The sequence below is a fragment of the Salvia hispanica genome, chromosome 6 (genome assembly GCF_023119035.1).
Source record: "Salvia hispanica cultivar TCC Black 2014 chromosome 6, UniMelb_Shisp_WGS_1.0, whole genome shotgun sequence".
NCBI lineage: Eukaryota > Viridiplantae > Streptophyta > Magnoliopsida > Lamiales > Lamiaceae > Salvia > Salvia hispanica.
The window spans coordinates 28,616,213-28,686,390 of record NC_062970.1 but is presented as its reverse complement, the minus strand read 5'-3'; the positions used below and the strand labels follow the sequence as shown (position 1 = coordinate 28,686,390).

Here is a 70,178-nt window from a genome sequence, read left to right as displayed (position 1 = left end):
CCAACCTCCTTGGATCTCTAATCTGATCCATAATAACTCTATACAAAGGAGACTAGACATAAGATAGATGACTTAACCTCTTAATAATTTTCATGCACCCCTCTTAGGACTGGACATCACACCACTTTTTTCTTCATCTTTTAATCAAGAGACATCACATGCAACCCTTCATCTCTTCACATTCTCTTCTCTTAACTATTCGTGGGTCCCACTATTTAATTTCTTCAGTTAAAAATTGCAACTATTAAAAAATATTTCATTTAAAATATTTAATTATATATACCAAAAATTAAAATTTCTAAAAATTATAATTTTCATAATTAACATAATTAAAATCCTAGAAAAATTAAATTAATACATAGTTTAATCCTAGAAATTAAAAAATTACATAGTTAAAATCCTAAAAAATTACTCTGTTGATGGTTGTGGAGGTTGTTGTGGCGGCATAAACGAAATGTCGTCATCGAGGGAGTCTTATTTGAGCCTTGAGAAGTTGAATTCCATGGTAATATGCTCTCAATTAGAACGATGTCAAACAGGCGAAATCGACTGTTGTAGAATTGAAGAACAAGGACATTAAACTTGCGGATAGCCCCCCCCCCCTTTGGGTGGGGGTCGTGTGGCTTGGTTGGCCTCATCCCTTGTAACGACCCACCCATCTAGGGTATAATAAATGCGGCGATCGTTAACTAGGCGGACTTAAATGCATCAAAGATCATAAGCTAGGGTTTCATTTAAAAAGGGATTTAACCAAAACATTTAATGAACAATTAAATAGGAAAAGAATAATGCCTTAGCAAAGAAATCCAACAAAAGGCTATCGCAATAAATGCTTATCAACGTTTCCAAAATATTCTCAACTGTTCCATATCCAAAATATTCCCACGAAATAAAAGTATTCAACCCAACCAAAAGATCACAAGTTTTTATAATATAGCGGAAGCGATCAAGAGAGAAGTGAAGCTATGTATGGAGACACAACGACACTTAAAGTTCCAACAGATCATGTTATTATTTCCTACTCAACACCGCCGCCCGCTCGTCACCGCTCAACCTGCACATAGGGAAAACACATGCAGGGTTGAGTACTATAATCATACTCAGTGGACTCATTGCCGAAAACAGTTTTATCACAAATATAGTTATCATGCCATTTTAAAGTGTCCATCGGGGTTTTATCTTTAGAAAGGCCCGAGGCACCACAATATATTCTTTATCAAATATCACGGTCGCGCAACCATTTTTCACATCGACGTTTACCATATCCTCATTCTACATGACAAGGAATGCGGCCGCAATCTAGGTCACTAGACCGGCCAACCCGTACGCTGACACTCGGTCTAACATTGGTGTACACTAACCCAAGTAGAGTTTGCGGCTCTACAAGGATCCGAATTCGATTAAATCAATAGTGGCATAGCCACGAGGGATAGGCACGACAAAACAAATCAAGGCATGATAACACATATCTCATTCTCATCAATATCAGTTTAGGACAATGTCCTTATTTTAAAAGAAAGCCCACCTCGTCGGCTTAGCTCGAAAGTATTCTCTTCTCCTCGTTTATCACGCTGAGAGCGCGAAGTATCACCTTTAAATTAGGCGTATCATAAATCAGTTTCAATCATTGATTTCAAATCATGCATGTTCCCATGTTTCCCTTTTTCCCCTCGATAAATCTTTAATATCATCATCCAAAAACAAGGTATGATTAGCCTATCATTTTTATTCAAATAACAACTCCAAATTCACCATTAAATCGTATCACGCATGAGTGCTCTACACACACAACACACGCACACGAACACCACACATGTGCACGCCGACCGAGGCGTGCACACGCACACACACACTCACACATGTATCCCAAAATTCACCGATTAATTTCCCATTCACTCGATCTATATGCATGTGGACTCAAGAACACCGATTAATCGGTAGAAGAAGAGGAGATCAAAATTAAAGTACCTTTTCCAAAAGAACGAACGGTAGAAACAAATTATAGCCTTGATTCTTCAATAAACTCTTGAATTTCAACTTGAATTCTTCTCAATTGATGAAGAAATCTTGGAGAAAAGATGAAGAAAATTTGGAGAGAGTGGGGGAGAGAGATTTCGAAAATATGGAGGAGCGGGGCGGCGGTTTCTATTGATTTAGGTTTAGGATTTCTCTCCTATTTATAGAGGTTAAGATATACTCCAACAATTAAATCATAAAAGATTTGGAGTAGATTTGTTTGTTGGAGTAGCCGAAAATTGTAGAGAAATAGTAGGGAATTTCGAATTCTAGGCTATTAAATTAACCTATGATTTAAATTCAAATATTTCACGGAGTAGAATAATATATCACGGAGCAGAATAAATAATTAAATCCTCTCCAAATAAAAGCAAATAGGCGTGTAGTTCAAATCTTCAAAAGGGATTTAAATTTCAAATCCTAATTTAATTAGGATATGACAATATCTTCTTAGATATGGCAAGATATGGTAAGATATTCTAGCATATTTATATTTATTCATGGAAGAGAATAAATAAGGGATCAAATAATATAATAAACAATTCCTTCTTCTCCAATATATGAGATTTTCGAAAATCTCAAGAAAAATCAAAGGGTGGAGTTTCGAAAATTCCAAGATGGAATTAAAGTATATTCGGACTTTGGATTTAATTTGGATAATCATCCCAAACAAATAATTAAATCCAAGAAAAAATAGGATTTCTTCTCCAAATAATAATAAGAGGGATCGAATAATTCCACATGATTAAATAATGCTCCTATTTAATTCTCACTCATCCCTTAGGAAAATAATTCACCACAATTATATTACTCCGCATCAAATATTCACACCAAATCAATCATCTCTTCACTTTCACTTCATTTTCTCAACGCATTGACCTTTCAACGGCCACGTCATATTTTCCACATCTTTGACTATTCAATAGCCACGTCATAATTTCAACAAGTTGACTATTCAATTCAATCTCAATTCTCATATGCAATTAGGTCACAAAGACACCATGCAATTAATTACTCATCAACTAATCCATATATCATAGCATTTAAGGCATTTAATGCAAAAATTTTATAACCCGAAAATTAGGGTTTGAAAAAGTGGGGCGTTACATTCCACCACCCTTAAAAGAAATTTCGTCCCGAAATTTGGTACCTCATGGAAAAAGTTCCGGGTACAGTTCCATCATCTTGTCTTCACGATTTCAACCATCTCTTCTACCGCATCGGGTCCTAGCACCCGTCGCTCTCCAACTTCATCCCAGTAGAGCGACGATCTACATTTTCTTCCGTATAAGGCTTCATATGGCGCCATGTTGATTGTTGCTTGGAAGCTGTTATTGTAAGCAAATTCGATCAACGGTAGTGCGGTCTCCCAACTTCCGCCTCGGTCGAGCACTACGGCTCGTAGCATATCCTCGAGAGTTTGTATCGTCCTCTCGGATTGTTCATCGGACTGTGGGTGAAACGCCGTGCTAAAGTTCAATCTTGTTCCAAGCTCGCGCTGTAGACTAATCCAAAATTTCGATGTGAACTTCGGGTCACGATCGGACGTAATTGTCACTAGGACTCCGTGCAATCGCACGATCTCCTTTATGTAAATCCGAGCCAGCTTGCTCGATCCATGGGTTACCGGAATCGGTATGAAATGCGCACTCTTGGTAAGTCGATATATAATCACCCAGATTGCGGTGTTCCCACTTAGGGTCTTCGGCAAGGCCGTCACAAAATCCATGGCGATGTGCTCCCATTTCCACTCGGGTATCTCCAATGGTTGTAATTTTCCATGTGGTCGTTGATGTAATGCCTTCACCTGTTGGCAGGCTAAGCAACGTTCCACAAATGCCGCGATATCTCTCTTCATGCCATTCCACCAAAAGGACTTTTTCAAGTCTTGGTACATCTTCGTGCTTCCAGGGTGGGCAGTGTATGGAGTTTCATGAGCTTCGCCCATGATCTCGTTCTTAAGTTCCTCGTTGTTTGGCACGCACAACCTTCCTTCAAAGGTGAGGGCATTGTCGGACTCCTCACTAAATTTTCCGGATTCACCGGTTCTCACTTCAATTCGGATTTCCTCTAGTTCCGCATCCATCCGTTGCGCTGCAACGATTCTCGTTTTCAGATCTGGTTTAACCACCAAAGTGGCAATTCGCCCTTCCACTGTTTCGGGTGCTCTTATCACTTCTAATCGCATTTTGCTAAATTCTCGTATCAAGCTCTCTTCTTCCGTCAGAAAGGTAGCTATTTGCGAATGATCTCTACGGCTCAAAGCATCTGCCACCACATTTGCTTTGTCGGGGTGGTAGTTGATGCCACAATCGTAGTCCTTCACTAGTTCGAGCCATCTTCGTTGTCGCATATTCAAGTCTCTCTGCTCGAAGAAATACTTTAAGCTCTTGTGGTCCGTAAAGATTTCACATCTAACTCCGTAGAGATGATGCCTCCAAATCTTTAGGGCATGTACCACTAACTCCAAATCGTGCATTGGGTAATTCAACTCGTGTGGTTTCAATTGTCGTGACGCGTAGGCGATCACCTTGTTGTTTTGCATCAACACGCATCCTAGTCCAACCTTCGAAGCATCGGTGTAGACTACGTAGTTCACTCCAGACTCGGGCACAGCTAAAACTGGCTTGGTTGTCAATTTCTCCTTCAAGAGTTGAAAGCTTGCTTCACACTCTGGGGTCCAATTCACCTTGACTCCCTTCTTAAGTTGTTGCGTCATTGGTCTCGCTATCTTGGAGAATCCTTCTAGGAATCTTCGGTAGTATCCTGCCCTTCCTAGGAAACTCCGAATTTCGTTTGGTGTTGAAGGCGACTTCCATTGTTGTACCGCCTCAACCTTGGCGGGGTCCACTCGGATTCCTTCTGCCGACACAATGTGTCCTAGAAAATTCACTTCCTTCAGCCAGAATTCACACTTGCTGAATTTGGCGTACAACTTCTCGGTTCTCAGCGTCTCCAACGTGATTCGTAGGTGCTCCTCATGCTCCTTTTCGTTCTTTGAGTAGACTAGCACGTCATCTATAAAGACTAAAACGAATTTATCCAAGTACGGATGGAATATTCGATTCATCAAATCCATGAACACCGCTGGGGCATTCGTCAATCCAAACGGCATCACCACAAACTCGTAGTGGCCATATCTTGTGCGAAACGCAGTCTTGGGTATATCCTCCCTTCGAACTCGTAGCTGGTGATATCCGGACCTAAAGTCCATCTTTAAAAACACGCCTGCTCCTCGAAGTTGATCGAACAAGTCATCTATCCTCGGCAGTGGATACTTGTTCTTTAGGGTCAACTTGTTTAGTTCCCTATAGTCGATGCACATCCTCATCGATCCATCCTTCTTTACGAAAAGTACTGGTGCGCCCCATGGCGAGACGCTAGGCCTAATGAAACCTAGGTCCATGAGTTCCTGGAGTTGTATCTTTAATTCCTCCAACTCTTTTGGCGCCATTCGATATGGTGCCTTTGATACGGGTGCGGCTCCCGGTTCAAGGTCAATCGTGAATTCCAATTGTCGATCTGGCGGTGGTCCAGGTAACACTTCTGGAAAAACATCTGGGAATTCTTTCACGACAGCGACATCTTCCATCTTCTTCTCGTCCTTCTCCTCTCCATGGAGGTAGACCAAGATAGGCAGTTCGCCCCTTTTTCATCATTGCGGTCGCTTGAAGCGCGGATATGATGGCGGTTCGCCGGTTCATCGAGATTCCGTGGTATATGGTGGGTTCGCTTCCCAGAGCTTGTAGGTATATATGACTCTCCTTACAACGGATCGTCGCAAAATTCGCGGTCAACCAATCCATTCCTAGGATTACATCGATATCTCCCATCGCCATTACTTGCAGGTCGTGAGCGACTAATTTAAGATCTCGTAATAGAATTTCTACGTTCGTGCATGCTCGAGAGATTTCTATCGTCCCACCCACCGGTGAAGACACCATCGTCTTCTCTCCAAGCATCCGATTACAACAAATATCTAGATTTTCCGCTTCGTTATTCATGCATTGATCATCAGCTATTCGTACACATATTTCCTTTCTCAAGAGATTATTGTTTAAGTTCGATCTTCTAGCAGCTTGTGACAGGTAGTTCGTTGTTGCAGAATATCTAACGTCTCGTTTATTGGTTATGTCGACGCTTGGCCATAGGAACTTATTCCTCGTGTGTATCCGAAAGCACAACTCTAACATTTCCTTGAGTCTAGTATCAATAATTCGAAAATTGATCAAACAGTCTTACTTGGATAGAAACTGATTTCAACTCGAAAAAGCACCACAAAATGTCTTTCATCGGAAGGCTCCAAACTTAATCGAGGAAACAAGAATAATATTTCTAGCTCGACACTTTCAAATCTCATCATTGACAATTGGTTTGAAACAAAGCAAGGACTAAGTTCCATTGAACTTAACTCGTCCATTCTGAGAATTTAACTGGTTTTAGAAGGATCAAGTAAAACCCATAGAGCTTGAGAATTTACTTCTGACGAGAGTTCGAAAGAACATGAGGTAGGTCATGAAAACAGGATGAAACTACCATAAATCTCAAATTCCATATCAGACTGCCCGATCAAAATTTGCAAAAATTCCGGACAGCAATGAATGATATCGTTCAAACATGTCAAAGCCTAAAACAATCAGTCGCGACAGAATTTAGAAACATAGACAAATGTCATGAAGTAGCACTATCAATGGTTCAATGACATCATGTTATTGAAAAATGAAATCACATCAATGGATTCACGGGTTTGTTGAGGGCAACTCAAAGTGATTGGAACTTTTCAGAAAATTAACACGATCAAACCCGTTAACGAAGAAGAGAACATCATAGCCTCAACTTGGTGTTGGCGAAAGAAAAATCATTGAGCTACAAAGAATTTCACTTCTGCAAGAACGAACTGGCGAAATGAAGAGGTGAACAAAATTCCAAGTAGAATATTCCATCATTTGAATAAATCAGGTCTGGAGATGTGATCATACTAAAGGTCATAACTGCAAACAACTTTAGGATCAAAGTTCAATGACGGAGGCTCATCAAATATCGTCCTTATAAATGACGAATTAAAGAAGACTACTCAATCCAGATGTCCAAAGTTACAAGGGCAAACACCAAATTTTCAAGCCAAGTGAGTCATGACTCGTTATAGGAAAAGAAATAATGGGTATCACTTGCAAGTTGTGAATCAACCAAGGCGTTTAAATAGACAATGGCTCACGGTTATTCAAAACGTCCCGAAAAGAACTTAGGATCCAAGTAAGTACTGTTGATTTAAAAAAATCGGTCATTCAAGCTACGAAGGTCGCACTCTCTCGCACATTTTTCGCGAGCAAGACTGCATAGTTTTATTAGCTCTTAGGTATGATCTCACCATTGTAAGGATACACCAAGTTCAACATATATATATTTTCGTTGGTTTTGTCACTCAGGAAAGTGATATTGCAGTTGTCATCTTGCAACTGAGTTCTAGCACGTTCAGTCTGGCCTACTTCTTAGGCACTCTATAATTTCAAGCATAGCTTGAAGTCTCACACTTCAACGTATATTCGATCATTACCTAACTCAAGCTCCATATGGCTTCTACGTTCGCAACAGAGTTCACAAATTTCACATTTCACTCTCGTAGTGATTCTATACGATACCTTGTACTTCATTGGTCATAGATTATCACCACATGAAACTTCATTCATATATTGCACAATCAAACATGTTTGTCATATAACCCATTTGGTGTTTCATAACAAGCATCGTAAATCGATATATGTGAATAGCAACACTCAGTCAATCAATCATTCATGGAATCGCATTTCATAAATCATGCAGTTCATGCGCATCTACATCACAATCACAACTCGCAACCACACGCGTATCATGCTTTGCCTTTCACAGTTTCATAGTCATGAAATTTCAACCACATAGGCACAAAGTTTTGTCGTTCATGGAAGCAACATGTATTTCCTTCAAGTTAATTCTTTAGTTTCGCAGAAGTGATAACAAATCTCAACATCAACCAATACAAGTTCACAATCATACTTCAATATCCATCACATTCAACGCCTTCATGCCTCATTGTTAAAAACAATTTGTATATTCTCATAATGTCTCCCATTTCATATCTTCACAACATTTTCCAAAAGCCATAGTATTTACTTCACATTTCCCATAGGTGTTGTTTCACATACAATCAAGAAATCACAGTCATATAGGATTTCATTCATCCAAGCACATAGAAGTCTAACACGTATTCGCCGATTTTCTTTATCGAGTAAAATACAAGTTCACTTGCACAACATCATTCATCATTCTTGGCATAATCGCACTTAGCAATTTCATATCCATGCATATACATCATTTCACACTCCCAAGCAATATTTTTCAAAGACGTCATATTAACTTCGATTACCATTGAAATATTTTCATTTTCACTAGAGTAATATTCCCATCGCAATTTCCAACATCTCACAATTCAAATCAATACTCATCGAGATACTTGTTACCTCATTCTTCGTGGTTGAGCGGAGACGAGTCGTGGTGTTGAGCCTTCGACGATTATTTAATTATTTCCCCAAATTTCAGATTTTAAGACAACAAGACTCTTGGGTCCAGAGCGGAAAGAACTGAGGCTCTGATATCAACTGTAACGACCCGCCCATCTAGGGTATAATAAATGCGGCGATCGTTAACTAGGCGGACTTAAATGCATCAAAGATCATAGGCTAGGGTTTCATTTAAAAAGGGATTTAACCAAAGCATTTAATGAACAATTAAATAGGAAAAAAATAATGCCTTAGCAAAGAAATCCAACAATAGGCTATCGCAATAAATGCGTATCAACGTTTCCAAAATATTCTCAACTGTTCCATATCCAAAATATTCCCACGAAATAAAAGTATTCAACCCAACCAAAAGATCACAAGTTTTCATAATATAGCGGAAGCGATCAAGAGAGAAGTGAAGCTATGTATGGAGACACAACGACACTTAAAGTTCCAACAGATCATGTTATTATTTCCTACTCAACACCGCCGCCCGCTCGTCACCGCTCAACCTGCACATAGGGAAAACACATGCAGGGCTGAGTACTATAATCATACTCAGTGGACTCATTGCCGAAAACAGTTTTATCACAAATATAGTTATCATGCCATTTTAAAGTGTCCATCGGGGTTTTATCTTTAGAAAGGCCCGAGGCACCACAATATATTCTTTATCAAATATCACGGTCGCGCAACCATTTTTCACATCGACGTTTACCATATCCTCATTCTACATGACAAGGAATGCGGCCGCAATCTAGGTCACTAGACCGGCCAACCCGTACGCTGACACTCGGTCTAACATTGGTGTACACTAACCCAAGTAGAGTTTGCGGCTCTACAAGGATCCGAATTCGATTAAATCAATAGTGGCATAGCCACGAGGGATAGGCACGACAAAACAAATCAAGGCATGATAACACATATCTCATTCTCATCAATATCAGTTTAGGACAATGTCCTTATTTTAAAAGAAAGCCCACCTCGTCGGCTTAGCTCGAAAGTATTCTCTTCTCCTCGTTTATCACGCTGAGAGCGCGAAGTATCACCTTTAAATTAGGCGTATCATAAATCAGTTTCAATCATTGATTTCAAATCATGCATGTTCCCATGTTTCCCTTTTTCCCCTCGATAAATCTTTAATATCATCATCCAAAAACAAGGTATGATTAGCCTATCATTTTTATTCAAATAAAAACTCCAAATTCACCATTAAATCGTGTCACGCATGAGTGCTCTACACACACAACACACACACACGAACACCACACATGTGCACGCCGACCGAGGCGTGCACACGCACACGCACACACACACTCACACATGTATCCCAAAATTCACCGATTAATTTCCCATTCACTCGATCTATATGCATGTGGACTCAAGAACACCGATTAATCGGTAGAAGAAGAGGAGATCAAAATTAAAGTACCTTTTCCAAAAGAATGAACGGTAGAAACAAATTATAGCCTTGATTCTTCAATAAACTCTTGAATTTCAACTTGAATTCTTCTCAATTGATGAAGAAATCTTGGAGAAAAGATGAAGAAAATTTGGAGAGAGTGGGGGAGAGAGATTTCGAAAATATGGAGGAGTGGGGCGGCGGTTTCTATTGATTTAGGTTTAGGATTTCTCTCCTATTTATAGAGGTTAAGATATACTCCAACAATTAAATCATAAAAGATTTGGAGTAGATTTGTTTGTTGGAGTAGCCGAAAATTGTAGAGAAATAGTAGGGAATTTCGAATTCTAGGCTATTAAATTAGCCTATGATTTAAATTCAAATATTTCACGGAGTAGAATAATATATCACGGAGCAGAATAAATAATTAAATCCTCTCCAAATAAAAGGAAATAGGCGTGTAGTTCAAATCTTCAAAAGGGATTTAAATTTCAAATCCTAATTTAATTAGGATATGGCAATATCTTCTTAGATATGGCAAGATATGGTAAGATATTCTAGCATATTTATATTTATTCATGGAAGAGAATAAATAAGGGATCAAATAATATAATAAACAATTCCTTCTTCTCCAATATATGAGATTTTCGAAAATCTCAAGAAAAATCAAAGGGTGGAGTTTCGAAAATTCCAAGATGGAATTAAAGTATATTCGGACTTTGGTTTAATTTGGATAATCATCCCAAACAAATAATTAAATCCAAGAAAAAATAGGATTTCTTCTCCAAATAATAATAAGAGGGATCGAATAATTCCACATGATTAAATAATGCTCCTATTTAATTCTCACTCATCCCTTAGGAAAATAATTCACCACAATTATATTACTCCGCATCAAATATTCACACCAAATCAATCATCTCTTCACTTTCACTTCATTTTCTCAACGCATTGACCTTTCAACGGCCACGTCATATTTTCCACATCTTTGACTATTCAATAGCCACGTCATAATTTCAACAAGTTGACTATTCAACTCAATCTCAATTCTCATACGCAATTAGGTCACAAAGACACCATGCAATTAATTACTCATCAACTAATCCACATATCATAGCATTTAAGGCATTTAACGCAAAAATTTTATAACCCGAAAATTAGGGTTTGAAAAAGTGGGGCGTTACATCCCTGCCTCAAGCTCTAAACCTCCTTCGTCGCCTTCATCCCGATCGGACGACAACGCAAACCCGCACCGGAGCTCGAACCCCTGCATCGGCTACCCCAAACGAGCTTGCGACCTCCTCTTTGCCACCACCACCATCGCCGATGCCGCCACTTGATTAGTACTAGCCACCCGTCGTGTGCTTCGTCTGTTTCAATCTCGAGCCCGTGTTGGACTGGATGCTACCCACCCACCTATCGATATTCCGAACAATACTCCAAGTATTGACATACTTAAAGGGCCTCCGGGTGTCTAATTAATTTCTTTTTTTTTATTTAAATGATGACACCACAATGCACCACAGGGGGGGAGGGGCATCTCCAGCGAGCATCTCCAAGAGCCGATCCACCCGCAACGTAGGCTCGCCGCTGGCCCGAGCTGCTGTCATGCCGCATTGCGGATGCCCTAAGAAGTAGCACAATGTCACATTACCAACCTGCGAAGGTGAATGTGTGGTTGCCACCTTCTGTGTTTGCCATGCGATTTGGTTCAGAAAATTATTAACAGAGCTAGGGTGGCCACAAAATGATCCAAAAACTATTTGAATGGATAACAAGTGCTATCCAAAAATCCAGTGTTTCACAACCAAAGCAAAAAAACGACACCCACTTCCACTACACCAAAGCATATGTTTCAAATCAAGAGGTTCATGTCGAGGGAGTGTTGGAATAAAAGTAAAAAATAATCTTGATTATTGTAAAGAAATATCTAGACATTAAGTGGTAGCAATATCAAGATATTATCTAAATTTAGATACTCCTATTGTCTCATAAAAATATATGCATTTTCCATTTTCATCTTTCCCATAAAAATATGAGTATTTTCATTTATGGAAAGTTCTACCAACTTATTATCTATATACATTAATTTATTTACAACTTATATCACTATCCCACCATTTACAACTCATTAAACATTAATAATAATGTGGGTCCTACTATCTGTTAGAGTTTGTATACTAGAAATTACCTTTCGAGTGATTGAATACTGTTAAAACTCTTATTTTATTTTCCAAAGGAATAAACAAATTATTTTTGTCATAATGTTGTTATGTTTTATATTTAATGGATGTTTATTACATATTTAAATGTATAAGTAACTTAACAAAGTCTAAGTCTTTATTTTAGTAGACCGGTTGTGGGCGTCGTTCACTTTAAGGTAACACGGTCAGTTCTGAACAAAGAAAAAGAAGAATTTCACAACCTAGATAGGCTTAGACTACCTATCGTGAAAGGTTGCAATGTCAGTCCGATTATTTCTAAGCCTTACTGAAATAAGATGACGTTGGTATGGTATAGCACTGAATGGATCTAACAGCGAGACAGTCTTTATGCTATCTACTGAAAGACGAGGTCTTGTAAATTATTGTTTCTTAATCAATGTACGTTAGCATTGAGCATACGGTATTGATTATGCACTACTTTGACTTACCAAATGGTGCCGGTTTTTCACAACCCAATAAGCTGGTATATTGGGCAGTGGTGATTAATATCTAGCGGTGCTAGGATTGCTATTATGTTGAATCGTGCGCAAGGTGAGTCTCGTTTGATAACATCCTCAAGAGGAGCTTGAAATAAGGTTTTATTATTCGGAACCTAGCTAGTTGGAGTTTGATTACTCTATGAATAATAAATAAGAATTTCTTGCTGAGTCCACTCTTGGAATAAATAAGGTATTAATTAATTACGTCCATAGCAGACAATAATTAATTAATGGATGTTTCTATCTTAAGCGCGAGAAATAAATATCAAGCAATGGAAACCCGAAGTACTTATAATTTCGGATTTGGATAGGGAGTGCAATATTACTTCTGTAGTGGCTGCTCGTAATATTCCAATTATATGCTTATATTAAATTGGGTTTAATTTAATTAGTAAAAAGCTAATTAGAGGAGCACATATCCAAAACCTTCCATAGATCCCTGTCTGGGCCCAATATGTGACTTAATATAAATAGGAGAATAAAGGAGACACAAAATACACTTGTTTTTATTAAAAAAATTCGTCCCCCTCTCTAGATAGAAGAGGGACGATTTTTCTCCTTCGTGGGAAAGGATTTCCGTCTTCTTTATTTAAGTCCTAGTATACTGGTGAGATCAGCCCACCCTGATATCAGTTTACAGTCGGGAACCAGACAGAAGATCCATGGTTTTGTACTAAAGATCTTCACGTGGAGAAGGCGCTAGCTATCTTCGATTCTTTGGAGAATCATCAAGGTATAATAGCTAAACCGTAGAGAAGCATGTTTTAGGTTTTGATTAATTTAAAGCATGATTTATTTGAGTTATGAGCATGATACATGTGATAATTACGCGAATAGAATTTGTCTAAATAATCTGCTAAATAGATCAGGATTATTATGTAATCGATTTATGCTTGCGCTTCCGCTGCCAACCCCTTCACTATCTACTAACACTATTTTAACTACAATTCTCATCTTGTCTTCTACTTTACCTATTATACATTAATTCTCGTGTCATTTTAAATGCACATATTTTTATGGGACGGAGTGAGTATTATGTAATAAAATTCTCTAGAGTTAAGTATTATGAATATCTAGATAATTATAGTAGAATAGCTAGCTATAGAATTATCTAGGATATAGATATTATCTAGTCTAATATTTAGATTTTGGTAGAGAAAAATCGATGTACATAAAACCTAAAAGAATAGAGTAGATAATTCTAGAATACGTAAGGAGTGTCTATAATTATAGGTGAGTTGTATCATTTTGTACAAGTTGAGAAGTTTGAAAGTAAAATATTTCTTAGTTTGTTCACATAACCATCTTCTAAATCATTTCCACCAATTATCCTCTCAAATATTTCCTTTAAACTATAATACTCTTCCAATATAATTTTAAAGAAAATTTCTAAAGAACAAGAATAGAAAGAATCATACAATTTCAACCGGATTCCACTAGAAACTTCAATGTGAAGAGAAGCATGTGGGTCCCACCAGTAACTTGAAAAACTTTGACTCCCTCCATTCTTTTATATCCGAAAACATAATGATCAATTTTGGCCAACAATTGATCTCTGTGAACTCCATCCATTCTTAGTTTGCATAAAGAGAAGCCAACACCAATCCAACATGACAAGCACTCTACATTTGGGCTCAACCAATATCACCTTCAGAGATGCCTCTTGCATCAACTTGAGAGACATATTACGAAAGACAGCGCACTGTTGAAGAATACATCCATAATTCTCATTGTACTTTTGCACAACACGGTCTGCGTCGTACAATAGGCCATACTAATCTATATCAATGAAGTTAGTAATGATTGATGCAACACTCTCTCTTTTCTTTTCCTCGTTACTCTCAACCACTATCTCCAGCAACTTCAGTGTGAAGGGAAGGCATGCCGGTCCCACCAGAAACTTAAAAAACTTTGACTTTCTCCATTCCTCACTATCCGAAAACATCATGATCAGTTTCGGCCAGCCCATTGACGTGATAAAAGAATGGTTTTCATGGTTCCTTGGGGACAAGGAACCTTAAGGGGAGGGTATTGTTGCATGCATGGATATATGATGCCATATACCATACGTACACATGCATGCAACGTCATGAGCCAAATGAGGGGATATATTGAAATCAAACAAAGTTTTACATAAAGCAACAAAAATTCTCTTTTAAGTGTAAAACTATTTGTCCCCCGTCGAAATCACAAATAAACTTGGAGTTGAAAACCTTTCTATTAAACTACTGTTTATCCCACATCGAAGTCACAATGAAAGTTGGAGTTCAAAACCTATCTATAAAAGGTTTATTCAAGCAATGCAAAACTTGCTCATTTAGTGTGAAGGATTATATTCTACAAAATACTATATTCTTTCACTAATTCATGGATCCGTCTTTTAGTATGCATCATTGTGAAATTATAGTTTTTTTATTTTAATTTAAAAATCGAGTTTTTATAATTAAAAGTTTATTTTTATAGTTAAAAACAGAATTAAATTTTTTTTATTATCGTTCGTGCTCCTATACTGGGCGGACGAGGAGACGGACGACGGTCGGGTGACCCTTTGTCCACGATCGTCCGACGAGCTGCAATGGTCGGTCTATCATCAAATGAGGACGAACTTGGGAGATTGCCCACCATTGTAGACGCTCTAAATGTCCCTTTTTTTTCTTTTTTTTCGTCCGTCCGCCAATAAATTAATTAATTGAAAAAAGATGGGAGTATTAATTAATTCATGTCAAATGGCAGACTTAAATTAATTAATAGATATTTATAATTTTAACACGAGAAATAATAAATTAAAGAGGAAATCTCGGATTACTCGTAATTTGTGACTGAACGGACAATTAATATTATTTTACTATATTGGGTAATAATATTGTATTTGAACTTGAATTAAAGTAAGTAAAATTATTAAGAGGGAGAAAATGTGTTATGTTTCATATCGTCCGATGTTATCTTAGGCCGATATATTGAAATAGAATATTTTAGTAGATATTAAGAATGTAAATAAATTGAGCGGTTTTGATATCTCTCTTTCTCTAAAAGTGTTTGGTCAATATAAGGAGAAATTGTATATTTATCTAAGCATGTCATATTTACACCTAAAGGCATTCATAATAGGGCTCCATAACCGACTAGCTGTGTTGGCGGTTTTTTGGGGCCCTATTGCAGGTGGAAGGCCGAGGAGGGCACCACGACGTTATTGTGGGGTGGCACAGTGGGAACCGCCCTGGATCCAAATTTTATTCAAATTTAATTAGAATTTTTTTACTCTATAAATATATCATTTCACCCCATTTCATCACCCTCTATCCCAATCTCTTCTCATCTCATTCATCTCTCTCAAATGATCAACAACCTTAGCACACAATTGGGAATTTAGGATATAATTGATGTGCCTTTTTTTCTTTATTCTACTAGGTTTTTTGGTCCCTATGTGTTTTTTCCTTTTGTAACTTTTTTTTAATACTCCATGTGTCTCATAAAAATATGTGCATTTTCCTTTTCGTTTGTTCCACAAAAATATGTGCATTCCATTTTTGGAAAGTTATCCCAATTTATTGTTCCTACACATCAACTTATCTACAACTTATAACACCATTAAACACTACTCTCATTGTCCACTAACACTACTTTAACTACCATTTTCCTCATCTCTCTTACTTTACCAATTTTTTCTTAATTCTTATGCCATAACAATTGTCCATATTTTTATGGGACGAAGGGGATATTAAGTATTTTTTGATGTTATATTGCTATTTTACTTTATTGATAACACAAGATTTTAAAAAAGGTGAAATAAGTTGTGGCGTAGGAATATTTTGGAACTGAATTTGGTGCAGGCGCTATTGTAGGTGTTGCGACTGAAATTTGAAATGCTTACATGGCAGAGGAATATGGGTTATGGCGGATTTTGGGGGCGAGTCTTGGGGTACTATACTAATGCTTTAATGCCACCAACGAATGATATTCAATCATTGAAGCAATAATGTTTCCCTGATATGCACGATGCTCAAACATGAAAATACAGTCTATCAAAAAAATGACAATTCCTATGAACCATGTTTTTGTGACATCGGGAATGAAGTGCAATGACAATTCCGCCCCTTCTATTTTCTAATACAGGATATGCCACCGGTTGTGAGTGCTCGGAAATTAACTACTCCACTAAATTACAATCAAAACAATTTTCGCGTGAATTTAACCACTTAAAATTATGAAATATTAAGTATAAAGAATATAAATTTCCCAAAATTAACGAATCCCCTCAATTTCCATCAATTAGTCAATGCTGAAAAAACTTTCTTCCATCGTCAGTCTCTATATCTCCTTTGCACCAGGCCTCTTCACTCTGCCGCCGCTCTCCCCTCTGTGGTAAAGACCTCTGTCACCATCCCATCGGTCTATCTCTGCTCTAATGTCTCTGCCAAAAGCCACCACTAATCTTCGTCCTCTCTCTCTGTCCTTCCCTCCATCGCAGAAGCCATCGACGCGCCAAATCAGCTACTCGACGCACACAATCGAACACCGAATCACAACTGTGCATGTTTGACGTTCATTTTGCTTTTAATTGTCGTCTTTTAATTTTCTATTCTGTGATACTGTTTCAGTTTCAAGTATGCATTATGCCCATTGTTTTGAACTTTTTGTTTGATTTTGCTTGTGTTTTTCCATTATGAATTGAAAGTTGCATTCTCAAGTCTAGATTTGCATGTTGTATGAATTTTTAATACTAAATCAAAGACTAATTTTACTATGCAATTAGCAAGACTAAACACATTGCTAATGAGTGATTGAAATATAATGGAAAAACGGTATATCGATCGTATCGTACTGAAAAATATCGAATTTCCGGTATGATACAATATCGTTTTGTAAGCTTTCGATACGATAACGATATGAATTTTCTTGTACCACGCTATAGCGTTTTATATCGAATATACGATATATATCGATATTATTGGTTGATGCACTTTTTATTAGCCCTAAATAAACCTGCAAGTATATAGAGTACATAGTTAAAGGTCAATACCGGATATCGAACACAGGAAAAATAATCACAAATTGGCTACCTCCTACTAAGCCTCTTTCACTATTTGGAAAACCGAAAGATTTTAGAATTTTTGAAAATAAAAATAATTTAAAGCAAGTAAACAACTAATTGCAAGTAAAACAAAGAGATAAAATATGAGAGATAAGAGAATTCTAGGGATGTGTGTTCACAGTTATGGTTATACAAATTCCTACTACAATACCCTAGCACAGTTATTACTTCGATAGAACGAGTCACATAAGTTTTTCCCATGCGGCACAAGCGTAGATTAGTGTCACTAGGGTTGTCAATCCTAGATCCGTAACTCCTAAAAGCTCCTAAGACCCTTGAAAAGTCCTCACTCTCAATTAACAATGTCGTTTTAAGGGAAGCTAATTGTAGTGTCTAGTAAGTGGACCTAACTCGCCAACCTCCTCTCACGATTATGTAACAAGTTATATTAATTCATTACAGAATGTGTCACTCAAATGTGAAGCATTATCTAACAACTTAGGGAAGAAACAAAGTAAAAACAAAACATATATTAAATAGAAAACGGAATTGTATAACCAAAGTCGCTACTAACACATCCCTAGAATCCTATAAATTTAATTACACATGATAGAATAATCTAAAAACATAGATTGGAGTCAGTAGCGGTCCGTTGTAGGTGTTGCAGCGGACCGCTGGGCGTCTCGAATGCTCCAGATTTCCAGCTTCGACGGTTAGCTATCATTTTGGGTTCAAATATGCACATTTCTCAAAAATCACGTCAAAATGCCAAAATGGATAAAACATACAAAATATGGACATGAATTAAGATTTTAACATTAAAAACGGACCAAATAAAGGCCATAAAATAGTGCAAAATCCGAGTGTATTATTGGTATACCAAAATATATGGAAAATCAATACATATTGAATTATCGATACATACCGTGTCGACTGATTATGATAATAATAATAATATAACTTTTTTTAAGATTAAAAGTTTAAAATCATAAATAGATATCCATTTAATTTATTTATATATTCAAAAAATATTTATTTGAAACCCTAAAATCATAAAGAGATATCCATTTAATTTCGATATACGTTCAGAACGGTTTACCGAAGTTTGGTACGATATACTGAAATTTTGATACGGTAACGGTATAGATATTATCCATACTAAAATTTCGGTATACAGAAACTTTCAATACGGTAACGATATAAAATTCATTTATATCGATTTTTTTATACGATAACGATACAAAATTTTCGGTACAATATACCGTATCGACCCAACCCTAGTTTGAACCATTTTGGACCGATGCTTGAGGATTTGTTGGTTGATGACTTGATAGTGTGGAATTTTCTCTTGTTGTTACCTCAGTAACTAGGGAAAATGTGTATATTGCAATATAACTATTGGTGAGTATGTGGAGTGTTAAAAGAAGTTGAAAACTTTGCAATTATTTCCCACAAAGCACTTGGTATGCATCTTTGTGACAGTGAAATAAACCAGAAATCACCTTTCTTGGAGATTTTGAAGACACTTGAAAAGATGAAGGAAGTCAATCTCGACCCAAATCATTGGCACCTAATTTTGTTACTCTTGCAATTATATTGCAGAATATGGCATAGTAAAATAGAAGAGTCCTAAATTCACATGGGAAGAAGGAAAGGCCTGAGAACAAGCAAACAATTTCTCCCAATTTATGAGCATTCTCATCCTCAGAGTCATAAAGAATGCTAAAATGATCTATCATAGCATTGAAAACAGTTAAAGTGTGTAGCATATACCTTGTTTTCATGTATGACTCCCCATACATTTTGGTGAATAGCTTCTGTTCTTGAAGAGAAATCATTGGAAGACAAGCTGTTGTGAAGTAGAATATGAACTCACGGTGTTTGTCTATATCTGCAAACGCATTCGCCATGACCTCTGTGAACTTCCATTCTTGGTTTGCATAAACTTGAGAGCACTGTTGAAGAATACGTCCATACTCCTCATTGTACGTCTGTGCCGTACAATTGGCCATACTGGTCTACATCAATGAAATTAGTAATGACTGATGAAGCACTCTCTCTTTCCTTTTCCTTGTTACTCTTAACCACTATCTCTAACAACTTCACTGTGAAGGAATGCATGCTGGTCACCAGAAACATGAAGAACTTTGACTCTCTCCATTCATCTCTATTCGAAAACATCATGATCAGTTCACCCAGCCCATTGACGCCATTGACAATCTGCGCAAACCACAAATCAAATTACAATTATTTATAATTTCAAAATGCAAGAATTACTTACAATTCCCACCTTTTGAAATTCAAAGCAAAGAGTGATTCAGAGGGTTTGAGCAACGGTAAAGACCTCTTTATTAGTTCAAAATAAAAACTAAACTCAATTCCAAAGGGTAAGAAGGTTGGTTGCACTGACCAACGGTCAAATTCAATTTCGCGCTTCTTAGACCATGTTTATCAGCAACCATCCAACCTAAGTCAACCCAACCATCCACTTTTTCAATATTTAATTAATTTCCATCACATACACATCATCTTCCACATCATCGATATTCATCCAACCCAACCACACCTATTTTCATGGTTTATCAATGACCATCCAACCACACTATTATATATTTATAAGATGAAAACTAGACATTCAATTGCAATTACCGAATTTTTCTCATATATGCTCAACCAAATCGTTTAGCAGAGCTTTGTGAGCTTCTCTGCTTAGAAGTTGGGCTTTATTTTTCATGTAAGTAGCTAGACTCGCAATTGTATTCGTAGAATATATGAAATTATTATTTTCATCTCCATCTTTATTCTCACAACTACTTTTTCCAAGTCGATCTTGAATAAATTCTGCTAGATCACAATAGTTAGAATACGTGCTTCATTCGTCTTCCACTATCATATTGTGCAAGATTATGCAAGCAATCATTATTTTTCCCATAATATCACGATCCCAAACAAGACATGGACATTTGATAAAAGTAAAACGAGTTTGCAAAACACCAAAAGCTCGCTCAACATCTTTTCGTGAGGACTCTTGATGTTGAGTAAACAACTTGTGCTTCATCGTTTGTGGACTTGGAATAGATTTGACAAATGCCGCCCATTGATGATATATGTCATCATTAAGATAATACCCCATATTTTTTCGTAGCCATTTAATATGTAATTGCTCGATCTTCCAAAATATCATCAAAGACAGGAGATTGATTGAGCACATTAATATCATTTCTCGAACCTGGAGTTCCCAAAAAAAAAATGTCAGATCCATAGATCTTGAGATGCTACTGCTTCCAAGATGATTGTCGGACTCTCGCTTCTTCCAGGATATTGTCCAGCCCATGAAGTGGGACAATTTTTCACTCCCAATGCATGCAATTAATTCTACCCAACATGCCTGGAAACCCACGTTGTTCTCCAATATGCAGAAGTCTTGCCAAGTCTTCTTTAGTGGGCTTTCGCAAATACTCATCATCAAAGTTAGAAATTACACCTTCAACGAACTTGATGAGAGATTTGTGAATGAGTTGTGCGCTCATTCTCAAATATTCATCATGCAAGTCGGTCGTCGTCCCGTAGACCAACATCCTCATCGTTGTTGTACATTTCTGAATTGCAGAAATACCAAACTGACTAGTAGCATCACACTTTTGCTCAAAAAAGTTGTCGGTCTCGACGAGCTTGTTCATTATTTTTTTGAATAAAGGTTTTCGCATGCGATACCTTGTTCGGAAAAAATGTGGAAGACATATTGGATCTTCAGCAAAGTACTGCTCGAAAATAGTATCATGTCCCTCCTCGTGTTTCCTTTCAATGTATATCCTTCTAGCTCTAACCGTCTGGGTTGTAGGTTGTGAAGACAGAGTTGTTGATTTTGTTCAACAATTTTTCTTGCCATTCATTGTCTTCAAGAAGATTGGAAGCTTCGAAACTAGAACTTGATGACATTTTTTAGGGTTAGTTGGCTCAATAATTGTGAGAGGATTTGTGTGTAATTTTTGTGAAGCATATAGGTAAATATATAGAAGTTATTTGTTGAGCATAGGATTCCACCACTATCACATGGGAACCGCCGGTTAACCGGGAAAATGTAGCCGTCGCCGGTAGGTTCCTAGGGTTGCAGGCGTAGGGCTGAAAACGGTCGGAAAAATGCCGGTTTGTGTTGGAAAATCGCCGGTTTCTGACACAAAACCGCCGGTTCCCGACGGTTCGGGGCTAGGGTTGCAGGCGTAGGCGTAGGGTTGCAGCGTAGGGTGCGAAAAGGTGTCGGAAACTGCCGATTTTCGGTCAGAAACCGGCGGTTTTCTGACACAAACCGGCGGTTCGGTCAGAAAACCGGCGATTTTCGACCGTTTTCAAAGTCTCTTTGGATTTTACTATAGAATTTAAAAGCTTTAACTACAAGATTTAAATAAAAAAATAATAATAATAATAATAATAATAAGAACCGGAACCGGCCCGGAACCGCCGGAACCGCTGAAAAACCGGCGGTTAAACCGGAACCGGATAACCGGTATCCGGGCCGGTTACGGTTCAAGCATTCGACGAACCGGAACCGGCGGTTCTGAATCGGAACCGGCGGTTTTTGAACCGTGGCCATGTCTAGCTAAGGGGTTCAGCGGCTATTCCTATTGGGTACCTGGTGATGACGTATCAAATTTGAAAGTGATCAATTTATATAAACATTGGTTATCAACTGAAATTAAAATTAAAATGCAAGAAAATCTAAGAAATAATTCTAGGTAATATAATCGATCTTATGAAACAAAATACAATCAACTTCATTCCAAAACCATGACTCTATGCATTTCAACTTCAATTTCAGAGACGCCACAGTTTTGAAGCTGCAAAACACACCATAGCAAGAAAAAATTAGTTCAATTAACTTTGAATCAATGAAAAAGAAAGAGTGGTAACATAATGGCTATAGTAGTTTAGTTTAGACATTACCTGTTTTAGAAATGGTAGACTTATAATCACCATTAATAGCCCAAAAGAAATAGCCACGCAGACCAAGTGCTTTAGCATAACCAATCTTGGCAGCCACAGTCTTCTTATCATCATACCCCACCCAATAATCACCTGCCACGGAGTACACCGACACCGTCGCCACGTCATATACGACCTTTGCCTTGTTGGCCTTATTAAACTCTACCACCTCAGCATAAGTCAGCACACCCGTCCCGTTCCAGCCGGGCCCCACGTCGACCGCGGCCATGCCCACACCGTGGACCCCGCGGTCCCTGAGCTTCCACGTCCTCCCATAAAGGGGCAGCCCCATGACCAGCTTGCTGCGAGGCACCCCAGCCCGGACCCACGACCCGAGCCCATAGCTCGTGCTCAGGTTGCTGCTCGGGTCGAACAGGGCTGCCTGCGCGCCGGTGACGGACTTGTTCCACGCGCCGTGGTAGTCGTAGTTCATGACGTTGATCAAGTCCAGGTTCCTGCTCACCGAGGCCGCCGGGTACGCCCGCGCCATGCCATCGAGGAACGTGTCCGCAGAGTAGTACACCGCGGCCGTGAGGAGGAGCGGCGGCCGTCCTGTGGCGGCCGCCTCCTTTTGCACCTCCGCACGCCACTCGTCCAAAAGGTATCCCAAATTTTCCATATCCGTTGGAGTTTCAGGGAATTCCCAATCCAAATCTACTCCATCAAATCTGTTCAAACAACAAAATGAATTTTAGGGCCACTCATCCTTTAAATTATGAAGTTTAGTCAAATTCTTTTTAAATTAAAATATTAGTAAATCATAACGTTCAATTTTTTTCAATTGTTCCTTTTATATACTACAAAATGTGGTTTTTTGATAATGTTCAAAACGATTTAACATTCCAATTTTGTGACAGACTAGAATTTGACCAAACTTCATGATTTAAAGGCTAATTAACCTGAAGTAAAACAAAAGTAATTAAAGATGAGATAAGAAACCCGAATTTTCGTGCGACTTGTATGCTGGAGTGGATGAAAGCTGCGCGCGAGGAAGAGTTGGAGGCGAGACGGGAGAAGAAGGCGGTGCCCTCAGCAGCGCCACCAACAGAGAAGAGTGTGATAAGGGGAGGGTTGGCGGCATGGATGGTGGAGGTGAAGTTGAGAAGCAGTGGAGCTCGAGTTTGGTCTATTTGGAATTGGAAGGTGTCGCTGTGTGGAGTGACAAAAGCGTAGAAGATGTGAGTGTAAAGCTTGGTTTCGACGGAGGAAGGGTCCACGTTAGACCATTCAGGGAAATACACCCCTTTGACGGGAATGCACGAAGGCGATGAGACTGCGAGAGTCATCAACAATGCTGCGCACACACACGCTACCACGATCCTTTTCCGGGCTGCTGCCATTTTTAGGACTTGGAAGCTTTCTTTGGTTGTGAGTGTTATGGCTATGGCTATCTGTATATATCACGTCTGTGCTGAGAAAGAGAGAGGAGTTGTTTACAATATGTGATTATTTTTACGTCCTATTTTGGATAGATGCATTTGTAAGTTTCGGTTAGTATTTTGTGAAGGACCAATTTTATAATATGCATCACCAAGGTTGAATATTTCTTTCACCAGCCGTCCCTTTTGTTTATAGATCAATTGGGATTTGGGATATTTTTAAGCCGCATGGAAATTTCTAAAGTTTACTCAAACTTTTGACTTATTTGTTGGAATTGAAGAATCTTACATACGAACATATATATAGTTGTTGCAATTCGATATAATCTATTTGGATAGACAAAATTAATCACACATCCTTGAATATAAATTGATTGCTATATAAGCTTTTAGTTGTTCCATTGATTTGGATTTGAGTCATTTGACTAGAGTATCATTATAAGCGCTTTCAATGTCTTATAAAGCGGCCTTTTCCAATTAATTTCCAATGCCATATTCACGGACGTCATTAAGGGGCTTTTTGTTATGATGGAATGGAATGTGATTCCTACTTCCATTTTATTCATTTGCTTGGTGTGATGGAATGAATGAGTGAATGGATAAAAATGCAAAGGAAATCCAAGGAAATTGACATTCATTCATATCTCCATTCCATTCCAACCTCCATTCCATTCCACCCTCATTCCACTCTATCATATCAAACATGCCCTTAAATATCTTTTAGACTCCTATGAATCAAATATCATTATTTCATTTTGCATAAGTAAAGCCCCTTATAGAACACGGGTCAGTTAATCATATGAGGATTGTGTTCATTACTCATTAGTATTATTTTCTTCAAATTCAGGCACCAAATCAATAAATATATTTATCGTCCATAAACAAATGTCTCACTTTAATTCAAACTACTTTAAAAATTGTACAGAAATAGTAAAAAAAAAATAGTGGTATGAATCTTGTTTTTATATTGTATTCCCTCCATATCCCCCGATTTAATATCCCAATTTTTCATTTTGGAATGTCTCTTATTAAGTGTCTCGCTTTACTATTACTAGTACTATTTTTAATAATAGACACTAAATTTCACTATCTCATTTAATTTATAGGAGTATTTTATTATAAAATAAATATGACTCATATTTCACTAACTGTTTTCCATCCACTTTTTTCATTATTTCTTAAAACTCGGGTCAAAGTTGGACATATAATGAGGAACAAAGGAAATAATTTTATAAATATGAGAAGAAAAGTTATGTTTTTTTCATAGTGTTTGTAGCAAGTTTTGAATGGAGAATTTATCTATTAATCTACGAAATAATCTAATCAACAGACTACAACACAAAAATTAATAGAAATTTAATCTTAACTCTTTACTTTGAGCTCGTACTAATAATCTTGTAATTGTATATACTATTAGCTTATGTGATGCAGAATGATGCAAAAACGTATGAGAATGACTAAACTGGTAGATAAAGAACTCAACTAATTGAGAACTTCAGAGTATAAAAACTCAACGTAAAATTAATATTCAAAAGTCAGTCTTTTAAATTCAACAATGAAGCTTTTATATAGGCAAAGGGAAATCCTAAACTTATGAAAAATACAACTAGAAAAAAAATAACTAAAAGAAAAATAAGCAAAATAGGAAAACCTAATTTATAGAAAGAAAAATAATTACTCCTAATATTTTTCCATCTACTAATTCTATTAACTAGAAAATAAATAAAATCTAAAATATAATTTTCTTAGCTTCCAAATCTGGTATCCTGCAACTCCTGTAACTATATCATTATGCAAACAAATTGAATATAATTATTTCAAGTTTTGATCATATCATCCTTTCCTTTTCTCTATTATTTTTATATGGAATATTAGTTACATATTCTCAACTGAAAAATCGATTTTCTATATTGATTTTCTCTAGTACCTTTATATGTTTTTGAATGGAGAATTTATGTAATTTTACGAAAAATCTATGTATGATACCATTTGTATCCGTGGAATACAATATTTTTACTTGTCATTATTGCAATAATCCCATACATTTGTGGATAGTTTTTATAGTGAAATAATAGGATGTCAATATTTCCAACTTTCTTTAATTTCTGATTTCATGACTATAAAATATATAGAATATTTGCATCTGCCGCATCTTTCTATCATGTTCAACTTCAATCATCAAAAGATTTTGACCCCTTTTTTTTGTTTTGTAGTTAATCATTTTATTTTTCTATGGTGAAGTCTTTATCTTTTGGTTATTTTAGCTGTATATTGATTATTTCGCATATATTTCAAACCGATGGTCATTGTGTATATTGTTAAAATGCGATATTTGTCTTTTTTTGGTAAAGAAGCTGAACGCGATATTTTGTTTTTGTTGTAGAGAATTCTAAATTTTCTATTTTACAAACTTCATGTGAAAGCCATTTCATGAATACTACTCTAAAATTCATGTTAGTGCTAAAAAAAATTCAGATCAAAACTGAAGAGAAATATTTTGAGATCTGAACACTGAACAGTCTCTTCAAGATATATGTAAAAGAAGATATACTCCATGTATCAGTGATACACATATGCTAGAAAATTTTAAACATTACTTACTAATTGTCTTTATTTGTTATAAAATTTTGTTACTATTTAGTAATTAATTTTATATAATTTTAAATTCAATATAATAAAGTGTGGGTGAGTTTTTTTATTGATCTAAAGTATTTTATTGTATTTTTCGGAATTATATATTTATGAACTCCGTTTAGTTTTATTAATACTTTATTCATTTGATTTGTTGATAATCTCAAATTATTGTGAAGAAATCACTTGAACTCAATTCTGATAAAGTCAAACAATTTTTTTAAAATTTTCATTATTCAAAAATGGGATAATGAATGGCGACATGGCCACAGGAGGGAGTAATTACAACAAAAGATTGCTCGGTGGATATTTCTTATATTGTTTTATTAATCTTATCTATGATTTTATGCGTAAATTTGGTATAGAAAATTCACTCTTAAGCCATTTTTGAAGATTTTAATTTGTAAATATGATGTTGATAGCAGTAGTGATTCCCCTATTAATGTTATTTAGAAAGAAAGTTTTTTAAAACTTGTGAACACTAGTTTGTTGTTATCATTCTAAGTTATTTTTCCTAATTATTTATAATCATGTTTTTGTTTTTCAAAACTTATAAACTACAATTGTTTTATTGAATATTAAATTATGGATTAATTATTTTATATTACTGATGTTTTCATATTAACTATACATGTTGTCAAAATGTAATAGATATGTTTGCTTATTCTCCTTTTTTAATGTTTCACTCTAATTAATGCATTTCCTATAATGAGAATATCATTATCTTCAATTTATCTTTTCTCTTATTTTACCATTATCTGCTCAATTTACAAAATAAAAAATGTAAAATCACGTGGCAAGTAGAAAATGTTCAATGTAGAGTGGGATGGAGGAAATACATTTTTTTTTAAAGTGTAAATAATAATATTAGTTCTTTTTTTCTGTTGAATTATACCGAATTTGTATTTAATAAGTGAAAGTCTTATGATCCATGCAGCAGTAATAATAGTTAAATGAAAATAGAATCTCTTTTCTGACTGTTGTGTCAGATCATATTGAAAAAATACTCCATAAAGTATTTTCTTTTGGGCTTAAGGGTTCAGAGGCTATATCTCTTTTGGGTGCTTGGTGATGATCTTACTAAAACATGTAATACACACAATCAATTTATATATATACTGGTCATCAACTGAATACAGGGAAAAAAAAGAACAAAGATGCAAAGACCTTATGAAACAAAATAGTACTAGTAGATGTTATGAAACAAAATACAGTCGACCTTATTCCAAAGTACCCATCATGATGCATTTCACTTTGATTTCAGGGACGCCACTGTTCTGAAGCTGCAAAACACAACATAACAAGAAAAAGTTAGCTCAAACTTGACTATATTTAAATTTAAATCAATGATGCTTGTAGTTTAGAGATGACCTCTTTTGGAGATGGTCCAATGGTAATCACCATCAATAGCCCAAAAGAAGTAGCCACGAATACCAAGGTTCTTAGCATAAGCAATCTTGGCAGTCACAGTCCTCTCATCATCGTATCCCACCCAATTATCACCCGCCACGGAGTACATCGACTCCGTCGCCACGTCATGCACGACCATCGCGTTCTTAGTCCTATTAAATTCCAGCACCTCAGCATAAGTCAGCATGCCTGGCTCATCACTGCCGGGCCCCGCGCCCACAGCCGCAGCACCCACACCGTGGACCCTACGGTCCCTGAGCTTCCACGTCCTCCCATAAAGGGGCAGCCCCATGACCAGCTTGCTGCGAGGCACCCCGGCCCGGATCCACGACCCGAGCCCGTCGCTCGTGCTCATGGCCGAATGGGCGCCGGTGAAGGACGTGTTCCACGAGCCGTGGTAGTCGTAGTTCATGACGTTGATCAAGTCCAGATTCCTGCTCATCGAGGCCGCCGGGAACGCCCGCGGCTCACCCCAGGAGAACACGGCCGAGTAGTACACCGCGGCTGTGAGGAGGAGCGGCCTCCGCCTTGTGTTGGCCGCCTCCCTCTGCACCGCCGCGCGCCACTCGTCCAACAGGTATCCCAAGTTTTCCATTTCCGTGCGAGTTTGAGGGAACTCCCAATCCAAATCTACTCCATCAAATCTGTTGGGCAACAAACCTGAATTTTAGAGTCAATACATACATAATTACTACTCCGTTAACAAAGATGAGATAAGAAACCCGAATGTTCTTGCGACTTGTATGCTGGAGTGAATGAAAGCTGCGCGTGAGGAACGGTTGGAGGCGAGACGGGAGAAGATGGCGGTGCCCTCGGAAGCGCCGCCAACAGAGAAGAGTGTGGTGAGGGGAGGATTGGCTGCACGGAGAGTGGAGGTGAAGTTGCGAAGCAGTGGAGCTTGGGTTTGGTCTATTTGGAATTGGAAGGTGGAGTTGTTTGGATTGAGAAATGCGTAGAAGATGTGAGTGTAATGCTTAGTTTTGATGGAGGAGGGGTCCATGTTAGACCATGAAGGGTAATACACGCCTTTGATCGATGCTGCCATATCTGGAGTTGGAAGCTAAGTAGCTAACTTTGTGTGGGTTATGATTGCTATATGCATAAGCTTGTCTGTGGAGAGAGAGACGTGTTTACATCTTACGTCCTTTTTTGGATAGATGCGTTTGAAAGTTTCTTTTGAAGTTGATCCAGCATTACCAATGTTGAAGACTTCTTTCACCAGGCTTCCATATTGTTTATAAATCAATTGTGATATTTTAAAGCCGCGTTCAACTTTAACTTAAGAAACTTTCAAACCTACATATATATATAGTTGCATCATTTCATTGTAATCTAATTGGATACACAAAATTATTAACGCGTCCTTCAATTTAAATAGATCTCTGCATAAGCTTTTAGTTGTTCCATCCATTTGGATTTGAGTCATGCATTTGATTAAAGTATCATTGTAAACTTCTCAAAAGAACAATGCCTTCTTCCTATTAATTTCTAATGTCAGCGCTTCCAATTAATTTACAATATCATATTCACGGACGACATTTAACGAGTTAGAGGTCTAATTAGATCAAAATCATTCTTTCGTTTTAGTTTTAAGTAGGTGACTCACCTCGCTTAACTGTGTGCAAGCTATACTATGCAAGTGTATGAAGGTAAGATATTGTAGTAAAAGCAAGCCAGAGTATCATGTTCACATGGACTAATTAGCACTTCAGTACCTCGAATTATAATCGTTCAACATCTAGACGACAGAAGGAGGTTTGTTTTATGATTCTAAAATTACTAACTAAAGCAATTAAAGTAAAACAAAGCAAAAGATAATTTGGTTGTGATAAAATATGCAGAAGAAGCATAGCTTTTGGAAGTAATGGAGAAGTCTTTGTCTTGATTCAATTAACTAAACCTATTACCTACTTTGTGTCTCTAGGATTACAAGGAAAGTCGCGATCCTAGGATAACCTCTCTCTCTAATGCACTTATTTAGTAGATTAAATTTTACTCCCTCCGTCTCACTCTCACTCAAGATGTCCACATTCTTAAGTAACATGGGATTTTAGAAGTTGTTATGTGGAGTAAGTAGTAAGAAAAATGTGGTTATATTTTTTAATGAGGAGATAAGAGAGAGGAAGAGAGAGATTATTTCCAAATATAGAAAGTGGACTTCTTGGGTGGGACAAACTTAAAAGGAAATATGAACATCATGAATAGGATGGAGGTAGTAATTACAAAATCTCCTTCCAATAGATTAGACTCTATCTCCTTAAACTCCCGGTCCCAAACCCCTCATAAAGGATCCCCTCTCTCGAGTTTAGATAATTTAAGTGATGCTCGTTCCCTTAGCCATTTAAAGCTAACTATCTCTTGATTAATTTAGCTAAACAAGCATAGTTTTCATGTTGATTAAGCAAAAGAACAATAAAAGCATAAGAACAATCAACACAATCATAAGAACTAGGTAAAAAGGTTCAATTGCATAAATCAAAACATAAACTTGTAGCCTTCACCAAAACCATACAAAGGTTTTTAGCTACTCTTGTTCATAGGTAATCTAGCAAAATATTCGGTTGAAAACAATAAAAACATGAACAACTAGAGAATGGATGTCATGGAGAAAGCTGGACGGTTGGAAGTCTTCAAATCATTGATTAAAGTTCCTTCATCTTGCTCTGCGACGAAGTTATAAAGCTTAGGACGTGTGTGTGCTTTTGGAGGTGTGTTAAATAGGTAGAAATCCGAAATTGAATCGAACTTATCCGCTGCTAGTCGCTAGGTTGCAACTCAGTGACTCGCTGGCCCATTCTGAATTCTTGCGTCATCCCTGCGAGTCGCCAACTTGCAAGTCAGCGAGATTCCAACATAAAAATTAATGGAAATTTAATCTTTAACTCTTTACTTTGAGATCGTACTAATAATCTTATCGTGTGATTACAACAAACTGAATACTATAATTATTTCAAGTTTGGACCCTATCACCCTTTTCTCTAGTATTTTATATGGAATATTAGTTACATATTCTCAACAAAAAAATTGATTTTCTATATTAATTTTCTCTATGTATGCATGTGCTATTTTCTTCTTCTCTTTCATGTTTGTTTGTTCTGTTTTGGCAAACACCAAATATCATTAATCTCCATAATACCATGAAATCAAAGGTGTATTAATCTCGGTAATTAATAGAATTGAATGTGTAACGACACAACACACAAGCATATTTGGGGAAATAATATACGACTTAATTAGCCCCATAAATACATGCATATCAAGTAGGCGGCAATGAATAATTTGATTAGTGCAATGGAAGAAACAGATGCGGTGCAAGCAAAGAAGGTGTGGGAATCGGTGAAGCTGTACGCAGTTAGATGCGGTTTATGTTCCAAGTGGAGACTCATCCCCTCCAAACACAAATACGAGGAGATTAGGGCTAAATTGGGCGAACAGATGTTTGAATGCGAGAGAGCTCGAGAGTGGCGCCCCCTCATTTCATGCCGCCATGAATCCGATGTTAACCAGGATGACAGCAACCTCAGGTGGGCCATGGACAAGCCCAACATTCCTCAGACTCCTCCCACGTGGCAGCGCATTTTAAGGATTAGGGCTGAAGGCGGCACTAAGTTTGCTGATGTGTCAGTCCCCCCTTTTTTTGGTTTGTTTGAGATTGATTTTATTTATTTATTATTATTATTATTATATTTATTCATAGGTATTATGTTTCTCCATCAAACAAGAGGCTACGTTCTATGGTTGAACTCAGAAGGTCGTTCTATTTTCTCTTTGATGTGCATAATTAGATGAATCAACATTTTGCATAATTGTAATTGTGGAATTCAATTTGCAATGCTTAATTAATTTAGGTATTTGGAAGGTAATCCAACGTATGTAGAAGATAAGATGAAGCTGTCGCAGTTCTCTTTTCAACCGCCGGTGCCACTCGATGATAAATATGTAGCAAAACGACAAAATATTCGTGATAATATTGGTAATGGTATTGGTAACGTCTCATTTGTATATGTCATTTTTCTTTGTTTTCTTCTCAATAATAATTCTGCATTCTTAGGAGTGACTACTCAAAAGCTTGGTCAACCACCTTTTCAAAATAAATAAGAGGTACTAATACATTTATTAATTATTAATATGATATGATTCATTAGTAGCTCAACCTCTTTATTATTTATTTCCTTTCTACATATACAGGGATTTTGATGCTTCTGATCCAGGGAGATCTCAAGTGCAGAAATCAGGCTGTATTGCATGCATTCATTTGGGCTTAATAGAATTAATTGTGGTTGTTTAATTTCATAAAAGATAGAGAGTCGTGCTTTTCTTTTTAAATTTTAAGGTGTTTTGACTGTCGAAATATGCTCTAAATAATTCTATTCCGTTGGTTATTGCTATGTGCTCAAATGTCACCTAAAAATTAATGTGATTAATTGATCAATAAACCATAATATAATTGTAAAGATGCGAATTACCGAATGTGGCCTCTACAGTAAAGAGAGGCGTGAATATGAAGGGTGTGAAAAAAATACACACATGTTATTGCTCAGCGATTGCACGTGGTTACACGCGCCACTGTTTCGCTGTGGAATCTCCCCTCCGCAGGCCTCTACCTTCTGTTGCTGCAACCTTCCTATGCCTTCCTCCTGCCGCATCGCCGTCGTCGGCGACGTCGTAATCCCTCTCCACTTCTCTGTGATTGATTTTTTTAACTTTTGAAAACGATTGCTTACTCTTTTCCCCCTCTAATTTGAACTCGAAGCATGATGATTGGAGCTTCGAAGAGGATACCAAAGCTCTGCAACTGTTGAAGGTTTATTATCTCGCTATTACTTCTTTATGTGATCAATTTATCGGTACTCTCTTTTTTAATCTAATTGATGAATAGCTGTCGATAAAATGAAATGATTTCTTATTTGAGTGAGGCAAATTTTGCATTCTCTGTGATTTGTTGATCAGGAGAAAGTTATCAGCAGATTCTTGTTGGAATTGCGATTTACTTATTAAATTGAGAAAAAGTTCGGTAAAAGGAGTGAAAAGTGTTTGTTCTGATTGATTGGGTACTTTCCATGATTTGTTCTCATAAAAACTTGGAACTTTCATCAGTTAAATGGGACAGTTATCGTGGGAAGTGATAGTCCCCACTCTTTGTTGCTCCCTGTGCTTAGGAAATAATAATAACTTTTGGGAACTCAGAGGAATCTGTTTATGAGGTATGGGAAGAGGATTCAACTGGATGTGGAACAGTACACTTTTATCTTCTCAGTGTTCTTTTGTTGTGTGTCTTCCCTTGTTCCTATGTAACATTTTTTTCTTGCAATTATTGAAAGTTTCTTTTCTCATTAAATAAAAGTGACTTGGCTACACCCTTCGCAGTTTGTTTTAATCTTTGTGTACTCTCTGGATTTCTTCTTGTAATAAGTGTTTCTGGGAAATGCAGCCGGATCTTGTGCTGTTCACAGGCAGGTGATCTCTTCTTCACTCTCTAGTCAGGCTGTTTGTTGATGGGCATGCCAGCTGAGCTGAGTCATCTCATCCTGCATTTATCTAGATTAATTTGAGGGTACCTTAGATCCTGTTGGTTCGCTTATGCTGTGGGATTTTTCTCAGGTGATTTTGGCAATGAGAATGTTGAACTTGTTAAAAGTATTTCAAATGTTGATTTTGCAAAAGCAGTCATTTTGGGTAACCATGATGCCTGGAACACCCAGAAGTTCTCTGCAAGGTTAGCTTAAATGATGAATGAAATCCCTGAAATAGATTTATTGCAATTGTTTACCATGATTAAGTCAGAATCACTCTACATTTTCCTTTTCTGGGTGGGTTCCACATGGTGGTTGGATGGTTCAAGAACATGTGCTTCTAACCGTCTACCATGTTAATGTTGAGAATCTGTCTTTTTCTGGAACGGAGTGTAAAATACTAAGAAGGTGTCTGGCTAAGCCTTTTCCTAAAAGCTTATGTGCTCCTTTGTCGTATAAGATGTCATTTTGAACTTATTAGATGTCAAGTCTTATTTTGAAGATCAGTTACCATAGTATATGTATAATTTAGCTTAATACTGTAATTTGGATGACTAAAACATAGGGGCTTTGTTAATATTTTTTCTTTTTGTCAAAAATTAGTGTTCTCTTATTTTATTCAAATTAACTTTAATCTCCTAACCTCCTATTTTGAGGTATATTATATCTTTTCAAAGAATAGCTGAAACCTTTATGATGCTTCCAAGCATTATATAGTATTATAAAGAGTTTATAAGCTCAACCAAACACCCACTAAGTTGGATGATCAATTACGATATGGACATGCATCATGCTCTGAGATCTGCCGACCATCCATGTATCATCTTCAGAGTCCACCTACACTAGCAGTCTACTTAGATGAAAAGCAAAAAATTTGCTCAATTTGTGGTGCTCCCATATGTTTCATGCTAGTAAACATTGCTTTTGAATAGTTTGTCTCACTCAATCTTAAACTTCCTTGTCCTCCAGTTTTGAAAGGATAAAATTTTCTGAACCAAATATTTAATGATTTTTCAGTACTCTTTACTTGTGGAATAGGTGTTACAACTCAAGATTGATATTAGGAATCATATTGATTTCTAGAGAATTAGCAATCAAGCATAAACCATATTATCATATAGAGACCAGTATTGATACCGACTTGTGGCATTTGAATCCCCCCCCCCGGTTGAACATTTACCCTGACTGAGAACTATCCTAGTGAAGTCCTGATGAGATAGGTGAGCACTTACTGCAGGACTATCCCTTGGGCATATTTCTTAAAGTATTGCCACGTTTTGGTACTCTTTTCATTCGAAAGTGCATGTTTATCAATTAGTATACTCATATGTTCTAAAGGATCCAGACACTATATTGAGCAGAGCTCTGCAGGGACTTTAATATCATGGAGTTTATGTCTCTCAACCATTGAACTCAGCTAGTGGATACTTTAGATTAGTTATTTTCTGTTCTCTGAACTAAGATTAATACCCCTTCATCTTCTATAAAATTGTGTTATGTTCTTTCTTGTTAGGATGCCTGGATGAAATGCTTGCGATTCTAAGATGGTAATAATTTTGACAGATACTCAACACATATGCTGTGATTAGAAAGAATATTTCATTTTTTAATGGGGAAACAAGATGAGTTTAAACAGGATTCAATTTAGTCTTATGGCTTAGAAACATGATTAGCCTGCTCCTACATCATGTATCTGCTCTGCTTGATTGCCGCTATCTCTTGGAAATCTTCTCACTTTGTTTGCATCCATCCTATCATTAAGTGAATACATGTAAATTGCAAATTTGACTGGTATCTGTGGTGAATATTTACCTTCATCATTGTATGATAAGCATATAAGATAGGAAGCCCTAACTTAACACAAAACCATGGTCAAAGGTAAAGGGTTGACTCCCTCTTATATTCTATTCTACACTTTCGTGTGAAACTGATTTGGGATTGTATTATTGTAATCATCCTGTATAAATTATTTACCTTTTCTAAATGCATCAATTCTTAATGCAGGGAAAAAGATGCTGTTCAACTGCAGCTTGAATGGTAAGTCTTATAAGTTAGAATTTGTAGAATTACATGTTCCACATATTTTCTTTTGCCATATTATTTGAGATGTTGAAATTGCCGCACTTTCAACAATTTATGTTTAAAATATTTGTGAACCAGCCTTGGTGATGAGCATGTTGGCTACCGTCGTATGGATTTTTCAAATCTGAAGTTGAGTGTAGTTGGTGGACGGCCGTTTTCTTGTGGTGGACCACAGGTGTTCCGGAAAAAACTTCTTACTGCTAGGTCAGTAGTCCGTCTGTGCCACTTCTCAAATTTATTCTTCACCTATGCAATTCGCACCATCCTTTTATAGAAGCCCATTTGCTTTTCGAGCGATTTATTGAAATTTATTCTAGTCAGGAATACTTTCTTCTTTCTTATAATGTTATGCATATAGAACCAATTGATGAATAGGAAGCTATGTGTTCTCTGTAGTTCAGGTAATATCTACCTTTTATTTTGTCTAATTAATTTGCTAATTAATTAATTATTAGGTCAAATATATTTAAGATGTATCCTATAGGCATATTTAGCACGCCGTTCTCTCATCTTGACCTTACCTAATTCCTTCTGTCCACATTGCAATTGTATCCCTAGATATGGCATACATGATATGGATGGAAGTGCGGAGCGGATTTATCAAGCTGCTGTAGGAACTCCTGCTGATCATTCAGTTATATTTCTTGCTCATAATGGGCCAACAGGTGTAGTAAATTTATGGGCAAAATCTGTTTTTTCACATGATGTCAAAGAGTTGCTTTATATTAAATTCACAGGTAATTCACGCAGGCTTAGGTTCCAATATGGATGATATATGCGGAAAAGATTGGATACCTGGAGGTGGTGATTTCGGTGACCCTGGTAATTCTGATTCTCTACTAGTTAGGTTTTATGTTTGTTTCTTGCATTCTTAACTCCCCGTTGTCATATTCCCTACACGTATGATATTTCCACGCTGAATTAGTCTGTGATGACAAAAAATAGATTTGGCACATGCAATATCCCAACTAAAAGAGACCACCAAATTGTCAATCAAGCTGGTAGCGTTTGGTCACATGCATAAACAGCTCACCTCTGGAAATGGTCTTCGGAAAATGATAGTGGTTGAGGATGACAACATCGTGTACCTCAATGGAGCCATTGTTCCAAGGGTTAAAACAATTAGCAGCAATGAACAAGGCGTTGCATCAGGCACTCTACGAGCCTTCACTGTTGCTGACATATCAAATGGGAACTTGGAGAAAATCACCGAAACTTGGGTTTCAGTGATCGGAGATGACATCAGAGTAGAGGAGGAGCTGGTATTGTTTAGCAAAGGAGCGAGGCTGTAGGTACCTAGAAAGAGATCTTGTGACACTATCATCTATGACATTCTTCAGTTTGTGTGATTTGTGGTATTAAAACAGGAGCTTTGATTTTGTGGTGTTGTTAATGTACAAAGTTGTCTGCCATTATTTATTCACTAAAAAAGATAAAGGAGCAAATTCATAGAAACTAGTCAAAAGTAGTTAATAATGTCGAACAAAGGGAAGCAAGGGGGTCTGCAACTGCAACAAATTTAACGAATCATATTATTGATGTGTTTGACTCCTCTATTTACGAAACATTTAAGCCTGTGGGTGGCCCTTTTTGCTTCATTCTCATCTTCACTTTGATCAAGGCATGTCTTTATTGGTGCATCAACTACCATGCAACCTTGGCTTTTCGCAACTTGAGAGCATCCATAATTTAGTAGTAGATGAAGTCCAATTATATTCATATGGAAGCACATTAACTTTTACTAACTTATTTTAATATATCAATAACAGAGAGAGCATTTTTCAGAATATATGAGAATATGCAAAAAATTATTATACTCTCTATATATAAATGAGATTAGTACATCAATTTAGATTTAGAGTGAACTACAAAATTGGCCTCTAGGTATGACAAGTCGAACGCTAGAGGTACCCATGTTTAAAAAAATGCATTGTAAGCATCTACGTATAGATATAATATTATTTTAGACCCTTTTTCACTATTTTGAGTCTTTTATACCCTTTTACCCTCACTTTTATCTTAAATGTAATTCCAAGGATATTTTAGTCTTTCTCATTATTATTATTATTATTATTATTATTATTATTTACTATATTTATTTTATATTAAAATATTATTTTCATTTAATCCACAAATATTGTAAATTTAATTAGATTGATAAATTAAAATACTTATAAATAGTTATCGTAAGAATGATTTATGTTTTTATTTAAAAACATATCTAATTAAAAAATTATTTAAAAAATTAATATTACAATTTTATTTAAAAAATTAATATTACAAAAACATATCTAACTAAAATTAATACATAAATCATTCTTGTGTTAACTATTGATAAGTATTTTAATTTGTCAATCTAATTAAATTTACAATATTTATGGATAATGAAAATAATATTTTAATATAAAATAAACATAGTACTCCATAGTAATAAAAATGAGAAAGACTAAAACATCCTTGGAATTACATATAGGTTAAAAGTGAGGGTAAAAGGGTATAAAAGACTCAAAATAGTGAAAAAGGGTTTCAAATGATATTATACCCATACGTAAAGGCTTACAATGCATTTTTTTAAACATGGGTACCTCTAGCGTTCGACTTGTCATACGTAGGGGCCAATTTTGTAGTTCACTCTTAGATTTATTACTTTTTTATAGTAGTATCATTTTTAAATGAGTGAACTTCAAAATGGTCCCTGGACTATGGGTTTATCTCGAAAATGGTTCCTGGACTTTAAAAATATCACTAGTAGTCCCTGGACTAAGGGTTAATATAAAAAATGGTCTTTTTGCACTGTTTCGAGACGAAAATGCCATTTTGAGGGGTTTTGGGGGGTTTGGGTAATTTGGTCTTTTTACACTTTTAACATTTTAAATCTGATATTATTTCAGTTATGTACTAAATCTGATATTATTTCAAAATTATCACTATTTATCCCTTTTGTCATCCTTCACTTTGTTTCTTTATTTCAATATTAAATTTAATTTACAAAATTGAATTTTAAATTTTGATTTTTAAATATTAATAAATTTTTTTAATTAAAACTATTTATTCATGGACATTATAAATATTGATTAAAACTATTAATTTTTATTATTTAATATAATATTCAGCTGAATTGAAGAAGTACAGAAAAATAATATTAATCATGATGGGAAAATAAGAGTTATTCTATTTAGCCTTCGTTCGGTTGTTATAATTGCTTGTGATTGAATATTATGAAGTTGACTAAAATTTTTATATACGAGTATTTTTGTTGAAATTTTCTAGTCATTTTGATTGTTTTCAAATTAATAAACGAAAATTATATTAGTCTTACATTAGATGCATATTTATTTATGTATACATCGTGTTATATGATCTATTTATGATTAAAGTTATTAAATATTGATTAAAACTAAGGTGTTGTCATATATTATTGATTAAATATTAGACACTATCAAATATTGATTATGACTATTAATATTTGTTACTATTAATTTTTATAATTAAAAAAAGTTATTGATATTTAAAAATTGAAATTTAAAATTTAATTTTGTAAAATTAAATCTAATATTGAAATAAAGACAAAGTGAAGGATGAGAAAAGAGAAGAAATGATAATTATGAAATAATATCAGATTTAGTACATAACTGAAATAATATCAGATTTAAAATGTTAAAAGTGTAAAAAGACCAAATTGCCCAAACCCCCCAAAACCCCTCAAAAATGTATTTTCGTCTCGAAACAGTGCAAAAGGACCATTTTTGATATTAACCCTTAGTCCATGGACTACTGATAATATTATTAAAGTCCTAAGACCATTTTCGAGATAAACCCATAATCCAGGGACCATTTTCGAAGTTCACCATTTTTAAATTATGAAAACGTTCTCACTATGGCTAACCCTAAATTATGAAAACGTTCTCACTATGGCTAACCCTGTTTCTAGATAAATTTTTTATATCGAATTTTTTCCCCTAGATACTATGACAGCACTTAAGTATAGCCCCACATAGTAATTGCATTGTTTTTGCAGTAACACTCAAAAGATGAATAAATATCAAATTTGTCATTTTAATAATAATGATGGCTACTTTATGGTAGACCAACCACCCTCGCAAATGCTTGTTATTTGTTAGACTGTCGAGTATTTTTCAATAATCAAAGGGATCTCCATTACTCTCTCCTCTCCGTCCAATGTCCAATGTAAAGTATTTTTGTTTTTTACTTTCTCAGTTGAGGTGACATTTTTTCTAAAATAAAAATAATGCTATCATTTTTTTTGTCTCTCTATGTAATTTATAAAATAATTTTATATAAATCTCATGCTAAAATAGCAAATGCTTCACACGTATTTTATTCTTAGCCAATTTATTTTATTTTTGTTCATGAAACTTTCAGTGTTATAGCGATTTGAGAAGCTTCTGCATCTACGGTCAATTTTTATACGCCAATCTTCCATGTTGAACACACAACACAGAATAAACAAACCAAATAACTAACTAACAAGACTTTTCCTAACAATAGCCGGGGGTATTGTAATTGGAGGTATTAGTATTTTGGTAGGGCACGTTATAAAGTTGTTGGACTTGTTGTGGTCCTCCCTCACTGCAAGTGTCTCGTGTTTTGTTAACCCCACCTTTAAATTTCTTGTTCCTTCCTAAAAACACAACATTTTATTAATTCTCTTGAGAAAATGAGTTCATATAATTAGTGGTCCAACTCAATGGTTTTAACTGTATCGTCATAAATGATAGCAGTAATAGAAACTTGGATGGGTTTTTTTCTTATCATCAACTTCTAAAAGAGTTAGTATAGTGTTGTTTTTTAACTTCAGTATTTTATAGAGTACTTTGCTAAACTTAAACCCTATTCTTCTTCGAATAAAACTTGTAGGAGTATTTGATTTGACATGAAATTCAAATAAAAACTTATACCACGTCCAAATATTAAATTGGCTACACAGTCTGCACCAATAGATTCAATCAAGTATGCACAAATAATAGTAATACCTAATAATACCTCAAGAAACTAACTTAAGCTTTACGACATTTTTGTTTGCCAAAATTAATATGTTTTCTGTATTTTGTGCCGCAATTGACACAAAATACATACACTAATATCATAAATAAAATACACATCGCACAAAATATATTTATTATACACACATTACCCACAAAATACACACATACACTTGACATGCTACACAATTTATACACAAAATACACACACTTGACACACTATACACACACTATATACAATATATACCCACATAAATGGAATATCGATCACACTAGCTACACACTACAAACACTACATGCATTATAATACTACACATTGCACATAATATACATATTGCACACATTATTTTATTGAATATCGTATAATTATTTTGAATCAAGCTCAAAAATATATGAAAAATTGTCATAAATTTTTCATATCACTTCTATTATAATACCGTAAGTCTGTAATATAGTAATAACAAAACTAATTTGTAAAATTAAATTTAAAAATTTTATGTACTTACATATAGAGTAGTAGCACAATTTATAATTTGTGTATATTCATCTTTATTCCTTCAATAAATTGATTAATGGAGTATTCTTTTATCTTAAATTTGTATATACATGACTCGAATAGTTGGAGGAAAAGTACAAAGGGGGAATGTCTTATTTGATTATTTCTGACAAAGTCAATATGACATCCAATTTGCAATTCTGTTAGAATATTTATAGCAGCCTTTGACCGAATCTTAGCCGTCTATCAAGAATATCAAGATCGCTATACACCGACGTGTCACCCCCTTTTTTTTTTTTCACATCCAGTATTAAAATTTAAAATTTAAATATTCCAATTTGTCTAAAATAGATGTGTGTTCATTCAAATTTAGACAAATTATCTAACATTCAATTAATAAAATAATTATAAATGTGAGACTATATAGTAGTACTACTCAAGTACTCAATTAACCATCTCTACTCCTGAATTCATAATTAATACTGGCATTTTCATAAAATTTGTGTAAAAATCAAATAAAGATAGTTAGGTGGACGGACGATTAAACATATTTTGAAGATATAAATAACAAAGCAATTAATTATGGTAATTCTAGCACAATGACCATAGCATTAAGAACAGACTGATGGGATACTTTTCTCCGATGGATAATCATAACTTAACTAAATCTTGTATTTAATCATTGCCTCTAAACTCTATCTAAATAATTATAGCTATATAGAAACTTAACTACACCCATAAGTATCAATCCACTTTCTTTCACTTATTATGTTATAAGTTCCATTTAACATTTGTCCAAGCCTTTCAAACAACAACTAAAATATTAGTGCAACCATATCACTCGTGCCGACTACATAAATTAGTTATCCAATGAAATTGTAGTTTATTATCTGATTATATATATGTTAATTTTGGCAAAACTTATTATAGCGTAGATATTGATTGATGAGTATACACGATCACCGCTTTGGCTCAAATGAATTATGATTGGACTTGGTAAAATTTGGATCTAATTAAAAATCGAATTACTTGTGACTTATTCTACATATCCAACTACTCATTCATATTGTAAATTGATTATATTACCACCTTATTTATCATTTATAATAGTACATGCAAGTACCGAATAAATATGCATTTGATATTATACATAAAATTTAAGATTTTTAAGAATATACTTAGTATGCAATAATCCATAATCTATTAAAAATTTGGTATTGTCATGCCAATTGCCAAAGTTTTTAACCCTGTATAGTACTCCATATGTTCCACAATAAGAGTTCTATTTTATTATTTTGGCTCGTACCACAATAAAAGTTATATTTCACTTTTTTCATTATAAATGGTCAATAAGCTCTATAATCCACCAACTTATTTCATCCACATTTTTCTTATAAAACTAATATATTCCACTAATTTATTCAATTCATTTTTCTTTACTTGTTAAAACTTGTATCATGATTAAATATGACTCATATTATGGGAGCGAGTGAGTATATGAATTAATAAAATTTATATGAAGAATATAATGTAGGACGAAACCGACAATTGGCGAAGATTGGTGGCAGTCCATCACCATAAAAATAAAAATAAAAATAAAAATAAAAATAAAAATATTTGCATATTTGAAAAGTGTACAGAAACCAATAAAAAAAAAGAAACAAACAAACATGCAACACATAAATACATACACACAGATACATATCCAATTCCCTTCTCTCTTTCGCTTCTTTCAATTCTCCTGTCTCCTTCTCCCGCTTAGATCGGATCTTCCAATATCTCTATCGTCGTCAACACACAAACCGCCCAAATTTCCAGAAAATTTAAAAACTTAGAAGATGGAGAAATAGGGAGAAGGTAGATTAATAAATAAGACGAGGAGAAAAAAAAAAAAGGGGTGGAGAAAAATCCGATATTTTGACAACCCGAGAAAAAAGAAAATTAAACAAGGGTGTTGATGGTTGAAAGGTGGAATCTTGGTGGGCATTTGATTGAATAGGCCAAATGGGAAATGTGACATCCAACGTGGCTGCAAAGTTCGCCTTTTTCCCGCCGGAGCCGCCGACGTACGACGTGTACAGCGATGAGGTGGAGGGGAAGCTGGTGATGAGCGGGCTTTCGCCGGAGAAGAACGTCGACGTGCATTTATTGGACACCAAGGGCGGGAATAAAATTGTCGCCACGTTTTGGAGGCACCCGGCGGGGAGGTTTACGCTGCTCTATTCTCACGGGAACGCCGCCGATTTGGGGCAGATGCTGGAGCTCTTTCTCGAGCTCAGAGCGCATCTACGTGTCAACATCATGAGGTGCGAGTGTAGGCTTCGTGATTCTTGAATTTCTGGGTGTTGTGGGCTTTGGATTTTTAGTTTCTTTTCCTAGGGTTGCTTGAGGTGCTCTGTGCATCTGTGATGGGCTGTTTGACCTTTTCCAGAAATGGCAAAAATATGTGGTTTTGATCCAAAAATTGGATATGTGGGTGTGATTGTGTGGGGATTTGGTGATTAGAGTTGGGATGTATGGGAATTGGGGTTCTGAATTTTGCTTGAATTGATGGTGATGAAAGTTATTTTTTGCATTCTAGTTCAGGATAGGGTTCATCTGTTATTCTTTGTCGTTTGCTTCAATTTGATTGTGAGTCTATATATGTATGGATAAAATTTCAATCCTGGGATTTGATTAGTAACACAAACAGATAAGAGTTCTTGCAAGCACTTCTGTTTTATCCCCTTTTTTGTCAAGTGATCTGTGCTAGTTGGATGGGATAGTGTTTTGTGTTGTGCTAATATATGCTCGAGAGCGTTACCTCACTCTTAATGACTTTTATTTTCTTTATCTCGTTGCAGCTATGATTATTCTGGATATGGAGCATCCTCTGGTAAGGTGAGAACATTTTGATCATGCAATAATGTCAAGATTCCTTATTACTGTTTAATGATTATTATGCAACATATAAGATCTATCCCACAAACTTACCTTGTAAAGGGAGGTAAATGGAATTATAATTTGTAAAAAGATTACAACTCTTTATAATTATGAGTATTGATTAAAGTAATTTTACAATGACTGCAGCCATCTGAATTAAACACATACTACGACATTGAGGCTGTCTATGACTGTTTGAAGAACGAGTATGGGATCAAGCAAGAGGATGTCATTCTATACGGCCAATCTGTTGGGAGTGGTCCCACATTACATCTTGCGTCTCGCTTTCCTATGTTGAGAGGTGTAGTTCTCCACAGTGCTATTCTTTCGGGGATACGTGTTCTTTATAATGTAAAGGTCACATTCTGGTTCGACATTTTCAAAGTAAGCTCTCAACCTTTCGACAGATATCTTCTGCTACTATTGGTGATGGTGACTAACTGAAAATCTGTGTGCAGAACATAGACAAGATAAGGAATGTCAACTGCCCTGTTCTAGTAATACATGTAAGTAATCTGCAACTTTTCTCTTTTATGCATCGGCACTGTTTTGGCGCCTCTTATTATACGCTGCGTCAAACTCTGACCAAAATCTGTCCGGAACTGTAAGCTGATCCCCAAGGCACCTAAAATCCTCAACAAACAACCTTAAAATTCGAGGACAGGCCATACTTAATGCAGTGATATTTTAGTTCAAGATTTGATTTAATATTGTTCTGGCAAAATCATGAAGGGTGAGGACCGTGAGGTTTAGAAGTGAGATTCTGATTCAATAACTTAAGGAAACATTTATTTTTGTCCTGTCTCAGGAATGATGGCCATTAAATTTCTAGAAAATGCCACATGATAATAAATGTTTCTTCTTCTAATTACAATAAGGCATATTAAGTACTTTGATGTTTCCTGTCCAGCTATGACAATGACCTTATACTGCTCCATGCATCCGTCCAAGTTGGAATAATAATCCTCATCCATGTGAATTCTTTGTCGGTTGAGCTGAATCTCAAAGCCAGCTTTACTAGTGTGGTGGGGGGCTGGCTGGCTAAATTAATGCTGTAACTGTAAAGTCTTTGATGCTCACTCTTAATGAACCTTTTACCAAGTAGGTAGGAATTGGACTCGTTAACTTCATCTTGTACAAAAACCAAGAATAGACCACACATATATTGTTGCTCCTAATCCTATAGGCTTCAAAACTCTGATTCAAGTATTTGGATTTCTTACAAAATTTCCTTTAGGGATATTAATTGAACATTTACAGCTGTAGTTGTCGAACATTAAGTATCTTGTAAGGATGTAGCATAAAAGCAACACAGAGGAATACAATGTCCTGACTTTCCTCAACTATGACAGAACCACATAATTAGAGTGTAGTAATTAAACAGTGATCTTAACTAACAGACATAGAAGGAGTGTTGTTTCTTTATTGATGGAGATCAGTAGTGTCTCCAGTCTCTCAAAAGAGGGAACAGAAAGCAAGTTTTCCTTCTAGCGTCCAAAAATGAAGTTTCGTTATATTGCAATACTTTAGGATGACTTAAGAATGGCTTTCATCTTTTTTATAGCTATTTAAGCCTAGCTGTTGGACTACGGTTGTAACAAGTGTCGATCTTCCCTTAGCCTGATACTTATCTTCAAAATTATCTCCGATTATTTGGTGCCAGAATTTGCTTATTTTGCCACTTAAGGTTTCTGATAGTGTTATTTTTCCATTCTTTTTGGTGACAACTCTTCATTTCTTGCATCTAAATTGGAATTTTGGTTCTAGGGTACAAATGATGAGATTGTTGACTTCTCACACGGCAAGCGACTATGGGAGCTTGCCAGGGAGAAATACGATCCGTTGTGGGTGAAAGGTGCAGGCCACTGCAATATAGAAACATTTCCTGAGTACATCAAACATTTGAGGAAATTCGTAAATGCAATGGAAAAACTTTCCTTCTCCAAAAGAGACAAGATGCAAACTGATCCCAGCCCAGCCTCGGGAGAATTAAAAACCAACAAATGCTTGATGTTTACAAAAAAATAGCTCTACTCATAGAAGTTCACCTCAGCAAAACCAGTTACTCAACTCATGTGCTTTGTGTAAAGGGGTCCGAATCATTAATTGCTAAGCAAGAACGTGCAATTCAGCTGCAGAGCAGTATAGGGGATGGAGATGCATATCAAGATTGAAGATGATCCAATCTACGCAACAGCTTTTCGTGATCCATCAAGGTAAAATTGATTTGCTGTTTGTGATGCTTATATTTCCAGAAAACTCGTCTTATCATCACCTAGTGTATACTACTAGAATTCCTTTGTTTAGCTCCAAGAGTTAGTGTAGTAATAGATTGTTTACAATGCACCGTTATTCATTCTCGTGTAGTGCCTCTGCTCGTGAGAACGTGGCCGTGGTGATGTTCTAACATTTATGTGAACTCTTGTGCATATACACCTGCTGAGGCTCTATACAATTCTTTCATGCTTTTCCTTATTGTTTATTCTACATATTTATTGATTGATTTTTGAGATTATTGCATGTTCCTCGCAGGTGGAGATTCTTGTTGGTTTCTTTCCCTCTATTTATCTCTAGCATAATTTTTCCTGAAAAAAATAAATAAAAACATCCATGTCCTCTGATTTTACATTGATCTTGTACACTTCATCTGTATATCAAAGAAAATTATTCCAGTCCATAGTTTTCAAATTTACCTAAAAAAGGATAGGTAAAAGCATTCAAATTGGAAATAATTTCTAAGATTCTAATTTATCACGGTAATATAAACCATACACGAACTCCGATAAATATTTTTAACTAATTAAGATAAAAAAATTTCAAATGTAACCCAAGAAACAAGGAGAAAAAATTCCCTAGTCCATGAACCATGTAATCTAAGACCTCATTTTACCTCAAAATACACATAAATCAAATAGTTTTCTATACGATATACCGCTAGTCCATCTTTACGAATAACACAAAATAATATTTAGAGTTGTCTAGATCATCGAGTTGGTAAGGTATTTTTGCCTAATTCAAACACTTATCATCGAGTTGTGTATATTCTCTACCAGCGCATTGGCCAGCGCCCTCAAATCGGCTAGCCCGCGCCGATTTTTTTGCCGATTCGGCGCTGGCCGATTACAATAGTTCGGCTAACCGACCGGCTAGCGACGCGGATCGGCTAGCCGGTGGGCTAGCCGCTATTATGGATGCTCTAATGGCATAATATGATGTTTTAAGGAAATTTTTATAATTTCCATATATAATATACAACTATATATACACACAATACATTAAATTATTAATTGTTTATTTTGTTAAAAATTCACGTGTACTAACATTGAGATTTAATACGCACATTTTTTTGTATTATACTTTTTTTTCTTGTTTTTTTAGTTGAGTACATATTTATTCATTTTTTATACTTTATCACATAATTTTCTAGAATGTATCAAAATTTGGTCTTTTTTTTATTCAAGTAAATATATTCTTGACTATATTTATAATTTATTGATTATATCTTTATGTATGTTTATTTTTATCTTCATTTTATCATAATTATTTTTTACAGTTAAATAACTATATATAGTTGATGTTTCTTATTAAGATAAATAAGATTCTAATCCTTAATTTGAATACCCTAATGAATAGTAGTAGTATTTTAATTTCTTTAGATTCATATTTTGTCTATTGTATAAAATCCACCAGATCATTTTATTATTATTAACTATCTTAATCAATATTTTAACCTAATCATATTGTGTAATGATAAAAAAAAAAATAGAACAGTCATTGTATGATCATTCATATATTAAACTTATTGTGTGCGATGATAATATAATATAATTTATGTATATATCAATGAAAAAGATAAATATTCCCATAAAATAAGTAAATAAATTTTATATTTTATATATCAATAAAAAGAATAGCACTCTCGATTAATAAATTTGGTGGTGCAATATGATAATTATTTTAGTGCAATATGATAATTATTTTATATATGGGAATTATAAAAATGTCCTTAAAACATCATATTATGTATTATAATCATTTGGCCATGTAAGCTATATATTTCTATTTGGCAAGATCTTATTATTGAGGTATACCAAATAAGATTGTCATGTGGTGTTCATGGTCTAGGGAATTTTTTCTCAGGAAGAAGGGCCGGAAATGTTGGTAGATTTAAAATCCAGGAAATGTTGGTAGATTTAAAATCCAACGGCCAAGATTCTCAACTAATCTCTGGGTCATGATGAATGATGAAAACCATAAAACTACCAAAAATAGGAAACAAGGTAGAAAGAAACAAACTATAGGTTTGTTCTGTTTGAAAGATTATTTATCACTCCACAAAAATAAGGATATTTTTTTTGGTATGTCCTATAAAAATATCATCTTCTAATTTTGATAACTTCATTCTTTTCAATAAAATGAGCTTCATTCTCATTAACAATGCTATAATAACTTTACTATATATGTATTAATTTTTGTGTCGTCCCAAATGTCCATATTTTTATGGGATAGAAGGAGAATTGAACATGTATTATATTTGATTTATGAGATTGAATTTCACGGTTTAATCTAATCTATAATTATATGATAATGAGTCATAGCCACTACCTCCAACTAAAATAATCACGCAACTTAATCCTAATTGGATGATCATATGATAATGAATCATATCAACCAAATGACACCTACACAAATTATGGGTACGGGAATAAAAAGAAAAAAAAATCCAAAAGACAAACTTAATCTTGAACAAAGATAGTCGTGTATATAAAGAAGAAATTTCGAGTTTTGAAATATGATTGTAGTAGAAGATATCATTGGTGTTACTTAATTTTTGGGCGTTTTGAAGGTGATTAGTTATTGGAAAGTTCCAAATCATAGATTGTCACGATGTATACTATCAAACAAGACTTTATTGTCTCCCTTTCACCATTTTGGCCATATGCTAGCGATATTTATTTTGTGATAAGAAAATCCCAATATTCATATCTGTTAGAGGTTTTGTAATGAAAATCAAATAGTAGAGAAACAATATTTGTGAGTCTTTATTCATACCCTTCCAACTAGAATATTTATAAATAAATAGAAAAGATGAAGAGAAGATAACGATTGAATTTGGTTACATAGATTTCATTCATAGTAACCTTTCTTTCTCAAAATACGGAAATTTTGCAATGCTGAAAGTTGCAAATGATTTCCCCAAGAGGAAAAAATGGGAATATAATTAGCATTCAAGTAAAGATTCTGATTGACTAAGAAGTAAGATCTAACCACCGTAATTTAAGATGAATTACATAAAAAACAAACCCTAAAATAGCCTCAACCAAATTCCAATATCAGGTAAGGAACTCCCATAAATACATCATTACCGTAGAAAACCTTAAAATTTCCAAAAACAGCAAACTTCCCCTAATTTAATTCTCAAAAAACACGTGCAAAATTTATTGGTTGATGCAAATCCAACGGCCAAGATCCCCAATTTAACTACGATCTACTGAACTCATGGTAGGGATGATCAACACCCGATTAAATCCAAAAAGTCTTCCACTCCACCACCAAATAAAAATTGCGTGCTAGAGAGAGAGAGGTAGAAAAAGTTGAAAGCAGCAGATTATAAAACAAAGCTCCATTATTCACATACACCGCACACAATCATCTGTATAAAATATTCACACCCTTTCTCACAAATCACTGCTGAGAGAGGGAGATACGATTTGGTGTTTGTGTTGGGTTGAAAGCAATCACAGTGCACTGGCCATCACCATCATTGTCCACTCCTACAGCTATTCAATTAACCCCCTTTTTCCCTCTCTCTCTCTTTCTACACACGCACACGCTCTGTACTTTGTGTTTCTGTTTCTGATCTCTCCCTGTCTAACTATCTTCTTCGGTCAATGCTTCAATATCGGATACCAAAAGAAGCTCTTTTTGCATCTGGGGGTTTTCAAGATTTGATTTTTAGCCTCTGATTTCGGTGTTTGTTGGTTTTTTGTCAACTTGGGTTCTTGAAATAGTCTGTGAATTGAATATTTGAGTTGTGAGAAAATGATTGTGGAAGGAATTAGAGGAGATGCTGAGAATTTTCCGGTTGGGATGCGTGTTCTTGCTGTTGATGATGACCCAACTTGCTTGAAGTTATTGGAAACTTTGCTCAGAAAATGCAACTACAATGGTTTGGTTTTCTTCTTCTAAGTTTTGATTTTGAGTTTAATTTCTTTGATTGCCTGAAGATATGTGCTTGAAGTTGTTTCTTTTCTTAGGAACTGTTATTGAGTTCAAATTCAATTAATGTGTAGTTATGTTTTTCTTTTCTTGTCAGGGTTTCTGAATTCTCTGCTATGTCAGTCTGTTTGACTTAATAAGCATGTTGTGAACTTTTTGTTTATCTTCACTCGGATAATAGATTTTCAGTTATGTGACCAATATGCTCCTGTTGGATATCCAATGAATACTATGTTGCATAGTTAGGCAAATGAATAAAATGATTTGTATCATCTAATTATTGTGACTTTTTATCTGTTAAGGTGATTTGTCAGGGACAATATATTCAACCTCTCATATACTCATAAACCAGCTGTCTTTTTCCTTGATTTTTCACTACAAAGGAGATAGAAAAATTGCTGCTTTATAGAATCTGAAAGATTTTAGTGTACTTTTTGTCTAGAAAGTTCATGTCTGGTAATTTTATTTTCTAAGTGAATCCAGGATTTTTGAATCATTTGGTTCATGTGAACTGCTTTTATGAATTTTGTGAACTTCTGAATCCACTGCTTTCATGAAAGGCATTTATTGTTTTCCACAGTCACTACAACGAACCAAGCAAGGGTTGCGTTGAAGATGATTAGGGAAAAGAAAGACAGATTCGACTTGGTGATTAGTGATGTGCACATGCCCGACATGGATGGCTTTAAGCTTCTGGAGCTTGTTGGTCTTGAAATGGATCTACCTGTTATCAGTAAGTTCACCAGGACAAACTAATCCTCAAGCTAAATCTTTAACGGTTTCCCAGTTGTATATATTTGCTCTTTCAAGAATTTGTTACATACAGTGTCGTTTGACCAGCTAGTAACTTTTTTTGATGCTATTCTGGTGTAGTGCTGTCAGCGAATAGTGATCCCAAGCTCGTAATGAAAGGGGTTACTCATGGTGCTTGCGACTATTTGGTGAAACCTATTCGGATTGAAGAGCTGAGGAACATTTGGCAGCATGTAATAAGGAGAAAAAAGGTTGATTCTAAGAACCAGAATAGATCGAGTGATCAAACCAAAGCTCATCCGGCAAGTGGAGAAGGTCATGGGTCTCCCTTGGCAGGAAATACTGACCAGAATGGAAAATTTAATAGAAAGAGGAAGGACGATGATGATGAGACCGAAGATAATGATAATGAATATGAAGACAATGGTACGCAGAAGAAACCCCGGGTTGTCTGGACTATCGAGCTTCACAGGAAGTTTGTCCAAGCAGTTAATCAGTTGGGAATTGAAAGTGAGATATTCTAACTCATTACTTTTTGATATCCACACAATTGTTTTGTTTTGATATTGCACTTTCTAATGTCCAATTTCTTTTAATTATGTTTCTCATGCAGAGGCCGTTCCTAAGAGAATTCTGGACATGATGAACGTCGAAGGCCTTACCCGGGAGAATGTGGCGAGCCATCTCCAGGCAATAATCCTTCTCCACCTATGTTTTTTTCCATTGCCTGTGAAAATATTTGTATTCTTTAAAACTGCAATAAGCATTTAGGCTGTTAGTGGGCTTCATCAACTATGTGAATAAGACTTCAATGATATAACTCAAAGCTTGTTGTTAACGGACCTAATGTAATATCTTCCTATTCAAGACCATTCATTTGCTCTACATCTCTCAACCTTTCTAATCTTTCTGCATTTTGGTGTTTCGAGAAATTATGAGCACTGATGGATGCAAAGAAAATTATCTTCTCTTTTAATAGTAATTCTTGTAATTTTTCTTACTCTTTTTGGGTTGCCCTGCAGAAGTATAGGCTTTACCTGAAAAGAATTAGTACGGTTGCAACCCAGCAAGCAAACATGGCTGCTGCGCTTGGGGTTAAGGATTCTGGTTTCATGCATATGGGCTCATTGGATGGGTTTGGAGATTTTCGGACTTTTAGTGGAACAAGACTAGGTAATGTTGCATTATCATCTTACCCGGGTGGCATGCTTGGTCGACTAAACAGCCCTGGTAATGTGAATATGCGCAACCTTACTCCATCCACTCTAATCCAGCCGAGTCTAGCTCAAAACTTGAGCAGCTCCATCAATTCACTTGGGAAAATGAATCTTGTCCTTCCAACTTCCAATCAAACTCCAAGTTTATTTCAAGGAATTCAGCCGTCTCTCGAACTGGATCAGTTGCAACACAATAAGGGCACTGCAAATTTTACTAGTATCAACAACTCCCGAATTTTCAGAACTGGCAGTGCTGGAGCAGCTCTAGGCAGCTCGAACAACTTGTTGAATAGTCCCATGAGTAATCCACTGTTGCTGCATGGAAACACACAACAGCCTCTGAGTGGTGGACGGTTTGGTAATCAGTCGGCTCCCTTTACCTCAGAATCCTTCAACAATGGTGTTTCTGATCCCGCCAATGAGAACTGGCAGAATAGAGTCGATGCATCTAAAATGCACCCAAACACCCTGCTATCTGCTGAGCCTTTTCACAGCCAGTTGCCTCTTAACGGTTTGAGAGATAATAACTCTTCAAATGGAACTTATTTACAGAACAACCCTATTGATCTTTCGTCTGGCTTGGCCTTACCACCTTTCGAAGATTCAAGAGAAATGCAGTGCCAGGTAGGGCCGATGGGCGATGTGCAGAATATGTCCCAAAGCTGGTCAGAACAAAGACAGGGTAGCGGAATCGTGAACCAGAAGATGGATATTTATACTGGTGGCAGATCTAGTGGTGGTGCTTCGGCTCTTGTGCAGCAGAATGGAAAACTGGTGACAGAATCCATACCAAGGTCTAACGAGGACTTCCTCTTCGAGCAACCAAAGTTACCATCAGGATTGACTCCTCAAGGTTATGATTCGCTGGACGATCTGGTGAATGCTATGATCAAGCGGGTAGACAATCATTAGTTTGTGCTATTCTATCATAGAAAACTTTGATGACTATTATATACGTATATGTTATTAACGTATACTCCGTATCATGTTTCGTTGATTTGTAGGAACAAGATGAAACCGTGCCAAATGGTGAGTTTGCGTTCGACAATTACTCGTTTGGAGCAGGTATGTAGCACGCGAGCGCGAAATAGGGGCTTTCCACTCAAGACTGTATCTACATTTACAATTATGATCATTTCTGTTGTCCGTTTTAGCAAGCTTGCATTTTAGCCCTTCTGTCATAGTTTTCCTCTTGTAAACTCCCCAGTTATATTAAGCATTGAGAAACTTGGATTTCTTGAGTTTAGAATTTATGAATAAATGTTTCAGCACTGACCAAATGCATTCAGAATTTTGTTTGTTATAGACACTTGGATTCTTAGCTGCAGCAAAATTAAAATATTTCTGTAAAATTTTAAAAAAAGATTCACTAACAGAAGTTTACTCCTATATTCTAACCTTAAACAGTGAGATGAACCAAGCCTGCATAGGTAACAGAAAAATAGAGTTTCGAAGCTACAAACTGTAAAAGTGAAATCAAAACATGGTGAAATACACAGAGAGACAAGAATCACCAATGTACATCTCCCACTCATCTCTCTCACTCAACTCAATAATGCGGCACCACCAACCCTTTGACGCGGAATTAATGATCTATCAATCTTCTTCATTTTTGGCATTTTTTAATTGGGACAATAGCCATTTAAATTATGAATTTTGTTAAATTCTAGTATTTCCCATGAATTTTTTCCAATTATCTCATCTTTGCACAACTCAATATCTTTTTGCAATGTTAAAAATGACAATCTTCCAATAAAATAAGAAAATAAATTAATATAAAGCCAAAATACTTGTGTATGGACGAGACAATTGAGAAAAATTAGACGTACATGACTTATTATTCCAATTTTAAAGTTAATCGAATAGACCAAAATTTGATTGTTGGTGAAATAAATTGAAGGCAAAAAAAAGCATAAAATAAAAAATCAAACACCCCAAGCCTCATCTGCTTCGGGGAGTTGGGCTCCAACCACGTCTGGAATTTGGGGACCTCCTTCATGATCCGCCAGGTCTCCGTGTGCTTGAACAGAGGAAAAATGTTGTCTTGGGAGAACTGCTGCAACGACATTTTTTTCACGCCATCCATACTCATGGTCGTTGCTCATCATCCGGAGATGCCATGGAATTTGGCGTTGTGGTCCTTTGCCAGCATGTTCGACACCCTCGCTAGCCGTTGCCCTCCCCTTCCTCCCTCTCCCTATTTAGATCAGAAACATCTAAGCGAGTTCTCGTCGGTATTGAAGAGAGGATTGGTCGGCGGGACAGTGGTACGTACACTCACCCTATCGATCAATCATTCTATCTATATTGGGCCGATAGACATCGTCCCCGTAGTGCGAGGTGTTTGGAGGGAGGATAGCCGCCCGGGGATTTGGGACTACCGGCGTTCAGGGAGTCATTCTATTGCTAGAGAGAGAAAATTTGCAGTTGAGAGAGAATGAATGAAATGGGGTGTATATATGGGTGAAGGTAAAAAATACTACTATGATTTATGTCGCAATCGGCGGTCCAATCAGCATCGATCAGCCACCAATCGCGCCTAGATGGATTGGGCGGCTAATCGGTGCCACATTGCAAATGCTCATATACTCCATTTTTCTCATTCAACAACTATTTCTTTCCTATACTTTGGTTATAAATTTGAGAAATTGATATTTAAATTAGAAAAAGAGAATAAAGTATAAAAAAATTTATATTAAAAAAATATATAAATAAATTAAGAGAATATAAAGTATTTACCTAAAAATATATGTTTGACGAAGGGAGCAATATTATAATGTAACTCATCACTTTTTCCCATTCTTTCTAACACATTTTTTAAATCGAATTGTGACATTCAATTAACATATTTCAGTAATTTTTTTCATTACCTCATCTCACTTTACTATTTTTTTTGAAGGAGTATTAAAATATTAATAATGAACGGCTTAAAAAGTAACCCGTGAATAGATGAATTAATTAATTGATAATGTTTTAATTAATTAAAATATTTATTAGAAGTAAAACATACAATATATGGAGTATCATGGACTCTTAATAAATGAGCTCTTAACTTAATCTAATATATTAATTTTAACTTAAACTATAGATAATTAAGGAACTTATGACGGGCGAACAAAACAATAGTGCAAGTAACATGGGACGACGGGAGGAGTACTCCTCTATTTCATTTACCAATTTAATGTTCCACAACAGTATTAGTCGTCTTTGAAAAAGTATCCAATCCCTTGGACCTACTTCTAGAATCTAGACACAGCTCATATCTCATTGGAATAAAAACATAAAATCTACATCCCTATTTTTTGCTCGTATTTTCGTCAATTATGCATACATCCATTCAGCATAATTCTACCAAAAAATCAAATTATGGGTAATACGTAGAATGTTAATACAGTAATATTTTATTTCCAGAAATAATCTTTTGTTATGTCTGTTAAAATTTAGTTTATTTTATGTTATTTTACCATCACTATTTTTTTCTTTTTTCCAAAATCTCTATAATTTTAATAGTAGTATTATATTTTAAAAAATAAACTGATAAACAAATTGATAAAACTAATATTTATGGTCCAATTAGCATGATTAATGTAAAATATTATAAGTAGAAACGATATGGATGAATGTAGAGGTAAAAAACTAAGGAGCATCAGATCCATCAGCACGTACCCATTTCAAACTGAAAATAGTGGTTTCTCGCCTTCCTTAACGAATTACGCAGAGAAAATTTTGAAAATTCTCCTTGTTTGTCGCACAGAGAGAGATAGAATATGGTGAAGATCACGGCGCTGATGGTGCTGAAATGCATCCCGGAGGGTGCGGATCCGGTTATTTTGGTGAACGCCACGGATCTAAGCAGCTTCGGATTTTTCCAACGCCCCAGCGTTAAGGAGTTCATTATTTTTGTCGGTCGGACCGTAGCTAAACGCACGCCGCCCGGCCAACGCCAATCGGTGCAGCATGAAGGTTCGCATTCTTTGACCTTTTCTCATCAATTGGTTTGCTTTTTGGTTTGGGTAGTCTAGGGATTGTGCGGATTTGAGGTGCTTTGCGCTGTGTTTCGATTCATATTTTTTAGGGTTTTGGTGTGTATGGTTTCATCTGTTGTTGTCCGAATTGTGAATTTTGTTCTTTTTTCTGTATGTTCCTCTAATAGGAGTAACTTTTAAGAGTTGCTCTGGTTTGTAAAATATTAGCTGGGATGATCACTCATTGATCTACTTCATACATTTGAAAGGTTAGAAAGATAGAATTTTTGGGTTATCTCCCTTGAAATTGAGATTCCAAATATAAATAGAGGGGGAGGGGGAGAGGGAGAAGGAATTTGAGGCAAGTGACATGTTACCTGTTGTTGATATGGGGGAGGGGCGATCTGGAAAGAATTTCTTTCCAGAGATGGATCTCCTTATGTATTGGGGATTCTACTTTGGCTACTTTATGTTTTTGCTCATTACTGATAAATTAATTTGATGAATATGCAGTGTGCATAACATTTAGTTGCTTGTTTATTCACTGCAAGGTGGTCTATGAATACTTAATAGCCAAGAAAATAACATCTTTGTTGGTTGTTATTTATCAGAGTACAAGGTTCATTCATATAATCGAAATGGCTTGTGTATACTGGGGTTTATGGATGACCATTATCCTGTCCGAAGTGCATTTTCACTGCTCAACCAGGTATGCAGGCTCTACTTAGCTCATGCTATAGTGAAATATTTTGAAACAAGGCAAAAGACCTTTTGCGTAGTTTGAAGTCGAATGAACTTTTGATTATTTGGCAGGTCTTCGATGAATATCTAAAGAACTTTGGCGATTCATGGAAAACTGCTCAAGCTGATAACAGCCAACAATGGCCTTATCTAAGTGAGGCACTTGTCAAATTTCAGGTGTGCTAGTCTTTGATGGAAATCAACAGTGTTAAATTTTTCGCAGTGAGCATTATTTCTTTTTCTCTCTATGTATTGTAGTTTACTAATATACTGCTCTGTAACTGTTCAGGATCCTGCTGAGGCTGACAAGCTGTTACGAATCCAGCGGGAGTTGGATGAAACTAAAATTATTCTTGTAAGTAATCTTTTTTAACTTTTTATTTTGAGTTACAACTCACACACACCACACTTATGCTCAGTAAGTGAATCGAACCACCCACTTACTGGTTGGAGGGGAAGTTTCTTACCAACCGAGTTGCACTTCTTCATCAATCACTTTTAAGTTTATTAACTTTTCAAAATTCTTACTATGTATGTATATTTTTTCTTTCAATTGATTTGTTAACTATGCTCCACATCATTCATATTCCACATTTCTTGTGTTAGATTGACTATTAGAAGATCGTATGTAGTTACTCAAAACCTGTGTGAGGAGTACATTGCACGGGCTACTCTAGCATGTGACTAAAAGAATTGCTGTAAACAATGTGCTTAGAATTTACGTAATGCTAGACGCTGTTGAATTACCTGTGCATCCAAGTTAATACACTAATATCATTGCAATATATTCGTTACCTGATCCTTTCTTTTAACCTTGATATAATGATATAATTGTATTTGGCTTTTGTCTCAGCACAAAACTATTGACAGTGTGCTAGAACGAGGTGAGAAGCTCGATAGCTTGGTTGAGAAGAGTTCAGATCTCAGTGCAGCTTCTCAGGTTTGTTTCTTGTTGGATCATCTGATGCTTCTTTAATAATTCTCCAAGAACAAATGGTCTCCTATTTCCCTGACATTACTTGAATTATGAACCATAAACCTAATATGTATGTTCTATGTTTCAACACAATCATACTGAGCACCCTCTCATCCTTATATGATTTATTTAGAAATGTTATAATAAGGTGAAAAAAGTCGAGACATTTGTCTTTCAGGATGACCAAAATCGATATCTCTAGAATATACTTCTATTTTATTAATGAGTAGTTGCACAATCTATCATTATATCCTGGCTGTACTGATGGCAATGGGGAGGTCTGGGAAGGGATTGTGTTGCCCCAGGATCCACCCAGCCAAGGAAATATGTGTGCCAACTTGTCAGCTCCTGTCCGTCTCTGCCCTGCCCATGATAACCCAGCATGTCTAGCCTGCCCCACCCCTGGTGTATTGTGTTCTTTAGTTTTCAAATATTTTAAATATGGTTCTTCTTTGCATGCCAAATTCAAGTTTATTACAGAACTTGCAGATGTGCATTTACAAGAACGCAGTAAACAAATAATTAGAAATCAAGAAATAAAATTGCTTGCATTGATGGTTGGGCTTTTTGTGCCTGTGGTTCATACCCTTCTAGGGACCTATCTGACTGGGTCGACACTTGTGACCTGCCTCTAGTTGGGCCTTTTCTCAGGGTTTTGTTTTAAATATGTCCTTATTGCCATCCCTACCTAGCTCTTTGGTCTCAAATGAAATTGAAAATTCTCCTGGTTGCACTGTGTCAAATCTTGAATAAGTTTAGCAGTGGTTGAATTGTTTCCAAGATGGTGTCATCATGGTTACTGGTGATGAACAGAAAGCATGATAATACTGTTTAAAAACCCGAATGAAGTTAAGCTCATTTTGCTCCTCTGGCTTTAATTTTGCAGCAGTTACAAATTTCGGTCTAACTTAATTAATCAACTGAGTCTTTTTTCCAAAATTTATACTATTTTGTAATCAGTTGAGTTGTATATATGCTATAGATGTTTAAGTAGAACCGTATAAGCCATGTGGTCATGATCATTCTAATGTAACTTCTTTTGGATTTGTGAAACAGATGTTTTACAAGCAGGCGAAGAAGACCAATCAATGCTGTACTGTATTGTAAATGCTCATAAATGGAGATAATCACTTATATAGCTAAATTGTGTTGATGAATTGATGAATGTGAAGTTTGGCAATGTTTATAATACTTGTGTAGTGTTGTGAGGCTGAAATCTTTGGTTGTTCCTCCTATTTCTCTGTTACCACATTGGGAAAGGTTGCATCATGTTGGCAAATTGGCAGTGGTTATATTACATTGACACTGGTGTTATTTTTTAAAGCTCTAATCAGCTTACTTATGTTGATTTATTTACATTCTATATATGTGAGAGCTAATGGATGAAAGTTGCACCAATTTTGGGCCAGAAGTCGTTTAAAACATTTTTTCTTAAATTCCGTGTTGAAAAGAAACTTACAAAAGTTTTGATTCATCTGTTTCCTGTTTTTTGGCTGTATTCAGTTAATTAGTTTTACATGTAATAATCATCATTACTAAATCCCAGGTTAATTGTTTAAAAAGTTGGACAATTTGAGTGTGAATTTGTATCTTGATAAAAGAGAGAAATGAAGAGATCTAAAAAGGAAAAACAAAAGTAGAAAGAAAGAAAAAATTGAGGCTCAGATGTGTTAGTGGGTAGTAAAAGCGAATTCATCGGAGGCCATCCGGGTGTTTCGCCCGGCCAAGATACGGGCGGGAATGTCTATTTGGGCGGGAGAGATGGAAGAATTATGTGTATTTGTATGGATATTCATGAGTAAATCAAATTGGGGTGTGTAAAGCTAGCAGGGAGGGCTGTTGAGTTATGGAAGAAATCATAGGAGAAGTGGAGATGGAGGAGCAACCACTCTTTAGAATTCCCATTTCTATCACCTCTCCTCATTCTGTTCCGTTTCGCCCTCAAATATGCAATTTTTATACCCTTTTTGCCCCCGGGAATTGTGAAACCAACTTTATTTGCTCAATAAATATCAACAACGCACTTGAGCTATATGAGCTAACTGATTCACACTTGATCCACCACAATCCGCATATTAATTGTCACATTCATTTTTACAACTTTAAGGAGTGTTAACAAAATTAGTCTGTTAAAATGAGACACTTATTAAGTGACACGCAGTATTTCTTACTTACCCATTCCCTATAGTTGAGAAATTGCATCTTACTAGATTTATTGATAGTGATTTTATTAAAAATATTTGGCTTGCCATTGAAAATGGTTAATTGTTTTGTGGTACGACTGCAAATAATTCACAAATATAAATTCTCCATTTAAATTGTTTAAGTTGCGTTACCAAAGCTGGATTGGTTCAAACAATTGGTAATTAGTTGAAGAAATTGCTGAAAATAAGAGAGTTTTGTTGATTTAATTGTAAGGCTCAGATCTGTAGTTGTAGAGATCGGGCAGAAGAGGAGAGCACCGCCATGGCTGCAGAACCATCGGTTGCATCTGATTAAACAGATGCCGTCCGGGTCGCCCCGCCAAGATACGGGTCTAGCCTTTGCCCGATTCAGTAGCTCAGAAGAATTCAGTATCATCACCGCCTCTATAATATTGCTTCGGCAAGATAGCATATGTGAGAGAGAGAGAGAGAGAGAGATAGATTGATGGCAAGATAGCAGAGCGTGGTTTACTTATGGGAACGGAGGGAGTAATAATAATAATAGTAGTACATGCTTCCATTTTCCTTTTAACAAGGGCGGTTGGGCTTATTTTTCACAGAAATCATCGGCTTCACGGAGAAGGGCAACCACCCTTGAACAAATTCCCACTTTCTCGGTGTGAACCCTCATTCTTTCTTCTGAGCCACTGCTATCCATAACATGAAACAAGAGCAAGATGAGGGGAAGAAGAAGAAGAAGAAGCAAGCGCAGCTAATGTTTTAGGGTTTCCTGCTATTTATGTCTTTCTTTTGTGGGCTTTTTGTTTCATTTATCTGGGTTTTATGGCCCTTTACAAATATGGGCTTTCAATTATGGCCTTTTTATATATTGGTTTTACATACTACGACACTCAATTACAAATTCGTTATCTGCTCTATTTATATTACAAATTCGTTATCTGCTCTATTTATATATATGACACGTGGGATGTGTTAAAATGACCACGTTCTTAAAATGACATTGTGAACGACATTGTGATAGCATGCTAGATTGTAATAGTATAAAAGCTAGACAACAATCTATAGATTGCAGTCTAGCGTATTGGATATTGCAGGCCGCGTCACTTTGCAGTCTAGAATATTGGATATTTCAGTCTAGAGTATTGTATGTTGCAGGCCGCGTAAATTTATCCTTGTAAAATTTTTATGATTGCCACATGACAGCTAATTATTCGTCTACGTGTACAAATGATTGGATATGAATGATGATATGGTGTTATTTTAAGATGAGTTGTCATTTTAACGCATTCATATGACACGTTATTCATAATTATTTCTAGTATTATACTCCCTCCGTCCATGATTAAGAGTCCCAATTCTAAATGGCACGGGTTTTAAGAAATGTTAAGAAAAGTGGGTGGAAGAAAGTTATTGGAATATGGATCCCACTTGTATATATTAGTTTTAAATGATATGTGTATGGAATGAGTTAGTGGAATATGGGGTCTCTTTACCATTTATGGTAATTATGAACCAGGACTTTTATTCGTGAACGGACCAAAATGGAAAAATAGGACTCTTATTCGTGGACGGAGGGAGTATATTCTATTAGTTTTTCTGTAATTCCTCAAAAAGAATCTAAATTATTTGGACTTCGGTGAGAATTTTTTGAAAACAAAAGAGTAGTTTACTGAATTTAAACAAAATAATTATTCTCTATTCATTTTCATTCACAAAATTTGCAAAAATGGTTTGAGCTATTTGGTCCATTCCTTTTTAAGTTTTAGACTATGAGATAGTCGGGAAAGGTAGTACTGTTTCGGCTAAAATGATACATTAGTTGACCGGCACAAGATTTTAGAAGTTATTGGTTAAAGTATTTAATTAAAGAGAGAAAAGGTGGAAAAAAATATTAAAATAAAGAAATAAAGAAATAAATATTTTAATAGGATTGGAAAAAAGTTGTTGAATGTATTAATTGAAGAAAGAAAATTTTTAAAGAATAAAATGTATATCTTAGTTGGATCTTAGTTGAAACAAAGAAGAAAAATTTGTATATTACTTCATTGATCCATTTTGCGTTATCCATACCATATAGTACTACATTTCAATTTTTATTTTACTTACATTTGTATTTAGGTTAAATTTGTATTTTTTCAGAGTTTGTTATGCCAAATCGTAAGATTTAAGTTAAAAATCACGCGACTTGATGAATTAAATATTTGGGAAACAATAAATATGAGGCGATACAAGTGCATATTACTCCACAATTTTAATTTAAAAAAATAAATTTTACTAGTACTAATTTGTAAAAAGAAAAAGTAAATTAGGATTGGATGATAAAAAAAAAATAGGAGGCTCAGATCTGGTAAGTAAATAAAGAGGCAAAAGAGAAGCGACCACGCCATGGCTGCAGAAGCACCGGTTGCGCGCGCGCGCCATCCGGGTCGCCCCGCCAAGATACGGGCCGGGTTTCTCAGTGCCCAATTAAGATGAGAAAAAAGTAAGAAAAATAATCATCACAGCCTCATGAGCGATGGATTGCAATTGCAAGAATGATGATGATAATAAAGGTAGAGGAAAAGCGTTGGTGAAAAAGGGTTGTTGTTTAGGAATATATGATCACGTACAACAGACAGCAGTTTCCATGATTGTTTTTTGAAGGGCTGTTTGTTAATTGAAGAATCATTGGGTGCAGAGAGAGGGGCAACCACCCATCCCAAAATTCCCACTCTCTCTAACCCTCATTCTTCATTCTCATCGCATCTGACTCTCAGATTCCACCTCCATTCTTTATTTATTTACTTCTTCGTACTTTGCACTTGCCGAATTTCCATGTTTGCCCCTCATGTCAAATTGAATAACTCCATTTAAAATACAACGGAAATAGTACAAATTTTGAAGTGGGCTGACTAGTAGTACGATCACCAAAGACACTGTTTTTGTCGTTATCCAAAGTGAATGGGTTGTAGAATCATCAGCATTAATGTTGCAGACCAGCAATTCCAGTTTCCAAGTGTTTTTGCATGTATTACAGCTGTGTTGCTAATGCAGTAATGTGTGATTCAATACTAGTACAATTTTATTATTCCAAAGTATACCACTAACTTTTTTATTACAGTACATTTTAGCATCGGTCAATTCGGTTTTAAATATGTAAAAGAAAGATGAAAACTTGAAGTCCAGAAATGCGAAATCGCAATTATTGTGGAGATGAAAGGGGACGGATTTACATGAGCCCCAAGAAGAGCAATTGCCCACCTAAAAAAAAATAATCATTTATGCTATTTTGACAGTAAATTTTAAATTTTTTCAAAATGTTATTTATGCCTCTTTTTAAATTATTAAAATATTTTTATGCATATTTTTACCGTCCATATGGAATTTCTGGCTTCGTTCTTACGATACATTAGAGTGTATGAGCCTCGCGCACCACTCGTGCAGTGCAATTTAGTGTTTTTAATTTAAAACAACAAATCTATGTGACCAAATTTTGTAAAACAAAAAACTAATTTATTTAAAAAAAAAATAGGTTTATTTATGCATTTAATTAAAATATATGAATGCATATATAGTACATGGAAAATGCATAATATTGTGGTCATATATTTATGATTTGTGTATAATTTTTTTACTTTTTTAGAACCATAAATATAATTAGTGCATACTTTATTTTAAATTTTTAAAAAAATAGAAAGAAAATTCAAATATAAAAATAAAAAAATGAGGCTAAAGGCTAATAAATCTTTTTAACTTATCTACTTACTATATTTATTATTTTAATATAATTAATGCATTAAATTATTAATATAACCTTATTTTGGTCGTATAAATATTTATTATTTTAATATAATTAATGCATTAAATTATTAATATAACTTTATTTTGGTCGTACAAAATGTATTGTTTATTATTACTCTTTTAATACCCTTTTGCATTTATTTGTTTTAATTAGAAATTGAAAACAAAAAACTATTGTATCTTAAAAATTACCCCATGCTCTTATGCATGATCATACATTCCATAGTACTAGTAGTTAAAGTTTGTAGTGTTTGATCTTTTTTATTCATTTCTTTCTATTTGATAACTGTACCCTTTATTTTACTTTTTACATCATTCTTTATTCTATTTTATTATCTATCTATTTAATGTTTAAATATTTACTTTTAATAATAAGCCAAATTGAAATGTCAGTGGCCTAGAGTACAATATAGGAGTAGCCATTATACAAATAAATTCCTCAAGCTTCCATCAGATTTCTATATTAAATTAAATATAGAATACATAAATTGAAACGTCATATTTTATTTTATTATCTATCAAAAGAGTAAAAGAGTTTATTAGCAATTTAGCATCGATCTTCTGCATCCGTGTGTATGGGTTAATTACCATCACAAATGCAATTAGGTGGTGAATTTCCAGAATTTGAAACTGCGTTCCGAGAATCATGAATTTGAAATAAAAAACGCAGATCTGGAAATTAGAAAAGTAGGGAATTAAAAATGGCGAGGCTCAGATCTGGAAACGTGCAGGCAGAGAGAAGCAGACACCGCCATGGCTGCAAACACAGAGTTGCCCCGCCAAGATACGGGTCGGGTCATTCTCAGCGCCCGCCCCAACTTGAGAAATCTAATCATCACAGCCTTGGCAAAAGTAGGGTCAAGGTTAGGTGGCAGTAGTAAATGTTTGTGATGGAAAGTGAGTATAGTAGTTGATCAGTAGTGTATAACTGTATATGAGGGTGGAGAAATGCATCAACTCAATCCCTTACAGCAATCTACACACAGTGGTATGAGAATGAGATGACTGTGTGTGTGCAGAAAAGGGGGGTTGGGTTGGAAATGGAAATCATGGGCAAGAAGAGAGGAGGAGCCACCCTTAACAAATCTCCCTCTCTCTCTTTCAGCCTCATTCCTAAGTTGGGATTTCCAAATAGTCGCCTCTCATCGGTCACAACACATATAGAGCATGCTTTTTAGTTTTTCACGCCAAGGGGCACTTTCGGCATCACAAACCAAGACACGAAGTAGTGCAACCCTCCGATTAGAAAAAAACAATTAATTAAAAATTATTTCATTTAAAAATATAATTAAAAAAAAACTGAAATTACAAATTAAAAATTGCATAATTGAAATACAGTACATCATTAAAACTTAAAAAATTAAAAATACATAATTAAATCCAAAAAATTAAAAATAACATAATAATTTTTTTAAAAAAATTACTCGACCGGTGGAAGAGTTTGATATTGCTACACAAACAATGAATTGGCATCCATGTGCTCAAAACTGGAACAGTGTCATACGGGAAGCGTTGGTCGTTGTGGCGGCGAACCGCAATCCCATTAAACGGTCATTTGCAGCTCCGGAGGGAGCCGTCTAGCTTAGTTCACCTCTTTCCTTGGCTCTAGCCACTGCAAAAAAATCATTATTTAAGGACACGGTGAGACGCAACTAATTGCTTGAAATTCTTTTAAAAATAACAATAATTTCTGACGCAAAGGAAAACATCACTAAAATAAGGACAAATTAATCTAAGCTTTTGATTTTTTTTAATGATGCTTCTATTTGCGTCCTCAAATTTTGATTGGAACACCAACCGTATGACATTTTTTGAAGTATTGGTTGTATATTTAGGAACATAAATTAACGTCCTTAATTGCATTAAAAAACATTCTTAATAGATTTTTTTTGTTGTTGTAGTGAGCCCTAGCCGCCTTGTTACCTTCACACTATTCAGACAACTTCGCTCACCGGAGCTCAAACCCCTTGCATCGGTATATATTTGTACTTTCTTGTTTTCATTTCTTCATTGCTACTTACTTCACTGCACCGCGCCGCACCATCTATGTTAAAATTGGTGTGTGTTTAATTTTAGATTACTTACTAATTATTTGGGGAAAGATGAACATCAAATCTAAGCACGGCAGATCTACCTTAAGCCTAGGTGGAGCATTTGCCCCTCCTCATATTTTTCCCATATGTATATTTTTTCATTTTAAATTTTATTTCTTTAAATTTCTCACTAAATGTTCCTCCTCAACTTTTTAAAACTCCTTCGTATATAAATTTGCCCCCTTTCCTACAAATTCCTTGCTCCGCCCCTGAACCTAAGAGAATCCGTATCGCGATGCGGGCTCGATCTCGTCTCGGTGAGACGAGACGAGACAGATGCAAAACTTCTCTCCTGTCTCGTCGCGTCCCGTGTCTCGCCGCGAAGATCCAGCTGGCGAGAGGCGTGATGCTCACTCGCCGGCCCGCGAGTGGGCATCATCATGCTGACGCAATAAATAATTTTTTTTTAAAAAAATTCAATTTTTCTGAATTTTTATTTTTTTTAAAATTGTAAACGGTAATATTACCGTTTGTAACGGTAATTATTTTTCCGTTTTTTATTCTATAAATACTCCCATCCTCTTTCATTCTACACACAAACTCACATCTCTTATCTATTTTTCTTCTCAAATCATCTATCTTTCCTCTCCAATTTCTGCAAAAATGTCCGGTGACCGGAAACTCCGGCGGCAGCGGATTTGACTTGAACGCGTTTGGCGACTGGGGGGCATGTACAATGTTTTGGGTCCTTCCGGTTCCGGTTCGTCGCCGGGCACCCAAGGCTTGTCGATGCCGGCGTACCAAACACCATATTTTAATGTGGATGCATACTATCGTCCCTCCGCCCTGAGGTATAGGCAAACGTATGGATTATCCCAAATCAGGGAGAATATTCCGGATGAACACGCTCCGAAAAACCTTTGGATAGGAGCTAGAAGAGGAGGATATGGAGGAGGACGAGGCGGTGGAAGCTCCGCCACTCGCGAATTCGATGCCGAGGAGGAGGATCTAGGCCGTCATCCATACAGCTCCAAGGAGACGATGGCTTTGTTCAACGCTTGAGTCAACATCTCGTACGAGCCCATCGTCGGGAGTCAACAAACCCGCAAGTGTTTTTGGGAAAAGGTCACCGACGCATACAACAAGCAAAAGCCGAAGGGGGTCCGCTGCCGCAACTTAAAGATGCTTCGCAGTCATTTTGATCGAACCGACAGAGATGTCAAAATTTTTTGCGGGATCTACAAGAATGAAGCGTCGAATTACCAAAGCGGAGCCAGTGGAACCGACATTATGAGAGCGACTTTGCGAGTCCTTAAAGAAGACAACAAAAAAGAATTCAAACATGTCGATGTTTGGGAGTCGGTCAAAGACGTTGAAAGGTGGGTTAGTGGTGTCCAGTCCAGCTCGGGGTCGAGCTCGAAACGCACGAAGCACACGGCGAATGGCCAATACTCGTCTAGTGAGCGTGGGGAAGGCAACGCCTCAAAAGAGGTTGGGTGCCCGACAACATATGCAGGAGGCTCCTCCGATACACGACGTCGGCCGCAAGGGAATAAGGCGGCGAGGGCGGCTAGAGGGAAGGGGAAGGGCCGAGGCGAATCAAGCCAGATGGGCTCACATGGACCGCCGTCCTCCCTAATGTCCATGTACTTCACCGCCACGATGACGGACACTTCCCGCACGACGCCTACCCAATTTCAAGCCCATCATGCCGACATTGTGTATCTAGCGGCACAACTTGGTATTCCGCCACCACCACCGCCTTCGCGTGATGATTCGCCGACAGAGTAGTTTTTTTTATTTTTTTAGGATTTTAAATTGTATTTTAAATTATGTCTTTTTATTTTTTTAAAAGATTTTAATTATGTGTTTTTTATTATTTTAGGATTTTAAATTGTAATTTTCTTTTATTTAATGAAGTTTGTTTATATTAATTGAATTTGTAGGAAATAAAAATAAAAAATGAAATTGAATGAATAGTTAAAGGATGAGATGATTAAGAGATGTAGGAATACAGGTGATGTCTCTTAGTTAAGAGATAAGATAAAAAGTACAGTAAAGCTCATGAATAATGAAGGGGAGAAATGTTATTGAAACGATATTAAGACAATGATGCAACTGTCACACCCCATAAATCCTAGATTGCAAAATGAATACTGATACAAAGTTGAATTTAAAATGTACTCTATTGCAAATTTGTTTTTAAAATATTTAGCTCAGTAAGAGGCCTGACTTTTGATGTTGTTAAGGTACATCTTGTTTGGATAATAACACAAAATTATTCTGTTTATTAGAGTTTTGAGCAAATCCATTTTCCTGATCAGCAACAAAAAAATAATCACATTATTTTCCATATTTATCATATTATTCTTCTCCCCCCCCGCACCAGCACGAATTAGACTTTAATTCCTGCCAAATTTAAAATAATTATCGATAACATTTGCAAATTTCGAATCTTTGTATCTTGCCTTGTACCGAAAATATGGGAGAATTGATTACATTGGCATATTTTATGTGATTTGGTGATTATCCAATCTGGGTGTGTTTCTCTCTCTTGAATTTGGTTATGGTATGAAGCTGTGGATGCAACTCAGGAAAAGGAAAGATTTTTATTTCCTTGGTGAAGTTGATTCGCATACAAATATGGGTGTCATCAAGAATGAAAATTTTCCATATACAGGTAAGGAAAATTGGATCCTTTTATTTTCTGCAAGAAATCCCTGCTATTATATTTGATTATTTCTGTGTTTCAGTATTTATTTTACTTACATTCTTGCAACCAATTTCTTGGACAGCACTTACTACTTGTTGCTGGAGGCAGAAACTTGATTTCTCAGGTATTCTTGTTTCATTGTCACAAACATTTTTAATGATTTTATTTGGACACAAGTGATGTTGGTTATGAAGAAACAGTAAAAAACTTAATTGCTTAGTTGGTATTTATTTTATGTAATTCAGTTTGATTTTAATGGTGTGTTAATGAGCTTTATTATTCTGGTAATTTAACGCATGCTGTTTCAAGATAGATTCGGAACTTCATTATGTTTGCTGTAGAAATATTTAATTGTTAATTAAAAAATCTACGTGATAGGTTTGAAATGTGGTACACAAACTGCTGATGGATAATGTTCCTTTTAGGGCATTTCAATTAGGAATTTAGGTGCATCAATTCATCTTTGTTGTTGCCAGATAAAAAGATTATTCGATATTGGTTTTTGTTCTAAATGGAATGCCATTGATAAGGGCTTCTGTTGACCGATTAATTATTGTTATAGTCATAAATTTGTGAAGAATATTTGCTTCTCATAAATTTTTGGAATATTTTACATTGAATAGTTACCTACAATTTACTTTTGAAATTTTGTGTTTCCTGTAAAGTTTGCCACAGATTTCTGAAATTGATTTTTCGAGCCTTTTCCATTCTCTCTATTTTTATGAATATGCATTACCTCCAAGATCCTATCTCTATCATATTTATGCATAAAATGATATATCAACTGAATAATTGAGTATGTAACATTACATGAGACTCATTGCGATGAGCTTTGTGTGGAAACTCAGAAAGTACAAGTTGCACTCACTTATGTTTAACGATGAATATTACTATTAGTTTGGATGAGCTAGCTAGTGTAAAAAGGTATTACATGATCCTAACTTATTTGGATTTATCTTATAATTTGAGAGTATATAGCTTCATCCAAGGAGAAGACTGAATTAAGCATCAAAGTTTCTTTTAAGGCTTGCTATTGTTGTTGTCGTCATGGGTACATTCGTACGTGTCGTTGAGTCTTTGTTAGTAGTATATTTTGTTTTGAGCTTGTTTTGTTCAACAGAGATGGGAGGCGGGGGGCCGCTGACTGGAGTTGCTGGGATTTGTTGAAGGGTGGTTTTTTTTATTGTTTTTGTTGGAAGTAATGATTCTTCTTGCTTGAATACAAAGCATATATTCTAGCATTTTGTGTTTCCTTAAGTAACTATGGTCTGCATACAACCTGAATCTGTTGTTGTACATTCCCTTTTCGTTTATCCTCTCCGGACAAAGTTTGAATTTGAAAAACATTTATTGCAAAGCTTTGGATGTATCCGTATCGGATTAGTCTTTATTAGGATACGTTCAACGGTCCACTGATACCTAGTCGGCATACATTTTAGATGTACTAAGTGTACATGAAGAAAAAATTGTGTTTGATTGACTCATCTCATTAGTTCTTTGATCAAGTTTAATG

At 35.7% G+C, this 70,178-nt stretch overlaps 8 protein-coding genes and 1 long non-coding RNA gene across 19 annotated transcripts in view; 6 read left to right on the top strand and 3 right to left on the bottom strand.

The window, feature by feature from the left end:
- Positions 1 to 22,329: 22,329 nt before the first annotated feature.
- LOC125194184 (nod factor hydrolase protein 1-like) lies at positions 22,330 to 24,038 on the bottom strand. Its single transcript, XM_048092259.1, has 3 exons — positions 23,607 to 24,038; positions 22,629 to 23,335; positions 22,330 to 22,522 (listed from the first exon to the last, which is right to left on the bottom strand). The coding sequence occupies exons 1-3, from the start codon at positions 24,005 to 24,007 to the stop codon at positions 22,500 to 22,502; spliced, it is 1,131 nt and encodes a 376-aa protein (XP_047948216.1). The 5' UTR covers positions 24,008 to 24,038; the 3' UTR covers positions 22,330 to 22,499.
- A 3,786-nt stretch (positions 24,039 to 27,824) lies between these two features.
- On the bottom strand, positions 27,825 to 29,173 carry LOC125194185 (class V chitinase CHIT5b-like). The gene is made up of 3 exons (XM_048092260.1): positions 28,810 to 29,173; positions 28,049 to 28,731; positions 27,825 to 27,960 (listed from the first exon to the last, which is right to left on the bottom strand). The coding sequence occupies exons 1-3, from the start codon at positions 29,130 to 29,132 to the stop codon at positions 27,938 to 27,940; spliced, it is 1,029 nt and encodes a 342-aa protein (XP_047948217.1). The 5' UTR covers positions 29,133 to 29,173; the 3' UTR covers positions 27,825 to 27,937.
- Positions 29,174 to 31,378: 2,205 nt separating this feature from the next.
- Positions 31,379 to 32,395, top strand: LOC125194186 (methyl-CpG-binding domain-containing protein 2-like). 2 transcript variants are annotated; one of them, XM_048092263.1, is made up of 5 exons: positions 31,379 to 31,707; positions 31,785 to 31,838; positions 31,936 to 32,060; positions 32,139 to 32,188; positions 32,276 to 32,395. In XM_048092263.1, the coding sequence occupies exons 1-4, from the start codon at positions 31,379 to 31,381 to the stop codon at positions 32,183 to 32,185; spliced, it is 555 nt and encodes a 184-aa protein (XP_047948220.1). In that variant the 3' UTR covers positions 32,186 to 32,188; positions 32,276 to 32,395. The 2 variants fall into 2 exon arrangements, with proteins under 2 accessions (XP_047948220.1, XP_047948218.1); XM_048092261.1 differs by having other exon boundaries at positions 31,936 to 32,066.
- Positions 32,396 to 32,527: 132 nt separating this feature from the next.
- On the top strand, positions 32,528 to 37,061 carry LOC125194182. Of its 5 annotated transcripts, XM_048092254.1 has the most exons (10): positions 32,528 to 32,752; positions 32,841 to 32,934; positions 33,455 to 33,540; positions 33,689 to 33,803; positions 35,114 to 35,147; positions 35,605 to 35,637; positions 35,761 to 35,886; positions 36,241 to 36,347; positions 36,433 to 36,504; positions 36,628 to 37,061. In XM_048092254.1, exons 1-10 carry the CDS (start codon positions 32,543 to 32,545, stop codon positions 36,972 to 36,974), a joined length of 1,224 nt encoding a protein of 407 aa, XP_047948211.1. In that variant the 5' UTR covers positions 32,528 to 32,542; the 3' UTR covers positions 36,975 to 37,061. The 5 variants fall into 5 exon arrangements, with proteins under 5 accessions (XP_047948211.1, XP_047948213.1, XP_047948212.1 ...); XM_048092256.1 differs by lacking the exon at positions 35,114 to 35,147 and having other exon boundaries at positions 32,841 to 32,891; positions 33,519 to 33,540; XM_048092255.1 differs by lacking the exon at positions 35,114 to 35,147 and having other exon boundaries at positions 33,455 to 33,544.
- Positions 35,811 to 36,317, bottom strand: LOC125194187. The gene is made up of 2 exons (XR_007171724.1): positions 36,204 to 36,317; positions 35,811 to 35,928 (listed from the first exon to the last, which is right to left on the bottom strand). It is a non-coding gene; the product is annotated as an uncharacterized LOC125194187 (long non-coding RNA).
- Positions 37,062 to 42,864: 5,803 nt separating the features above from the next.
- LOC125195934 (alpha/beta hydrolase domain-containing protein 17C-like) lies at positions 42,865 to 46,775 on the top strand. 3 transcript variants are annotated; one of them, XR_007171802.1, is made up of 6 exons: positions 42,865 to 43,487; positions 44,025 to 44,061; positions 44,251 to 44,487; positions 44,562 to 44,609; positions 45,871 to 46,319; positions 46,636 to 46,775. XR_007171802.1 is itself a non-coding variant. In XM_048094221.1 (5 exons), the coding sequence occupies exons 1-5, from the start codon at positions 43,186 to 43,188 to the stop codon at positions 46,129 to 46,131; spliced, it is 885 nt and encodes a 294-aa protein (XP_047950178.1). In that variant the 5' UTR covers positions 42,865 to 43,185; the 3' UTR covers positions 46,132 to 46,578. The 3 variants fall into 3 exon arrangements, 1 of the variants encoding a protein (XP_047950178.1); XR_007171803.1 differs by lacking the exon at positions 46,636 to 46,775 and adding an exon at positions 46,471 to 46,578; XM_048094221.1 differs by lacking the exon at positions 46,636 to 46,775 and having other exon boundaries at positions 45,871 to 46,578.
- Positions 46,776 to 49,709: 2,934 nt separating this feature from the next.
- Positions 49,710 to 53,563, top strand: LOC125194082 (two-component response regulator ARR12-like). Its single transcript, XM_048092099.1, has 6 exons — positions 49,710 to 50,272; positions 50,903 to 51,055; positions 51,196 to 51,585; positions 51,689 to 51,765; positions 52,098 to 53,189; positions 53,297 to 53,563. Exons 1-6 carry the CDS (start codon positions 50,146 to 50,148, stop codon positions 53,363 to 53,365), a joined length of 1,908 nt encoding a protein of 635 aa, XP_047948056.1. The 5' UTR covers positions 49,710 to 50,145; the 3' UTR covers positions 53,366 to 53,563.
- Positions 53,564 to 55,914: 2,351 nt separating this feature from the next.
- Positions 55,915 to 59,297, top strand: LOC125196096 (VAMP-like protein YKT61). The gene is made up of 6 exons (XM_048094464.1): positions 55,915 to 56,255; positions 56,869 to 56,966; positions 57,071 to 57,175; positions 57,288 to 57,353; positions 57,852 to 57,938; positions 59,031 to 59,297. Exons 1-6 carry the CDS (start codon positions 56,060 to 56,062, stop codon positions 59,079 to 59,081), a joined length of 603 nt encoding a protein of 200 aa, XP_047950421.1. The 5' UTR covers positions 55,915 to 56,059; the 3' UTR covers positions 59,082 to 59,297.
- A 9,085-nt stretch (positions 59,298 to 68,382) lies between these two features.
- LOC125196806 (AP2/ERF and B3 domain-containing transcription factor At1g50680-like) overlaps positions 68,383 to 70,178 on the top strand; it is a 2,900-nt gene continuing 1,104 nt past the window's right edge. For 2 of the 4 annotated variants that reach the window (XM_048095433.1, XM_048095436.1), the window contains exons 1-2: positions 68,383 to 68,632; positions 68,748 to 68,789. In XM_048095433.1, coding sequence (XP_047951390.1) covers positions 68,612 to 68,632; positions 68,748 to 68,789 — 63 coding nt within the window. In that variant the 5' untranslated portion in view covers positions 68,383 to 68,611. Of the gene's footprint in view, positions 68,633 to 68,747; positions 68,790 to 69,785; positions 69,864 to 70,178 lie in introns of all 4 variants that reach the window. The other 2 variants (XM_048095435.1, XM_048095434.1) reach the window with 2 other exon arrangements.

Coding starts and splice junctions, on each gene's coding strand:
- LOC125194184 (XM_048092259.1), bottom strand. CDS start 24,007: ATGGCAGCAGCCCGGAAAAGGATCGTGGTAGCGTGTGTGTGCGCAGCA. Junction 23,336..23,606: donor CAAGTCGCACGAAAATTCGG/GTTTCTTATCTC, acceptor TTGTTTGAACAG/ATTTGATGGAGTAGATTTGG. Junction 22,523..22,628: donor GTCTACCATTTCTAAAACAG/GTAATGTCTAAA, acceptor TGTGTTTTGCAG/CTTCAAAACTGTGGCGTCTC.
- LOC125196096 (XM_048094464.1), top strand. CDS start 56,060: ATGGTGAAGATCACGGCGCTGATGGTGCTGAAATGCATCCCGGAGGGT. Junction 56,256..56,868: donor CCAATCGGTGCAGCATGAAG/GTTCGCATTCTT, acceptor GTTATTTATCAG/AGTACAAGGTTCATTCATAT. Junction 57,939..59,030: donor ATCTCAGTGCAGCTTCTCAG/GTTTGTTTCTTG, acceptor TTTGTGAAACAG/ATGTTTTACAAGCAGGCGAA.
- LOC125194186 (XM_048092261.1), top strand. CDS start 31,379: ATGGAAGAAACAGATGCGGTGCAAGCAAAGAAGGTGTGGGAATCGGTG. Junction 31,708..31,784: donor GGCACTAAGTTTGCTGATGT/GTCAGTCCCCCC, acceptor ATTTATTCATAG/GTATTATGTTTCTCCATCAA. Junction 31,839..31,935: donor TCTATGGTTGAACTCAGAAG/GTCGTTCTATTT, acceptor TAATTAATTTAG/GTATTTGGAAGGTAATCCAA.
- LOC125195934 (XM_048094221.1), top strand. CDS start 43,186: ATGGGAAATGTGACATCCAACGTGGCTGCAAAGTTCGCCTTTTTCCCG. Junction 44,062..44,250: donor ATGGAGCATCCTCTGGTAAG/GTGAGAACATTT, acceptor CAATGACTGCAG/CCATCTGAATTAAACACATA. Junction 44,488..44,561: donor TCTGGTTCGACATTTTCAAA/GTAAGCTCTCAA, acceptor ATCTGTGTGCAG/AACATAGACAAGATAAGGAA.
- LOC125194082 (XM_048092099.1), top strand. CDS start 50,146: ATGATTGTGGAAGGAATTAGAGGAGATGCTGAGAATTTTCCGGTTGGG. Junction 51,586..51,688: donor TAATCAGTTGGGAATTGAAA/GTGAGATATTCT, acceptor TTTCTCATGCAG/AGGCCGTTCCTAAGAGAATT. Junction 53,190..53,296: donor TGAATGCTATGATCAAGCGG/GTAGACAATCAT, acceptor GTTGATTTGTAG/GAACAAGATGAAACCGTGCC.
- LOC125194185 (XM_048092260.1), bottom strand. CDS start 29,132: ATGGCAGCATCGATCAAAGGCGTGTATTACCCTTCATGGTCTAACATG. Junction 28,732..28,809: donor CAAGTCGCAAGAACATTCGG/GTTTCTTATCTC, acceptor GTTGCCCAACAG/ATTTGATGGAGTAGATTTGG. Junction 27,961..28,048: donor TTGGACCATCTCCAAAAGAG/GTCATCTCTAAA, acceptor TGTGTTTTGCAG/CTTCAGAACAGTGGCGTCCC.
- LOC125194182 (XM_048092254.1), top strand. CDS start 32,543: ATGCGAATTACCGAATGTGGCCTCTACAGTAAAGAGAGGCGTGAATAT. Junction 32,935..33,454: donor TTTATGTGATCAATTTATCG/GTACTCTCTTTT, acceptor CACCCTTCGCAG/TTTGTTTTAATCTTTGTGTA. Junction 33,541..33,688: donor GGATCTTGTGCTGTTCACAG/GCAGGTGATCTC, acceptor GATTTTTCTCAG/GTGATTTTGGCAATGAGAAT.